Genomic DNA, 72,089 nt, shown 5'->3' on the forward strand with positions numbered 1-72,089 from the left:
ATCCCATACACCAAAAGGTTGTGGGTTTGATTCCCAGTTGGGGCACATATGGGATGCAACCAATCAATGTTTCTCTCTCTTTCTCAAATCAATAAACATATCCTCCAGTGAGGATTAAAATATACATATTTTATATATATTTCTGCTCACCAAGACTTCATTATAAGAGTGAAAAGGCAATACACAATAAAATATGATCACTACAAGATGTATATATTTCTGACAAAGGATCATATTCAGAATATATAAGCATTTAAAAAAATCAATGAACAAAAGATGAACAATGTAATAGAAAAATAGGTAAAAGACTTGAACAGGTACTCAATTATTTGCTCAACATTGTTAGTTATCAGAGGTATGCAAATTAAAATTATAATAAGGCATTATTGCCAACCTAGAAGAATAATCAAAAACAGAAAACAAGAGAATACCAAGTGTTGATAGAGATGTAGAATAACTAGAAATCTCATACACTACTGGTAAAACAAACACTTTGAAAATTGTTGGAGTTTTCAGTTAAAGTGAGCGTACACATGCCCTAAAACTCAGCAACTGCATTATATACATACCAGAGGCCCAGTACACAAATCCCTGCCTGAATGGGGTCCAGGCGGTTTGCCCTGATCAGGGCTGATTGATGGCTGCGGAAAGGAGCCACAGGTGGTTGGCTGGCCAACCCCATGGTGGAAGTCCTGGTTAAACTCCCAGTTGAGGGGCCAATTTTCATATTAGCTTTTTATTATATAGGATATATATTAGAAATTTGTGTATGAGGGTGGGTGAGTCCCCTCAGCCCAGCTTGTACCCTCACAAATCTAGGACTCGTTGGGGGAATTCTGACTCCCTGGAATCGGGCCTAAACTGACAGTTGGATATCCCTCTCATAATCCTGGACTGGCTCCTAATTGCCCACCTGCTTGCCTACCTGGTCACCCCTTACTGCCTCTGCATGATGGCCTGATCGCTCCTAACTGCACCCCCTGCTGGCCTGGTTACCCCTAACTGCCCCCCCTCCCACTGGCCTAGTCACCCCTAACTGCCCCCCTGGCTAGCCTGGTTGCCCCCAACTGCCCCCCTGCTGGCTTAGTCACCCCATGCAGCCTGCTTGTTCAGTCACTTGGTTGTTTCTCACTAACCCTTTGCTGGCCTGGTCACCCCATGAAGCCTGCTTGTTCAGTTGGTTGGTCATCCCTCACAAATGCCCCCTGCTAGCCAGGGTGTAGACAGCCATTTTATGAGGGTCTGAGGGTCAATTTGCATATTACCTATTTATTATAAAGGGTAATGCCCAAAATAAAAGTGTACACATGTGCACCATAACATAAATAAGAACCTTCACAGTGGCATTATAATAGACCACTAGAAATATCTCAGATTTAACCTCTATAGTAAAATAGATAAATAAATTGTGGTGCAGTCATATATTAGAATTCTATACAACCATAAAATGACTTCTTCTCTACACAATGATATGGATGACTTTTTTCAGTCATAATGTTGAGAGAAAAAGGACAGATTCCCCCCCCCCCAAAAAAAAATACTGTATACTTTCATTTCCATAAAGTTCATAAAGAAGCAAAACGAAGCTATGGTTTTAGAAGTTAGAATAGTAGTTACCTCTGGAAAGAGAATAATAACTAGAATGGCGCACAGAGAAGGAATCTGAGGTGCTTGACCTGGCAGTATGGCCCAGCTGGGTTTACTTTGTGAAAAGCCTAAGTGGGCTGCACACTAATGATTTGTGTACCTTTCTCTATGTTTCAGTTTCCTACAGAATTTACTGGAAAAGGAGGAAAGATAATAGACTCTGATGTCAAATTGCTTGGTTTCATGTTATAGCTTAACTCCTTACTGGTCAAGATCCTTAGAAAAGTTGCCTAACCTTTCTTTGTCTCAGGTTACTCATCTGTAAAAGGGAGATTACACAATTACTTTCCTCAGGAAGATAAATCTGACAATGCATAGGAAGCTCATAGAACAGTCCCAGGCACATGTTTAGCATTCAATAAATGTCAACTGTTGTCATTCTTATCATTAACTCTCGGGAGGACAAATTGATAAATATTATCTTAAAATGTCACTGAATCCAACGTAAGAATAATTAGAATAACACAGAAAACCATCTGATATTTTTATTTGGCTTTATTATTTTTTTACTCCTTGACCTTCAAACTAGGGAGTTTCTCAGAAAAACCAACATGGACAACTCCCAAGTATAAAGAAAATTCATTTGAAAACCATGGTGTAGGCCCAAGTAACATAAATATTATTGCTACAAAGGACATCTGTAAGTAGGTAAAGTGCCTGAGGAGAAATAAAAAAAATATCATGTTACATTTATGTAAGGCATAAATTCTTATTTTAAAAGGGTTAGTAATACAATGCTCACACCTCAAGATGGAAGGAATTAGTCAATTTATTCTTGTATGCAATGGGGCATGGTTTTTTATAGTGTAGATATCTTTTATTAATAACATAAAAATTTACTCTTTTGGTATACTATTTTCTACTTCAGAATATGATTCAATACTTAAAATGGTCTCTACTGTACTTTCATGTTAACATTTACCTCATTTATATACAATTTCATCCTGTGCTTGCTTTTATTTCTGAAATTAGGTCAGAAAATTCAAACCCCAACTGTCAATATTAGATTAGGAAATTCAAACCAGAACTTGGACCTTTACCAATAATGGTACCGTATTTTCCGGCGTATAAGAAGACCCCCTAATTTTACAGTTAAAACATAGGTTTAGGCCTATATTCGCTGTATAAGACTACCCCCCACTTCCGAGGCAACACCAGTTCTTTTTTTAATAGACCGCCTCTCTGACTCTGGCCAATCTGAGCAGGCTTTTTACTAGAACACAGTGTACATGTTCTGTACCCGAAGTTACACTGTGTTCTGTACCCGAAGTTACACTGTGTTCTGTACCCGAAGTTACACTGTGTTCTGTACCCGAAGTTACACTGTGTTCTGTACCCGAAGTTACACTGTGTTCTAGTAAAAAGCCTGCTCAGATTGGCCAGAGTCAGAGAGGCGGTCTATTAAAAAAAGAACTGGTGTTGCCTCGGAAGTGGGGGGTAGTCTTATACAGCGAATATAGGCCTAAACCTATGTTTTAACTGTAAAATTAGGGGGTCTTCTTATACGCCGGAAAATACGGTACTTAATTTAGAACTTTTAACTAAACAGATCCTACCATAGAGCTTTTGAAATACTGATGTTCATACTCAAAATGAGCAAATTCCATGTTTTCACTCTACCATGAGAACCTTAGAGTAGAAAGAGCTTTAGGCTTCACGCTGTTCCATCTTCCGCCATGTGACAGCTGTGTGGACTCAAGGGAGCTTATTGTTATGTGTTATTATGTTCCTTCTCAGTCAGTTCTTCTTTTCTAAGCTGAAAACCTCAAGAGGAGGGGCCATGTCTGTCTTGTCAATTATTCTAGTACCAGTGTTTAGATAGTGCCCTGAGCATCATGTGTTGGAAAATATTTCTTGTATCAGTGAACGAGTGTAAGAATGGGAACCAGTGGATATAAATTCTCAAACAGCACATGACTCAAAAATAATCCATTAAAATGATAAAACCAAAATAATTAGGATTTTGAGTTATTAAGATTGATTTGTATGCTCTGCAGCTTTAATTATAGGAAAAAACAAGCAAATTGTGCCCAATAGTTCACAGATGTGAAATTCTCTTCATGCTCTGATCTCTTTAATGTGACCCAAATGAGAGACTTATTGTGAAATGATCCACTAAAGGCAGATGACCTTGGCTCACCATGGAGAAGAGCCGAGGGCTGCTGTTACCTTCCATCCCAAGTGGTGGTTTCAGTGTGGATAAAGGAAGAAGGACTACAGAAAGCAGGGAGCTCTGACAGCCAACATGGGGCAGGCTGTGCTAGGACCTCCTCTGTGAGGCTCCATTGACAAACACTATCACCACAGCAGACAGATGAAGGATTTTCTGATCAAGAGCTCTAATAAGAGTTTTTTCCTCCATGGATTAGAATGTCTGACATCTCAATTTTGGGCCATTTTGTATAATCAGATTTTCCTGTATTGGACTTTGAAAGATGATTTTGGAATTATATTATGATGTCTGATGTCCCAGGTATTCCTAGCTTTTCCATCAACACAACACAGTTGCTTATAACCATCTAGCTCCATCCGGCTTTCTCCTACTTCCCATTCCTGTTTTTGAAAGAGAATGAAACATTATTTTAGAAATATAAAAATTTAGTCCAAAGGGTTGATGTTTCTTTAAATTTGTTGATTTTTAAATTTTTAAATTAAATTTATTGAAGTAACATGCAATGGTTAATAACTATGTAAACTCCAGATGTACAGCTTTATAATAAGACATTTGTACATTCTGTTGTGTCCTCACCACTTGAAATCTAGTTTCCTTCTGTCACCATTTATTTGACTCCCTTTACCCTCTTCTGATCTTCTTAATGAGACACAAGAACAAGATAAAACTGTGTAACTAACAATTTTAATTTTAAAAATGATTTACCAATTTCTAAATTATAAACATAGTATATAACTAGTTTAAATAAGTCAGAAAATACAGAGATATATAAAGAAATATTTATCATTTCTCTTACTACCTCTCTTATTCTTTCTACTAAGATAAACACAGTTAACAGTGTAGTATGTATATATCCTTCCATATTTTCTCTGTGCTCAAAGAAAATATGTTCATTAAATATGTAGGAGTTTTCTTATTTATTTAAAGAAATGAGATGATCCCATCTATATTTTTGTGCAAATTTCCCCCACTTACTATGACATGTAAAGCCTTCCAGGTTAAAATATAAAACTGTAAGTATTGTATAGTCACATAATACTACATAGTATGGATATATCATGATTTATTTATCCATTCTATTAAGGAATATTCCGGTTGATTCCAGATTTTGGCCATTGTGGATGACATGGTAATAACATGCTCAAACACACACACACATCGGCTTCATGTTAACTTTGACGCACCCAGGCTTCTATTTCTTAAGGACATTGAAGTGTGACATTGCCAAATCAATATTATGTGTTCTTTGAAGTTCAATATATGATGTTAGATTACTTTGCAAAAAGATTGTAGCAATTCACATACTCATCACTAATTAATAAAAGTGTTACTAATTATTAAAGGGTAAAAAAGTCACATTATTCTTTATTTTTTTAACTAAAATATATGACATGTGCAAAAGACATATGTGATGTTAAGAGAATTATTTTAAACACCTGAGTGTTCTCTACCCAACTTATTTATTACCAGTATTTTAAATATATATTTTTATTGATTTTTTACAGAGAGGAAGAGAGAGGGATAGAGAGTTAGAAACATCCATGAGAGAGAATCATTGATCAGCTGCCTCTTGCACTCACCCTACTGGGGATATGCCTGCAACCAAGGTATATGCCCTTGACCGGAATCGAACCAGGGACCTTTCAGTCTGCAGGCTGACGCTCTATCCACTGAGCCAAACCAGTTTTGGCTATTACCAGTATTTTAATGGGAAATCCTCAAGCCAGTGATTGGTCAAAGAGTTCTGTGTGTCCCAGGAATAAGCTTGCTATTGGGCCTCCACTGGTGTCCAGCAGTGGCTGGCAGATGTACCAGAAACTCTGCCTTCCTGGATGCAGAGTCAACAGCTAGAGGTTTCAGTCAGATATGCTCCTCACAGAGGGATCTGATCATTTCATGACCTCTGAGTATTTTCTTTATTTGAGTCAGGTAGAGCATCTTGTCATCCTACCTTATAAAAGTGTAACATGCAAATTAACCATCACTCTGACCAAGCCACACCCAGCAGCAACGCCCACCAGCCAATCAGAGCAAATATGCAAATTTACCCCAACCAAGGTGGCTACAGCCACAGAGAGCAGTTGAGAGGCTTGGGTTTCCCCAGCAACAGAAGCCAGGCTTTCCGCCTGCCCTAGCTGGCCTAGGCCTCCACTCAAGGCTATAAAGTTTCAATTATAGAAGATACATAAAACCAAACAAAAATGGTGGCAGCCAGAGTGAGCAGGGGGCTTGGCTCCACTCCAGGCTACAAAGCTTCAATTGTAGAAGGTAAATAAATCCCACATACCAGGGCCTCCGCTTGGGTCACCAGGGGTCATGGCCAGCCAGAAAACCACCAAAGGACCCTCACCCAAGCCACCCCACACCTCAAGAGAACCCCCACCCTGATCCAGGACACCCTTCATGACAAACCCGAAAAAGCCAGCCCTCACCCATGCACCAGACCTCTATCTATCCTATATAATAAAAGAATAATATCCATATTGACCATCACTCCAACACAAAAGATGGCTGCCCCTATGTGGTCAAAGATCCTGCCCATCTGGACACAAGATGGCCAGCAGAGGAGGGCAGTTGGGAGGCACCAGGCCTGCAAGGAAGGGCAGTTGGAGGTGATCAACCCTGTAGGGGAGGGAAGTTAGGGGTGACCAAGCCAGCAGAGGAGGGAAGTTGGGGGCAAACAGGCTGGCAGGGGAGCAGTTAGACACAAATCAGACTGGCATGGGAGTGAATAGGGAGTCATCAAGCTGGCAGGCAGAAGCAGTTAGGGTCAATCAGGAAGGCAGGCAGGTGAGTACTTGGGAACCAGCAGTTTTGGATTGTGAGAGGGATGTCTGACTGCCCATTTAGATCTGGTGGGATCAGGTCTAAACGGGCAGTCGGACATCCCTCGAGGGGTCCCAGAATGGAGAGGGTGCAGGTTGGGCTGAGGGACTACATGAATTTTGTGCACTGGGCCTCTAGTATGATATAGTCTGTTTGCATTTTCTATTCTATAAGTGTCCTAATTATCACTTTCCAGATTTCTATTATATTGCCTTTTTCTTATAAACTCGTTAAGTGCTTTGTTTGTCTATAAAAATAATTAGCTGTATATTTTGTGAAATATATTAAAAACGAGAGGCCTGGTGTATGAGAACTCATGCACTGGAGGGGGGGGGGCGTCCCTCAGCCTGCCATGCCCCCTCTCACAGTCTGGGAGCCCTCAGGGGCAGGAGATGACTGCGATCAGGGAAGGGCATTCCCCCATTACACCTTTGCTGCTGCCACTGCTGGCAGTGCAAGCCTTAGCTGGCCCTGGTTACCTGAGCCTCAGGTGGCTCTGGGCAGCTGGGCAGCTGACATCTGAGATTTGTCTGCACCTTCGGCTTGCCCTGGGCAGCTGGCGGGCTGAGGGGACTGGCACCACCATCTTTGAGGATGTGAAAGTCAATTAGCATATTCCTTCCTAATTCTCTCATTGGCTGTGGGCACTGCCATCTTTGAGGGTGGGGCAGTCAATTAGCATATTCCCTCCTTACTGGCTGTGAGTGCTGCCATCTTTGAAGTTGGGGCAGTCATTAGCATATTCTCTCCTTATTGGCTGTGGGCACAGCCATCTTTGCAATGGCATGAGGGCCAATTAGTATATTCCCTCTTTATTAGATAGGAGAATATTTTCTCTCAGTTTTTCATTTATAGATTTTATATAAGGTATACTTTTTCATATACTAATTTCAATTTTGACAGACAAATTTGTTTCTTTTATAATTTCTTAGTCCTTTGAGTTGCTTAAAAAATTCCCTCAATTCCTGCATCATATACAATATTCTTTTAAAGTCTTACAGTTTTGTTAGCTTTATATCTAAACAAATAAAATAATCCAAACAAATTACAGATATAAAGCAAACAAATAGGAATTCAAATTTTCTTTTAGGTAGATAGCCAATTATAAAAATACTAGAGGCCTGATGCACAAAATTCTTGCAAGGGGCTTGGTCCTTGCAGCCCAGCTGCCTCAACCCTTGCAGTCCAGGCTTCATCTGGAAGGTCATCTGGACAGTGGTTCTATGTTTGGTCTAATTAGCATATTATTTTATATAAGATAATTTGTTAAAGTATCCATTCTTTTCCCATAGCATTGAAATGCCATCTTTATTCTGTCTAAGCTGAGATTCCTAGAAACATGTAATTTTGATACTCCTCAGTATAAATATTCTCTTCAGTAGCTGGAAGAGAGCAGAAACAATCAGATTGTTCTGAGAAGACACATGATACCAAATTGATAGTTGTGTACGAGTAAGTGCCAAGTCACTGAAGGTTAGTATAAGATTACTAGAGGCTTTATATGTATTCTTTCTTTCTTTCTTTCTTTCTTTCTTTCTTTCTTTTTCTTTTTCTTTTTCTTTTTTTTTTTAACAGGAGAAAGAAAGAAAAAAGACTGATACCCAGTCATAAGCAATGATGATTTTCATGTTAAATTTGACTTTTAGCTATAGAAAGGAAGGAAAGAATTATAGCAGAAACATAGGGGATGACATACATTCTCAGCTAAGTAGAATTTGTAACTGACTTGCTACTTCAAAATGGAAATATTTCAGTAATTGGCTTTTATAGAGAATTATGTTTACATATATGTATATAATATATAACATATACAGGCAGTCCTCGGGCTATGTTGGACTTGACATATGTTGTTTTGTGGTTACGCCTCCATCTCCCATTTATTTAAAAAAAAAAAAAAGTTCCATCATTTTGACTTATGTATACATGTGCTTTATATTTTTTTATTATTTATTTACCACAAGTAAAGATCAGGAATTAATTATCTTTTAAATTTTTGTGACTGTGTCACTTCATTACTGCTGTGTATTTGCTCCATATGAGTGACGTAGGTGCTTATGTAGGTGGGTTCCGACTTTCAGTGAAAACCATGTTACGTCACGCCATGGGAACAGATCTCCAACATTACCTGAGGATCTACTGTCTATGAATTTATACTAGTCTAATAAAAATTCCACCCCTACTGAAACAATCTGGTTTCAAATCCTGGGTCTGTTATTTCCTAGCCATGTCACTTTATGCAAATTACTTAGCTTTTTTTGAAACTCAAGTTTTAATAGTCAGTGGTGAGGAAAGTCCATTGTAATGTCACCAATAAAAACTCTCTGAACTCAACTTGTGGTAAAAAAAAAAAAAATGTTAGGTGAGATGCTTAATCACATCATGATTGAGAAATCCTCACCCTGCGTTTACTATGCTGCCTCCAGTATCATTACTCCAGGCAAGGAAGTGCTGACAGCCTGGCCCACCCAATCCAAGGACAGGACGTTAGTCTCCAAATGTGTTCCCAAACTGTTCCACTGCTGTTAGAGAGGCAATTGTCTCACCACGGCACCGATTGCTCTTGGAAGCCACACATACTTAATTGGCCCAGTATGAAGAGGCAATCCTTTCAAGGAAATTCCTAGGGACGGATTATTTTCCCAACAAGTAGAGGCCAACCAAGTAGTGGCAGTTGCTCGATGTCTGGGAGACATTTGGCAGGGGAAAAAAACCCCAACAACCCATACTTGGAAGTTGTGGTTTGCAAGGGTGTGTGCAAATCTCAGCATAATAGGACCTAGCCTAGGTATCTAAAGGCAGTGTGACTATGAGTATAATGTTTTTGTGGGTTAAAATACAAAGATCTATATCTTAGCAACAAATAGGAGCGCTGGGTTGAAAATCAGGCCAAACCTTAAAACGGAACAACCCTGAACGTTGATGTCATTCCTAAAGAACACTTCAGTACTCTCTCTAAAAATACACACACACTGGCTTGCAGGAAAGTTCCATGAATACAACTCTCATTTGTTCCTGGCATGTTATTGACCTAGTGCCACCGTTTAGGAGTCTAAGTACCTTTGAATGTCTGAGGAAAATGGAGATTTCCAGGTATTAGGAAGGAGAACATAGCCCTTGGACAGTGGTAATGATTGTCATTTCAACCGTAATTATTTCCATGCCTTATTCAATGTTAAAACGTTTCAGTAGAAACTGTGCAGTAATAAACGGAGAGTAAAATTCAGAATCAGACTCTTCCAGGGCTGTGTTTTCCTGTGGTCTAACAAAAATGATATTTACATGTTATATTATGCCAGTGCCATCCATTGTCTCACAGGAATCAGTTTCCATGGCTCTTCTTTTCATTTTTGGTGTTACTTACAAAATTGGGGGTTGAGTGTAGAAGACATTTGTGTATGGAAACTTGACTTTGTTTACATAGCCTCCTCAATTTTAGGTAGAGCAAATGTCCATTTCTGCCAATCATAACATTCTCTTCCCATCACTTAAATACTTTGCAATTTTCTATAAGCAGCTTCATATGTAGCCTTACTTTGTGATGTAGCAAATTTTGCACATAGCAATTAGACCTAGCAGGCTACATTTATGTAATAAAGTGTTACTTAGCACTTTACAATAATATCAGAGGGTAGGAGAGAGGAGTGTTAAACTAACCTCTGGAAAAAAACACACACACACGCACAAAAAAAACGGGGTTGGCAAAATATTTGAGAACTTTATTGTTAATATGTTTGGCTTGTCTAATATTTGTAATAGAGGTTCCATCGGAGCTCCTATTTTTCCTACGATCTAAGGAAAGCACAGAGAACTCCAGGCATTCTCACCTCTCTGGGATTTTATTGAGAGGGACCATGAAGTCAGGGCAGGATCGCTGCCTCCAGCCCTGGACTGTTCAGAAGATGGTGCACAGAGGTTATGGAATGTCTTCTGCCTTCCTCCATGGCTGTTTCCTCTCACTGCCTCTGCATTTAACATGGGAGCTTTGTTGTGCGGCCTTAGAAAAGAAGGCAGCCTTAGGTGCGGACAGTCATGTATCTTAATCATTCCAGAACAGAGAGTAAATGGTGCTAGGATTTGGAAGTCCTCTACCGAGTGTGAAAACGGCAGAAGCATCATGAGGTCCTATGTTGTAACATAACTAAGGGTTTTCTATTTCTTGTTCTAAGTGTTGTTTGTTTGTGTTTTTGTTGTTGTTGTTGTTTGTTTTTTATCACTAGTCTTTTTAAAAAATATATATTTTATTGATTTTTTACAGAGAGGAAGGGAGAGGTATAGAGAGCTAGAAACATCGATGAGAGAGAAATATCGACCAGCTGCCTCTCACACACCTCTCACCAGGGATGTGCCCGTAACCAATGCACATGCCGTTGACTGAAATCAAACCTGGGACCTCCCAGTCTGCAGACCGACGCTCTATCCGCTGAGCCAAACCGGTTTCAGTATAAGGGTGTGTTTTTTTAAGTGAATTATTCTTTCCAAAGATAATGTAAATCTGAATCCCCCAGACGCAGGGGTCCTCAAACTTTTTAAAGTGGGGGGCCAGATCACGGTCCCTCAGAGAGCTGGAGGGCCGGACTATATGAACTACTAATTCCTACTGTAACACCTCGGCTGCGTTCACTGCCCAAAAAACCTGGCGGGCCGGATCAGACTCCTCTGCAGGCTGCATGTGGCCCGCGGGCCGTAGTTTGAAGACCCCTGCCCCAGAGTCTTGAAAAATAACTGGCTCTACTATGTTTACTTTTAAAGATTCTGCAAAGGGCAGGCATTACACCTCACAGTACTGAGAAATGTAAATCTTTCTAAAAATTCTCATTACATCCTTCTCTACTCTAAGTCCCCTGTCACAGCAGTAGCTTGTTAGCACTTGTCTATATCTTCCTCAGAACTCTAGCTAGTGCATAATCTCTCTCATGCTTCTCTCTCTTTCCCGATTTTTCCTTCCTAGAGCAGCTTGATGTTGTTTCCTGTGTATGTTAATCTACTCTGTGCGTCTACGTGGTTTCAAAGCTGCAGTTCGGCCTGTCACTATAATTGTTAAAACAGAGGCCGAGTCCTTTTCCCCTTTCCTTTTTGTTGCTATTCCTCTTTTCCCCCCATTGACCCCTTCCACCTCGCTCCTGCCCCCTCCCCGGGCCTTCACCACATTATTGTCTGTGTCCAAGTCTTTCTTGGCCGTAGGGTGAGAGTTTCATCCTTGTCACATGTATTGCTGGGAACATATAGGAAACATACAGTAGATGCCTCCTGGAAGATGGCCTCTTATGTACCATAGACAGCAGAGTGGGGGAGGAATCAACCAGCACTAGGAAAGCTAATGCATAATGTTTGCCAACCATGATCCAGTTATACAAAAGTTGAGCAAGTTAACAGAAAACCCTGATGTTATTTGGCAATACTTAAATCTATACCAGATTTTTCAGATGTATAATGAAAGTATTACAATTAAGGGGGAAACCAGAGAACAATGTAGAGTTTAGGTAAAAGTGAGGCAATAATTGGAATTTTGCACTTGGTTTTATTGGTTGCCAACAATTCGAATGGTGCACAATGAAATCCATAAAACATGTTGCCAAATCTTTGGTCAATTGAAACTGCTGTGTTTCATTCTTTTCTGGTAAAAGTGTCTTAATTCTGGCCATGTGATGTTATTTGTTTCATCTGGTTTCTTGGAGACGGGAGGTCTCTTGTTCGCTATGCTAATAAACAGAGGAGGCTGTAAAGACACTGGGGGCAACAGCAGCACACCCACTGAGGTCACCATGGTGCCCATGAGCAGTTACTATGGCGGTGATGCCTGGGGACCCCATTAGCGGCACAAGGATAAGGGGATGAAGAGTTGTTTGTGGGTAAAGACTAATGTGCAGGCTGGCAAGCATTCTGAAGAGGGGCAGTGTGACACTGGAGAGGTTGCTTTGGAATCCTTCAGGACCATGTGCCCTTAGCAAATGACCTGCTCTCTGAGCCAGTTTTATCCTCCTAAAACCTGGGATTCCAGTACAAATGCTTGTCTGTCTGTGGCCTTGCAATGAACACATGCCATCAGTTCTAAGATGCTTCCCCTCAACATTTTAACAATTCTGAAATGGGATGTGCTCTGCCTGCCTTTTCCTTCAAGAAGCACACGTCCAAAGTGAGAGAGGGATGGGTGCTGGGAATGTTTCTTTTCCTCAGCGGACTTAGGACTCAAGTGCTTCTCATGATGCAAGCATCTTACCTCACTGAGAGTGGCCATTGTTTTTAAAGGTATGCATATTTCATACAACATAGTCCATAAACACATATCAGATACTCCAGAGAGTGTTAAATATGAACACAACAATTCGTTCTAATGCAAGAAGAACCAGCTTGCTGGACTTACTGGGAGATATAAAGTAGATGCACTTATGCTTGTTTGCTAGTATGTTTGCAAAACTACTTCCTACGGGGCAGAATGGTTAAGTAACTTACAAGAGTAGCTTTGTATTCTTAAAATCTCAGAGCCTGTGCTAGATAAAGGAATACAGTTAAGTCCTCACTTAATACTATTGATAGGTCCTTCGAACTGGGCTAAACAATGTACAACAAAACCAATTTTACCATAGGCTAGTTTATATAAACAAGAGTTAAGTTCCTTCGAGATCTCAACTTTATAATGAAACATGGGTTCATTAAACATGGGGTGAGGGGCTTAAGGGAGGAGGGTGACAAGATGGATCTTAGAGGATAAAAGCTGAAGCAGGGAAACCAGATAGGAGACTCTCACAATACTTCAAGCAAATGATTGCAGTAGCTTTAGCCAGCAAGGACAGGGAATGAGGGACCAACTGAGAAGTAGGAGAAGGCGGGAACAATGAGCCATGGCGTACTCTAGGGAAGGAAAACTTTGAGTTTTCTAGTCTTGACAGATTAGGACAATGAGTAGGATACAAATGACAATTGAAATAGGAAACACAGCATATGAATCATTTTATGAATCTGAGGAAAGTTTGAGAAGCCCAAAGTGTGAGGTCAGTTGTAGCTATACAGGGGTGGGCAAAAGTAGGTTAAATTACCAGTCATTGTTACCTAAAAGATAAATCATAAGTAAGGATATGAAACAATAACAACAAAAATGATAATACAAATAAATAATATAATGAATAAATAATAATAATATTGGGTCGGCAACTAAGTAATTGCGGATTTTAAAAAGAAAATCAAAGACAATTTTTTCATGGAACTAAATAACTTTATTCTGTAATGTATTGCCCATTTTTATCAATGACCTTTTGCCATCTTTCAGGCAGCATCATAATCCCACGTTCAAAAAACTTCTGGTTTTTATTAGCAAAAAACTGAATCAGGTACGATTTGACATCATCATCATTATTGAAATTTTTACCATTCAAGGAGTTTTGTAAAGATCGAAACAAAAGTAATCAGATGGTGCAAGGTCAGGACTATATGGTGGATGTGGCAAAACATCCCAACCAAGCTCCATTAATTTTTGCCGAGTGACCAAAGATGTGTGTGGCCTTGCATTGTCATGATGGAATACAACACCTTTTCGATTTGTCAATTCGGGCCGCTTTTCTTCAACTGCATTGTTTAATTTCATTAGTTGTTCAATGTAGACATCAGAATTGATCGTTCGGTTGGGTGGTAAGAGTTCAAAGTAGACAATTCCTTTGTAATCCCACCAAACTGATAACAAAACCTTCTTTTGATGAATATCAGCTTTTGATGTTGTTTGAGTTGATTCACCTGGCCTGCTCCACGATCTTTTCCGCTTGATATTGTTGTAAACAACCCATTTTTCATCGCCAGTTATCAGTCATTTTAAAAATGGATCATTTTCATTACGTTTCTTTAGCAAATCGCAGCTGCTAATGCGTTGCGTTAACTGTGATTCTTTCAGTTCATGAGGAACCCATGTATCGAGTTTTTGAACATAGCCAAGTTGTTTTAAGTGATTTTCAATGCATGTATGTGATACATGAAGCTTCTCTGCAATCTCACGTGTTGTACTGTGACAGTCTGAATTGATTATTGCTTTGATTAGGGCGTCATCAACTTCAACTGGACTACCAGAGCGTTTTTCATCTTTGAGTGAAAAATCACCAGAACGAAATTTGGCAAATCAATTTTGACACTGCCGTTCTTTTAAGGCTTCGTCACCATAAACAGCACATAACTTTTTATGAGCTTGCGATGCGTTTTTCCCTTTGAGGAAATAAAAAAGCAAAATATGACGAAAATGTTCCTTTTGATTTTCCATTTTTCAACGAACGCCAAACGAAAACTACAAAACAGATCAAAAAACTTTTTTTTACTGATTAACAGCTGAATAGCCAACTATCAAATAACAAAATGTGTTTTACATTTGTACTACGTCTGCAAACTTAAAAATTCAACTGAAGCCATATATGTGTGAAACCGCAATTACTTAGCTGCCGACCCAATAATAATGCAAGAATAAACCCTGTGTTTCATGTACTCACAACTGTAAACCTACTGTTGCTCTCCCCTGTATTGAATTGGGAGTGTGTGAGAGACATCCAGGTGGAGATGTCTAGTAGTCAGCAAATATGAGACTTGCATTTGAGAGCATTTAGAGAGATAATCCTTGGATATAAGTGTTACAGGTACCAGAAATGTGGGAAAGGGGAGTGAGGGAGCAAAAGAGAGGAGCCAAGGTAAGATTGGGTTAATGAGGTTGTTACCCCGTGATACTGAGGGTGTTTGATTACTTAGTCTCCAAGAATCCATGGAAATGGCCAGTTCTCAGGAGAATCCAGGGGAAAGAAGTAGGTTTGATTTATTCTCTGGCTCCATTTCACACAGGTCAAGGTGTGCACTTGCAGGAGGCTCTTGCATGGGCACTGCAGGGATCCCACTGCCTCTGAAGTCACAATGTCAGTCAGGACGTCCTGGGGCAAGGGCCAACAGGTGGGGGCATGGCATGAGATGAGGACCCCTGTGTTTCACCCATAGACTCATGGCTGGTCACCTCAGCATGTCTGGGTAGGAACACATTTCTAAGAAAATTCTCAGAATACTTCAAGCAATGATTATAGCAGCTAAAGCTAGGGAAATCCCAGAGGACCTGAGAGGTGAAGAGTCAACCTAACTGTGCCTCAGCAAATTCTGAGAGTCCTCCAAAGGATGCCCAATATGTGCCCACAAACCAGTCTTCCCCTTCATCTGCCTTGCTCACTCCAGCTTGACTTCCCAAATGTACCCTGCCATCCTGAGTTGCTCCCCAAATGGCACTGCCTCCGCTGTAGGTGTCCTTCAGGAAACAGTGGTGTCTGAGTCTTCTGTGATTCTCTGATGCTGCCAAAGCCACTGCTTCTGGAGCAGCAGAACTGTTCTGGGTAAGTTAAGAAGGAGGGAGCAGACAAGAACCGAGTCTCCAAGCTCTTGTCACATTTTGTGTCCAGCCCTCAGAAAACTTCCTTTCTATTGGTCCCATGAAGTCTCACAGAAAAGCTGCTTCTTCAACGTCTCCCTTTCATTTCTCTTCTTCTTTAAATCATCCCTCTCCCAATGCCACACACCAAACATTTCTCTCCCCACCTACTCATCGCCATCAAAAGCAAACAAGCAAAACCCACCTCCCAACAAACAACAATCCTAGCCCCTCAAAACAAAACAAATGCAAGAGGAAGCTCAGAGAAACGGAAGCAAATAGGAATCTATGTGGGAATTCAGGATACGGACATCAGTGCTCAGTCAGATAGGACACTTGTCAGCTTCTCCCAGACGATGGTGGCTCCTTACCTTTCGTTTATGTAACCAGAGAGACACATTCCCATGACCGTCCTCCCTGCTAAAGAGCAATCTTATGCCAAAAATTAACTGAAGTCTCTAACTGCACAGAGAGATAATCCTTGATGTTAAGTATTACTTGACTTAATATAAGAGTGTTTTTAGCCTGGTTTTCCCCAAAATAACCTGAGGCAAAGGCTTGCAGCAGGAAATTCAATCCCAGGGAGTAGGAGATAGAAATGAGTCAAAACAGGGAAGGAGGGAAAGCAGCCCAGGAACCCACCCTCAAACTGTTTACTGCTAAGGGTGACTGGTGTTTTTGTCCTGGGAACTTGTGAGCAGCTGTAGGAAATGAGGCTCAGAACCCTCCACCACAGGGCTGAAAGGGAGAAGGAAGCGTTGATCATTGCCTCTTGTCTCCCACTGGCCAAGGATGGCCTCAAAAAGGTGGTTTTGCCTGCATGATTGTATTGCAAGTTTCCTGCAGATGGCCCAGGGCACGAAGCAAGAAGTACTTAATAGAGGCCCACAGTGAGATGCTGGGTTGAACCTGTGAGAAGCTGGTTGACGTCTGTGAGGACTGGTCACCACAGCATTGGCTGGAGGTGAAAGTGGGCTTGAGAGGATCTGAGTGATACATTAAGAGGATCAGACCCAGTGAGAGCTCCCCAATGGAACAGGGAAAAGAGAAGAGGCCCAAGAACATGCATGCATTTGGGAGTCTGAAGGAACCATAAAAGGGAATGGAAGAGACCAAAGAAAAGCCACGAAGAAGGAAGGAAAATGATAGTCCTATACAAATGTAGATAAACTATGTGTAAGGCATAAGCTCTTTATGGACATTAACTCATTTGTTAGTTATAGTCTTGTAAGATGGACACAGTTCTTCTCTCCATTTTATACATGAGTTATGAGATTTTACATAGTAAGCTATGAGAAGTTAGGGTCACAACTCATAATTGGTAGAAACAGGATTGGACTCGAGGGCCTGTCCTTTTAACCACAGCATAGTGCTGACCCAGGAGTACAAAGTATCCACCAGGCAAGAGAAGAGGAGAAATCCACAAAGAAGGCTATGGCAAGGGTCACCTTCACTTACTAGGCAGAGGAGAATGGAGACTAAGGGAAAGCCACCTGATTTGTGACCAAGAAGTAATTGGTCACTTATGAAAACGCAGTTTGAATTGAGGGATGAGCCAGAACACAGTCTGGAGAGAGATGAGGGAGGAGTGGAGCCCACGACCACTTCTGGAGACGTTTGCTAGTGAAGGGAGTCAGTGTATTATTTTACTGAAATACCCCATGTCCTAATTTCCTAATAGATGAGAAGGATGCTGTATCTAAGGAAAGAGAAAGTGACGAGCAGGACTCTAAACATTACTAAGTTTGAGTTGGCACAGTTCTCTCAGGTACAGAAAAATGTCTCCCTGCTGGTGTCCCTCAGGCTAAACACCTTCAAAGAAAGGTTAAGAAGTAACACAGGGCCTATTAGAAACTGAGAAAGTCTTCGGGGAGAAGAATAGTGAACAGATTTTTATTTTCTTTCTTTGCCATTTCTGATTTCCCACAAAATGGCAGAAAGGGACATACTCTCTTGCCAACCTTTTTTTCCCCCCCTCTTTTTTCGCTCTCCTCCCGCCTCATTATCTGAAGCCCAGTCATTATAGTACATTTTCTGTGCCTTTGGATAGCAAAGCCAGCTCTTCAAACCATAACATTGGCAGCAGTTTTCTTCCTACAGTTTGTAAAAATTAAATCACAAATCAAAAGAATATGAGCCAAACATGCCACAGCCATTTGGATTTACATGAAAGGGGAGCCATCAACACCTCCCTATCTTGGCTGATGAATGGATCTGATATTTCAGACTCCTTCCTTGGTTCTTTCATGACCACAAGACCAAAACTAATCACGCCAATTAGACGAACTTCCAGATTACAGCTCTGAAGGCAACTCAACAAGTAACATATCCAGCGATATAATTTGCCAAGTTTAATTCGGAGGTTGAGGGAGGGTGGCGGGCAGACGGTTTCTGATTTATCACAGAAGCTAAAGCCATATTCCAGTCTGAATACAAAGCAGACAAAGAATAAGAATTGAAGCTGAACCGGGGGCACTGTCACTACTGATCATCATGTTTTCCCAATATTAAAAGAAAAAAGAAAGAAAAGAAAAGCAGAAGTTATGAACACCGTCCTGTAAAAGCCCTTGAAATAGTTGCAAAAAATATGTAAACCACCTACAAAGGAATTAGTTAAATGTTAAAAAAAAAAAAAAAAAAAAAAGAGGAAGAAGAAGAAGAAAGAAAAGAACAATCCAAATAGACTGAGAATATGTAGATACATTTTACCTGATTCTGATTAGCATGGAAAGGAGAAAAAAAAACATAAAGAAAAAGATTATGAAATTTCATCACATGAATATTTAATTTTTCTGTATTCAACAAAAGTCACCATAGACAAAATCAAGGCCTAATATAAATGGAAAATATATTTGCAAAACATATAATTCTCAAATAGTTTATAACTTTAACTTTACTTTTAACATATTGAGATATAATTCACACATCATACAATTCATCAGTTAAAGTGTATAATATTTTTTGTATGTTCACAGGATTCTGTAATCATCGTTACAGTTAATTTAGAATATTTTTATCACCTCAAAAAGAAAAATTTGTACCTATTAAAAGTCACACTCTGATCCCCTCAGTCCTAGCGGTTTTCCACTTTCTGTATCTATAGATTTGCCCACTTTGTACCTTTCAGATTAATGGACTCACACAAAAAACAGTATTTTGTTACTAGTTTATTTCATTTGACATAATCTTTTCAAAACTCATGTTGTACCATCTATCAATGCTTGTTTCTGGTTTTTTTTTCCTATTGAGATATAATATAATTCATATACCATAAATTTTACCCTTTTAAAATATACAATTCAGTCATTTTTCTATGTAAAACCAAGTTATGCAATCATCACTATCTAATTCCAGGCATTTTCATCAATGTCAAGGAATCACTATACTTATTAGCAGTCACTCAGTTTCCCTTTCTTCTATCCTTTGGTAACCACAAATCTACTTTCTATCTCTATGGATTTGCCTATTCTTGATATTTTATATCAGTGAAGTCATATACTATGTGGGCTTTTACATCTAGTTTCTTTCACTTAAAATACTCTTTTCAAGGTTCATCCATGTTGTAGCATGAATTAGTACTTTATTTCTTTTTATGGCTGAATGATATTCATTTCTGTAGATACATTTCATTGTATTTTTCATTTAATCAATCAATTGATAAGCATTTGTTGGTTTTAATTGCTTTATTATTTTACTATTTATTAAGAATATTGATATGAACATTCATCTGAAAATTTTAGGGATATTTTTGTGGACATATGTTTTTATTTCTCTTGGGTACACACCAAAGCAGATTTGCTGGATCTAATAGTTAATTCTTTTATCTATTTTGAGTTAGTGTCTGTGTATGGTATAATTCTTTTATATGTAGCTATTCAGTTGTTCCAGCACTATTTGTTGAAAGGACTATTCTTTCCCTATTGAATTGTCTAGGCACTCTTGTCAAATGTCAATTAATAGTAAATGTAATGATTCATTTCTGAACTTTTAATTATATTCCATTGATCTACTTGAATATCATCATAACTTTTTTACACTTTCTTAATTACTGTAACTTTGTAATCTGGACTTTTCTATACTCCAACTTTGTTCTTCTTTTTCAAATTGTTTTGGCTATTCCAGGTCCCTTGAGTTTTTACATATGAATTTTAGGACCAACTTGTCAATGTATGCAGCTGGGACTTTGATAGGCATTATGCTGAATCTGTAGATCAATTTTGGGAATATTACCATCTTACCAACATTAAGTCTTTCAATCAATGAACAAGGGATATCTTTCTATTTACTCAGTTATTCTTTAATTTCTTTCAACTATTTTTTTGTAGTTTTCAGAGTACAAGTTCTGCACTTTTTTGTTAACTTTATTTCTAAATATTACATATTTGGAGTTATTTTTGAATGGAATTACTAATTCTTAATTTCATTTTTCAATTGATTTTTAATAATTATCTTGTGCACACAACTTGAACATAACTTTTAAAGTTCTTACAAGTCAATATAAAAAGACAAACACCCCAATAAACAATTGGCAATTAATGTAAACAAGCATCTTACAAAAGAACTGAACATGGCCAATAAAATATGCTTAAGTTCACTAGGGATGCAAATTAATTAATATGATACTATAGTTTCTTATCAAAATGACAAGGTTTTAAAAAGAGGAATACATTTTTTATACAGGAATCCCACACTAAAGGGAATGTACACTCTACTGTATGGTAATTCAGGAATGTGTATTAATTATTTTAAAGATTTTTACAGTGTTTGTATAATAATTTTTGTTTTAGGAATTTATTCCAAGGAAATAATCATAGATGTACACAATTATTTATGTACAAAAAGCATTATTTATTACAGAATAAAATGGAAAGACCTCAAATGCTTGACATAGTAAACACATAAATGTATATCTATAGAATGGAATACTACACTACTGTGGAAAGTGAACTACTAGAAGTATAGAAGGTCATAAGAATAGGCTCATGATATATTATTCAGTAAAATAAACACATATAATAAGATTCAAATATTTTGTTCAAAATTACTATGTAACTGTGTCCATCTCCTCCCTATTTACTAACAACAGACATCTTCGAGCTCTACTTATGTGGCTTACTATGTAACTATGTGTGTATTGACCTGTGTGTATGTATTGCTGATGATTTATTGCTGGATATGGAGATGTGAATTCATGTGATTTGTTTTCTTCTTTATACTATTTTGATTTATCCAGTTCTTGAATGTATACACATTTACTTATTTTATAACAAAGCTGATCAAATTATTGAAAGGCTTACTGAGCATGATGTCCTGTTTCACAGAGCCCCTAGAGCTAAGATGATTGGAGCCGTGTCAGAAACTAGATTCTTGCTAGTGTGAGAAAGGCTGTGTTGAGCAGGTGTTAGTAGCTGAAATACTAGGAGTGACACTGAGAGTTTTCTGGGCTCTGGGACCAGCCTAGAACACACAGGGCACCTTTTCCTAAAGAACTGGGACCCACGGAGAGAATGATACAGCTAGTTAGTACTGAGCTGTGGCCAGTGGCCACAGCTCAGTACTAACTAGCTGCATCATTTTTCCAGAACGCTGCCCAGTGAGCTTACCTTATGAGTAAGCTACACGAGTAGAGCGTGAAAAAGTCTGTTAGTGAATAGGAAGGAGATGGACGCAGAGAGGACCCCAGTCATGTTAAAGGCAGAATATTGGATATGCTCAAATTTCACATGCTCCTGCTGGGGCCTGCAGACCTGCGCCAGATGCAAAACCTCCCTCCAGGATCCACTGTTTATGAAGCTGCTCCGCCCCATCCCCCGGATTTCTATGGCTTTGTTCATGAATACTAAAGTTCTCCTTTAGGAATGTGACATGAACACATTTCCATTTCCTGCAGTGGGGGGCCGAGTGGGAGCCTGCTACAAGCAGTTTGGCGGGAGCTTAGGGTAGTAAAGGAGAGCGCCCAGGGATGAAGTTGGAGAGCTGAACGGGGCCAGGCCTTGGAGGGCTTGAACACTGAGGACTTGATCAGCCTTGTACTTTAGTCTGGAATCTGTCACTAACTTATGATGTGACCTTTGACCTATAGTGGTCTCATTTGTAAAATTTGAATATTGGTTCAGGTAAGCATTAAAATTATCCCCAGCTTGCCAGATATGGCTCAGTGGTTGAGCGTTGACCTATGACCAGGAGGTCTCAGTTTCATTCCCTGTCAGGGCACATGCCCAGGCTGTGGGCTTGATCACCAGGAGGGGGCATGCAGGAGGCAGCCTATCAGTGATTCTCATCGTTGATGTTTCTCTCCTCTCTCTCTCCCTCTCCCTTCCTCTCTGAAATCAATAAAGATATATTTTTGAAAATTATCCCCAGCTCTTCAAGTAGTAAAGTACTGTTTACCTTATAGCAGGTAAGCAGCTACTTACCTGGCTAACTCATCCAGAAAGCATTGATCTCAGGAGCATGGGCACCACTGAGTGATCAGAAGACAGATCACCCACCTCAGGTGACCTTTTGTAAAGCTTCCCAAGGCTCCTAGACAGCATGGTCTCAGCTCTAAGTCCTGAAGACTGGGGGAGTTGGGAGATCCTGATTCACTTCATCTTTATTTTTTTGGTACTTTGTTCTTGTTTATTCATCTTCTATACAGGTTTTCATGTGAAATCTCTGTGTTAAATGGCTTTAGATGCCATTTACTGATTCATTTCATCTTGGATGAGGCTTTACATTAAAATATCACACTAAAAAAATCATACTCAGCTATACATTTCATGAAAACAGGGGCTATAGCACCCTCGTGTATCATATTGTCTCCTCCTAGAAGTTGGCCTTTGTGGGGGAGTTGATAAATATTTGTTAGCTAAATGAATGAACAAAAGTGCAAATGACAGATGTTTACTAGAATTATTACGGTGATCACAAAGTATACGAATTATTACCTTGTGCAGCATTGACTGGCATTTTAATGTCCTCTACGTTAGTTAGTCTGTCCTGGTTGTTATGGACAGACATGCGATTTCTAATGAATCCAACCAATCTTCCCTACTCCTCAGAGACCTCTGTTTCTAAATGGCATGAGGCCTCTGATCCTGCCCATAATTGGGGAGAGGTGCAAATGAGAACCCATAAGAGGAGGGAGTGTGGGAGAGGGATGAAGATGTTGCAAAGCGGGGAGCCAGCAGTCTGAGTAAAGGGGCAGAGCAGGAGGCTGGCTAACTGTCCCTGGAGGAAATACCCAGCCAACACCTCCAGCGGTTTGAGGGGAAACTGCAGGAGAAGGAAGCAAGCAGCCTATGGGACCTTCCCCCTACTAGCTCCATCTCCCCTAAGTATTTCCTCAGCCCAAGTATGATTACATCATGGACCTCAAAATAAAAATAAATAAATAAATAAATAAATAAATAAATAAATAAATGTTCCTTAAAATCCTTATGTGCAATAATAGTACATTTCCATAAAATTTTACTTATATTTAACCATTCTACTTATTACCAGATGCTAATTAAGGATTACTAAAATATGGCAAAGGATGAGCCATTAAAGAAAAAACTACCACACTGTGTTTCAGTTTTGTGTGTGTGTGTGTGTGTGTGTGTGTGTGTGTATGTGTTTGACTTTTTGTTTTTCTGTTAAAGACTAACCCAAGAAGAATAAAGCATCTGTTTCCCAGACCCTCCATCAGGAAAAAACAGACTTCCAATATTATTCTAAAGTTTCTAGCACTTTATACACAATCTCACTCCTATGAGTAAATCCATGTTGTGCTTCAGGACCATTAAAGGGACTGAAATGAGCACTGGGAGTTGACAAAGGTGAATTAACTGGACTGAAGGGAGAGGCTAAGGGACACACTTGAAGGTCTGTGAGTCCAGCAGAAGCCCAGGTTGGATTTGTCCTCTGGTGAGGTGACTGCATGGTGCACCTGGCCAGGTTGGACCGCAGGCTTGGCCTCCTGGAACCTGCACGAGATTTGGGGTCTAGTCTTGGCCTGAAAGATAGGAGACATCTGCTTTTGTTCAAAATGGACAAACGGCTGCCTTAGCATAAAACTCGGGCCTGACAATAATGGGCAAAAGGTGGGCCATTCCCCAAATGTTCTGGCCTGCGTTGGTCCTGAGAGTCTCACTAGATAGACCTTAGGAACGCTGTGAGCCCTCCCCTCCCATTGTGATACTGAGCCTCTCAACAGCCTGGCAAGTAGGGACTTGGAGCTAGAATGTGAAAGTAATATAACTTCTCCTGTATCCCAGTGTCATGGATCGGATTCATAACTTCATATTTGGCAGTCATAGACTAAAATTAGCGAATTATTAGTGCTTGCTGAAGGCTAGTTCAGCATTTTACTAATAAGTCTGGCACCGGCACAATCATTTGGCTTCTACTCCGTGAGGTATTAGGAGCTCCCATCAGTTTCAGAAAGGTTGCATGCTTGTCTGTGTACCATCAGTGTAGATTGAAGCTCTCCATGGTTTTTAACTGCCAATATGCAGGCTTTTTCATTATTTCATTAAATTTTAATTTTACTGTTAGTTTTGCTTAATCTTTATTTTAGTTTGCGGTGATTTGTTCAGTTAACCTCATGGTGAAAGATGATGTGTATTTTCATTAACAAAACTTTACCCTATAATTTCCCCATATAAAAATAGATGTTTAGACATCTGTTGGTGCCTCAAATATCAAACATTCATGCCTTATTACTAAAACAGATGTTTATATAATCATCCTCACTCCTACCCATGTTAGCTTGAGTAGTGGTATTTGGTTGGAATCACCAATTATTTTTTCTGCTCTAATTTAGAATGGTGGGGTAAGTAGAGTGAGGGTCCCACTTAGCTAAGGGAGCCTTTATCAATAAGTTTGGGGGCTGATACTCAGGGGTCAACCCCTCCCTGCAGTCTCTGAGGCCTGTGTCTTCTCACCACTTGTTCTTTCCCTTGCTTTTTATTCTCATCATTTCAGAAACAAAGAAGAAACTGCAGTTTATCAGTTTCAGTGTTGAAATAATATATTTTGCATTTTTTTTATATAAGACTAGAGGCCCAGTGCATGAAATTCGTGCACAGGGGTGTGTGTCTCTCAGCCCAGTCTGCACCCTCTCTAATCTGGGACCCCTCCAGGAATGTACAACTGTCTGTTTAGGTCCAATCCCAGTAAGGTCGGGCCTAAATAGGCAGTCAGCTATCCCTCTCACAATCCAGGACTGCTGGCTCCCAACTGCTCACCTGCCTGCCCTCCTGAATGCCACTAACTGCTTATGCCTGCCAGCCTCATCACCCCCTAACCACTCCCCTGCCAGCCTGATTGATGCCTAACTGCTCCCCTGCCATCGTGATTGCCCCTAACTGCCCTCCCCTGCAAGCCTGGTCAACCTTAACTGCCCTACCCTGCAGGCCTGGATCCCCCCCCCGCAACTACACTTCCCTGCAGTCCCAGTTGCCCCCAACTTCCCTCTTCTGCTGGCCTTGTCACCCCTAACTGCCCTCTCTGCAAGCTTTATCACTCCCACTGCCCTCCCTTGCAGGCCTGGTCCCTCCCAACAGCCCTCTCCTGCTGGCCATCTTGTGGTAGCTATCTTGTGACCACATGGGGGTGGCTATCTTGTGTGAGGGCATGAGGATCAATTTGCATATTTCCTCTTTATTATATAGGATATCACATTTTATTTATCCATTCCCGTACCAATGGACCAATAAAAATACACAGTATTTCATAAATTGTCAGCTTAGCTGTCATTCTCTATGGGTTGTGTGATTTTACTGAATATAGATATGCCTATTCTTGATTTAGCAAAACTTATACAAAAATTTTCCCTATCCTATGACTGACTGAGTTGGAGCCCAGTAACAGCATCTCCTCTTGCTTGTCACCATTCTGAGAGTTGCAAGTCTTTTCACTCATTTAATCTCGAGGGCATCCCTACGACGAAGGCACAATCACCACCCCAGTTTTATTTATAGGAAAGCCAGAGCAGAACAACACAGGTAGTATGTTGGTAGTGGCAAAGCTGAGGTTTGAATCCTGGCAATTCACTACAAGCTCTAACCACCAGCCTATCCTGCACCTATAGAGAATATTTAGCCAATGGCCATGGAAAGAAACTGTTTATTGGAAAGAAAGTAAATTTTATGTCGGTCAAAAAAACAAAAATCAATCTTCTGGCCTATGCTGTGGTAGCAGTGGTTTTAGTTATACTAACATTTTTTGTTTGGTCTGAATCTTTCGATTGGTGCCTAGAGAGGAAAAGGGAAAGAAGATCATAAATAGGTCAATACGTGATTGGCTTGCTTTCATTCCTCTGTAGCTCTCCGTCTAAGATGACATCTTGGTTTCAGCAATTTCCTGGTACAATTTAAGGGCATTAACTCACCCCAGTAATTTGAAAAAGAGCGAGGGAGGGAAAGTTGCAGAAGAAAAGTGAGCAGGCCTAGAAATATGGACTCGGTACACAATTTATATGCCATTTCACATCATTCTTTTTTTATTTAGAAAAAGAATGATTTCCAGAAAAGATTGAAAAGTGGGCGCTGAGCAGATTGGAGGAGGTTGCCAATGACTACCCCTCCGAGTCCCCCAGGCCTTGCTTGAACTGATGTCTTCTAGTTTCTTTCCCAGAGAGCCACCCTGGACACATTAACACTGATATTGTTAATCAGGCCCAGCTGATTCAAACATTATAAATTATAGAGCACGATGTTTTGTTAAGGTAACAAATAGGAAAGAGATTTTTTAAAAACTGTTTGAGTTACCTGCAAAAAGAAGGAATTTTAGGTTTCAGGTGTTGAGTTATTTCACATACATATTATCTGCTTAAATGGAGGTCTGTCTCGGGGAACAGTTAAAATCAAATCTGTAAGGCCGGACTTATCCAATGGCAAGAGAATCCATTAAAGCAGGAAAAGGAAAAGCAAATCATGTTCTCTCAATATCTAGCCCAGTTAGGTTGCCAGTTATTGATTTAGTCTGGGATGGAGTAGCTTTAAATCTTCCTCATTATACAAGTCCCGTATATCTTTTTAGCTTCTCTATCTGTGCTTTAATCTCTGGGCCCGAAATTAAGCACAACGTGCACAAACCATTTTAATATGTTCTGGTGTCGCCAGGAACACGTTTGCTCGGAAAGGTCTCCCCAGCCTTATGGTTTTGTTTGATTTGTCAGGTAGCTGTTCCAGTAACGAAAACATCCCACTGTTCACCCCACCCGGGCCACTGGACCCAAAAGCCATTGTAAATGACAGTCTTTTGCTTATTTCTTCTTGGGAATACTGGCCTACGTTTCTGAAATCCTGTCTATGAATTATGAATCACCTAGATTGGAGTGATTCCTTCAAGTTTTCCAAGACCCTGTATCAGAAAGGCAGAATCTCAGGCCATACCCCAGACAGAACTCCTGAAATAGAATCTGCCTTTTAAGACTCCCCAAGCGATTGGTATCTACATTACAGTTTAAGAAGCACTGCTCCAAGGGATGAACGGGTACAGAGGATGGCATTCCTAATGCAGTAGGGATGCAACTAGGCAGAGACTCTCAGTCTTCCTTCATTTTGCTCATATCCTTAGAAAAGCATTTTTTTTTTTTCTGAGGCAAAACCTTGTATTCTCGAGCTGAGTTATATTTCTTTTTGGACAGAATAGCATGCATAAAGGTGTTAGGGAGGGTGAATTGATAAGGGAAGGGGCTAATTTGGTGGAAGTTCAGCCGGACTGAGTGTCTTTAGCACACAGATCCCCTGGCTTTGGTCTTTAGCTGTCGCTTTTATTCATCATTTCCTTAACTCCCGTAGACAACTCGTGGAGCACCAGACATGATTAGCTGTTAATTGTTTTGGCATGATGTTTGATATTAGCACTTTAACTGTTAGCAGCATTGATCCAGGAACATTTCTCATTTCTTCTTAAAACATTTGTCATTTTTGTAGGCTTTCTCTGTCTGGATCATCATCATATAGAATAAGGTCAGAGAAAGAATATGTGAACAATACTACATATGGGTATTGACTTGAAAATATTCCAGGAAAAATAGTTTAAGTTGCTAAATTTATAATCATTAATATTCATTGTCTTGTCCCCTGAGCAATAAGGATAATAATTATGGGAACTATTATTTTCTGAACCCCAATTTAGAACACATGACTAAGAACAAAATATGTAATATTGGAATTATCCTGGGAAATATGATTAGTGGGTTAATTATTGTTCATAAATAGAATGATGATTCTTTAAAAAATTTGCAAATGGACAGGGTCATAGTGGAGTTAAATGAAATTCATTATTTCCGGGTTAACTTCCTAATCTTTGAGAAGACTCAATATGCATGTTATGCCTTACATTTTTTTTTAATATATATATATATATATATATATATATATATATATATATATAATTGATTTTTTTACAGAGAGGAAGGGATAGAGATAGAGAGCTAGAAACGTCGATGAGAGAGAAACATCGACCAGCGGCCTCTTGCACACCCCCTACAGGGGATGTGCCTGCAACCAATGTACATGCCCTTGACCAGAATCGAACCTGGGACCTTTCAGTCCACAGACCAACGCTCTACCACTCAGCCAAACCAGTTTCGGCTATGCCTTACATTTTTAAAACTATTCATTGAAGTGCACTGTATATAAAGAAAGGTACATATTATCTTAAGTATATCACTTGGTACATTTTCACAGAAGTAACATTATTCATCAAGAAATAGAATAGAGGGACCCTTTCCCTCTCCCCATGTGGGAGTTCGTTCTGTGGGACTCTTTCCCCTCCCTACATGGGAGTCTGTACTTATTCTTCAATAAATTTCTACCTTTGCTATACAAAAAAAAATAATAATAATTAATTAATAAATAGAATAGAACCAGCATTGCAGAGGCAAGTCCTTCTTGTGCTTCCTTTTAACTTCTGCACTGCCTTTTAACAGCATAATTGTTTTACCTGGTGTTGTACTTTCATATAAACAGAATTATAGAAAGTATCCTCTTTTTTTCTTTCAACATTGTTTTTGAGATACACCTAAGTCGCTGTGTGTAGTTTAAGTTCACGCAATGTAATTACACGGAATCCCACCAAGTGAAAATATAAGATTTTATTCCTTGCACTGTCGATGGGCTTGTAAACATTTCAGGTTTTGGATATCACAATAGTGCTGCTCTGGATATTCTAGTACATGTCTTGGATGAACATAGGTATTTTTATTAAGTATCTCCTGACAATGGAATTGCTGGATACACAATGTTTCACTTGAATAGGTTCTGCCAACTAAAATAGTTGTACCCATGCATACCCCAGGATAGAAGATCACATTTTAGCTCATCCTCTCCAGAAGTTGTTGTCATTTGACTTATAAAAACTGTGGCCACCCTACATGCAAAGTGATGTCACATTTAGATTTTGATTTGAACTTGAATATAGCTTTTGTTTTAATGAAGGTCCCAGGAAAATCTTCTGCTGAATCTCAGTTATAAGAGGTCACATGGTTAAGTGGGCAACAGCAGGCATTAATTGAGAGATCCAAAATGTTTATTTACTGAGAATGATCCACTCCATGAAGTTTTACCTGAAATTTCCACTTTTAACATTTGCCCTTTAAGGGAATTGTCTAAGCTAGAGAATCATCAAGCTTGTAGAAATTACTTAAGTACTAAATGAATACATAGGGGCCCCTCCAAAATGTATACACACTTAACAGCTGGTAGCTCAACTGATGTTTTCTTCTTTTCAGATGTAACCCATTGGGGTGAATAATTATTCAAATGTGCATACATTTTGGGGGTGACACCCTATATTTAATTTGATTAACTCATCACCTTTATTTATCACCTGATGATAGAGGGTCCTTGAAAATTGCAAAACATAATTTGATGGGAGTGTATTCGTGAATGGAACAGGGAAGTGGGGGAATGCATGTGCAATGAGGCAGGACAGTGGAGACATATCAAGCATAAAGCTCTGAATAAGCACAAGAGGACCTTCAGAAGGCCTCGATGGCAGGGTGCTTGCCATCCTGGGGAACAAAGAGTAACCCAACAGGGCATTATTGTCTTAGTAATCTAGACTACAAACAAATTATTTTAGAGTTTTTACCCACGATTGGCCTGATTGCAATAGACAGGTGCAGATTATTTGTATAAAGAGAAAATAGCCTTATAGTCCTAGACAGCAAATGTTCATCAACTTCAAATTACACCTCAAATGCTGCCAGTGTCTGGGCCATTGATAGATGAGCTAGGTCTTTCCAGGTCTAATGCTGAGTAATGCAGATTAGATTCTCCTGAGTTATGCCTAGTGCAGCTGGAGGGCACAAAATACTTGCCAGGGACATATTTCCATGCCAAATTCTTGCCAGTGTTAATAGTATTGTACCCTGTACATGTGCATGCACTCTTAGTTTTATTAATGACAATACTGTGCTTTTGTCCTTCCTTTCACCTTTTAATTTTTGAATAGGGAATAACCTTGTTTTCATCCTGACTCTTCAGAAAGCAAATGCTAAACTGAAAGGCGTGTATTCAGTCCATTTTCCCACCATGCAAGCGGCGAGTGGGATCAGCTCAGATAAATCTCAGCTGTGCTGACCCTCTTAGAATAGCATGCTATGGGAAATATACAATATACAGGGAAATGCTTGAGTCTCCAAGCCAGAGAGGAAAGTGGCCTCATGGGCAGGAGTTACTTTTCAACATTTTTAGGGTTTATGGCTGGACATGCATTCAACTCAGCCTTCATCTGCTGATCCAGAACTGTAACTCCTTTCTGTGGTTGAGGGGCAGAGGAATTATTACAAAAGAGTCATGCTAATAACTGTTGTGGATGAGAATATAGTGAAAAGAGAAATAATGTTTTCCCGACAACATTAAGAAAGAGAAAAAGGAAGCGAAGATGGCTCTAGACTGACCTGCTCTTATACTCTGGCAGTATCAATTTGTAAATTAGATAAGAAAAGTCACTGTTAAAATATATGATAGATTTTGATAGCTCCAATAGAAACTTTTAATTGATTTTTTTTTTTGAGAGAGAGAGAGAGGAAGGGAGAGGAATAGAGAGCTAGAATCACTAATGAGAGAGAAACATTATCAATTAACTGACTCCTGCATGCCCCCAACTGGAGATTAAGTCCACACCTCGGCATGTGCCCTGACCACAGGGATTTGAACCTGTGTCTGATTGGTTCCTGGGTTGATGCTCAACAACTTAGCCACACTGGCCAGGCACAATACGTTTCCTTAAGCACCCTTACCATGTGCCTCAAAAATCTCCTTTGAGCCAAGATAACTCAATCTGTTTAGAATCTTTGCACAAAATGTGGGATTACTATCACAGGACATATTAAAACATGATGGTAATTACAAAGATGTATATAACCAATTTTCTCCCCTCAAATCATGTCCTTCACACTTTGAGTCCCTGCTACAATATTACAAAGATATTGCTTTGTCAAAAAAATTATCAGCAGTCTATCATATATAATTCATAGGAAAGAATGTTCTAGTAGGAACTTAAGGTGTGACCCATAGTACCAAGACTCACCAAGGCATGCTAACCACTAGAGGGCAATATTGGCCATACACTTAAGTGATCTAACTCTCCTGTAGAGAGCAGTGTAGCTGTAGAGTGCATTGCCATACCTACTGTCAAATTTTTGTTGAACATTCAATGTGTGCTGGCATGCTAGGCTCCATGATAACCATGGACATGAATAAGATCTTCATCTTAATCTTCAGGAGCATATATATATATATATATATATATATATATATATATATATCACTTATTGATTGAGATTGAACCATAAAATATATATTTTTAAGTTGTATTTATATGCCAATTGATAGATATTGTACCAATTTGATGTTAATAGCATTAACTAGAGATTCAAATACTAACACATAAAAGCTAACTAAAGAATAAATGAATTAGTTTGGAAGTCTGCTTGGCATAAATGAGTATTGGAGGACAGATGAAGTTAACTTTATTTTGTCTTGACTATAGCATAATCTGGCTTAAATAATGACAGCTTGAAAAAATTTTTTAGCAGGTTAATAACTTTTCTTCTAGTGTAGACTACATATTTTCCCTTAGTAGGACTCATAATTTTCACTAAATTGTACTGGTGAAAGTTGAGAGCAATTTCTTTTTTTTTTTTTTTTTTTAAATATATTTTATTGATTTTGTACAGAGAGGAAGGGAGAGAGATAGAGAGTTAGAAACATCGATGAGAAAGAGTCATCGACCAGCTACCTCTTGCACACCCCCTACCGGGGATATGCCCGCAACCAAGGTACATGCCCTTGACCGGAATCGAACCCGGGACCTTTCAGTCCCCAAGCCGACGCTCTATCCATTGAGCCAAACCGGTTTCGGCTGAGAGCAATTTCTTACTGAAATATTTGTCATTTGTCTCTAGGGTTAAAGATTACTTTTAACTAATTATTATTTTAAAAATATTTTTTTTTTTCTAGAGACAGAGGAAGGGATCGAGAGAGAGAAACATTGATGTGAGTATGTAACATTGATCAGCTACCTTCTGCCTACCCCGTACCAGGGATTGAGCCCAAAACCTAAGCATGTGCCCTGACTAGGAATCAAACCAGAATCACTTGGTGCACAGGATGACAAATAACCAACTGAGCCACATTAACCAAGGGCTATTTATTATTTTTTCAAGTTGCTTTTAATTTAAATGAAATATTAACTTACTTAGTTATTTCATAAATTAAGTTAGTGCTAAAGTCACTCTGCGTAAATTCATCATTTTATTATTTTATTGACTTTACCCATAGTAACTTTTAGTATAAAAAGTTACCCAGGAATATCAGTTAATATCTATCAAGCACCTTCTAGATTCTTAGAACAATCCCATCAAGTGAAAGTTCTTAATTTTTAACAAATATCAGACACAATCTTGGTATATTAATGTGATGTCAGGAAACCCAACTATTGTAGATTAAGACAACATTTGGTTTGCATGTTTCTTAAACATCAAAGATTTCCTAAAATGTAGCACCATTAAAACTGACAGCTTTTCAGTCAACAGTGATTAAATTAAACTCAGTTTGGTGAGTAGGGAATGAAGAAACTAGACTAGAGCAAATGAAAAAAAAGTCTCAATTAGCAACATTACAGTTGTGACATGTGGACAAAAGCCAGATTAAGCAGATGCTATCATCAATTCATTTGTTGTCATGTTTACAATGTGGCAACTGGCTCCAGAGACCGAAGATCTTCTGGAAGTGGTGCATCCTGGGACACCGCTTTTTGTTTACTCCACAAATGATCATCAGTCATAATGATGCAGTGATACTGGTACTTGCGTCGGGAACTGTCAAAGCAGACATCAAGGGGAACCAAAGCATTAGCACATGCTCTTCCTTTATTAAAAAATCCCAAGTATTACTTAAAGACCTTTCCTCACATTTTCTAACATTTCCTTAAAGGAAAACAAACTCAACCCCTCCCACAAAACTCTACAAGCATTTTAATTGTATCAGCAGCTTATTTATGGCACGCATACCTTAAGTAGTTCAAGGGAACAGGGTTCCATCAAGGGAAGAGATAAGCATGCATTACGTGGCTCCTTTATTTAATTACAAAATACAAAAGCCCATTAGCAGAACGGCCTGTTGGCCTGGAGAGAGGATGCTGGCCTGCCATGTGGTGGACCTGCAGCTTTCTCTCCGGCTCCGGCCTGCCAAGCTGGCGGGGGCTCGGAGAGCGGGCATTGCGCACACAGTCAACCTCCAGAAGGAAATGGATGATGAGGCTGAACTCTGACAACTTCATTGTCCTCCCATGAGGGAAAAATACATGTGAACTTCCTGCCAAATATGGCTCTAAAAAGCATTTTTGTAAATGTTTTATTTATGTGCATGTGAATTAAATATCTTTAGGGGAGGAAAGTACAGAGTTATAAGATGTACCTTCAGTGGAGTTCGGGTTCTGCGACCAGCTGTGTGACAGGGAAGACATCATTGAAAATCACTTAAAATGCCTGGTTTCCCCATTCGTGATGGTGATAACTGGCTTGACCTAACCATGGGAAGTTTATATGGATCAGGTGAGATTATGGATGTGAACAGCACCTTGTAAACTTGAAAGCCCAGTTCCTTATTCTGGCACCCATGGCGGGTTGGGGGCCCTTCACTGAAATTATATTCAGAATTGAGTGTGAATGCCCTTATATGCATTTTTTTTTTTTCTGGAGAGTTGACATCCACTTCTCAAAAGGGTTTTAGACCCCAATATAGACTTAAAAGAAAACCACTGCTGTAAAATAGGGAATATATATGTTATCTTACCTTCATTATTATTCTATTACATGATTTTTTTTTATTATTTCTAATCTGTTATTTCAGAGTTGCATGGTTATTTTAATTTCACCATTGATAATTTATACGGCATCTTATACATGTCCTTCTCATACAAAAGGAAAAAAACATGATGCTTTGGATGTAAGATTATCATACATCTCAGGTTGAGGAATTTTTAAATGCGATTTTAAAAGCCCATAATACCAAACATTCACTGAAATGAGGCAAAAGCACTTGGGAGCAGGGGGAAGTGCCTGAAGTGGCCTAGTCCCTCCCCCAAGCAGAGCCTTTCCCAAGGAGACAGAGGGAAATCCCCACTGGCTGATCTCTGTCTGGCTCGCTTTTATCTCTAGTCCAATCTGGCTTAGTTGAAACAAAAAAACTATTACTGTTTTAAAATTATAAGCTATTCTCTGTTTCTAGAAAAAATTCAGATAATGCAGACTTGCAAAAAGGGGAAACCCTTCCGCATCACCCCTCTCTCCAAGGGTAACAACTATTAAATGCAAAACAATCAGTAACGCTCTAAGATAATGAGTAACTTTAGCAGAGGAACTTCCGGTATTATTTGTCCCACTAGTATTTGGGGAGAGCTGACTGTGTCTGGCCCTCTGCTAGACAGACCCCCAGATTTAAAAAAAAGGGAACAGGATGGTTCCACTTCCGTCATGGCATTAACCATAAATAGGGGGCATAGAAGAATGAACAAGAGAGACGGAGCTTTGTGCTGAGCATGGCATCAGACAGTGGATACTAGGAAATGACAAGAGCACCATCTGAGTAAGGGAAGTAGATCTAGACAGAGATTAGGAGCAGGCGTGAGTTGGCCATTTGGAGAGGGGGCGGGATGGGTATGTTTTATTACAGTACATGTTTAAAAGTCACTTACTCGTGTAATCCATTTTGGCAGACCTTGTTTTGGAGTTTTTCTATAAACATCTTATCTTTTCCACTAAATCATTGGTTGCCTGATCTGATGGTTGTTATAGAAAATTCTCTCTACTTACACAGAAGCCAAATTTTACCCACCTTTAGTGGCACCAACCATGGTACCAACTCACTTATCAAAAGTCCCCTGTAAAACATGTAAAACAGAAATGAATTTGATATGGTAATATTATTATTCTATTTCACCTGCACAGGTTTTATTTTTCTCAAGCAGATTTCAAACAAATTAGAGGCTAGAAACATGTAACTGTTTACTTTGGGATCTTGTATGCACACCTATAATGCACTCTGATGGTTTTATTTCATTCCATTCTATTTTCTTTTCTTTTTAAAAATGCTAGTTGTGCCCACCAAATGGATTTTATGACCCTAAATTGATTTCTTTATGGGTCTCAACCCCACAATTTGAAAACATATGTACTTCTTTAGCATGTATAGTGCAGTGTTGGGCACAGATGTAGGGGTCAATTAAAAAAGAAACCCACTTGCTAATTGATCTGTTTAATCAGAATGTTACTTTCAGCCACAGAGGAGGGAAGGCGTTTGAACTCACAACTAACATTACCAGGTATCTAAGGAGGGAAGGAACGTTACCGGGGCCAGAGCCATTTTTCCCAGCATTGTGGTTTTTATCGGTCTAAGGTGTAACCCCTTTTAATCCCTTGCATGAAGGGAGATGCAAGGAGCAGTGTGGAGAAGTGAGACAGTTGCGTGTGGCCCTGAGTCAAATTTTCACAGCATCATGTCTTTTGTGTTTCTTGAAGTGATTTAATGGAGAACAAAGTCAAAGGTAGGTAATTTTGGCATCATCTGCCTTTGTGAATTCTGCACATTTATCTCATTTTATTTTATGAGTTTACATCACAATTTCTGGAGCTTGGGACACACAGAGAACAGCATTAATTCTGCAGAGGTTGGGGATGGGTGGGAAGCAGCAGAACAAGAACAGTGAGTGATTTTTTTAAGAAGTTTTCACAGAGTAAATAAATAAGAAACTCTGAGGAATTATTTGGATGTTGCTGGTGAGAGATGGGAGGAAAGGCATTGTAGAGAAACCAACATTAGCAAATGCACAATATGGGGTAGTGACAGACGTGGTGGCTGATAGGGCAGGGGTCAAAATAGAGAGCAACAAAAGTAAGTTCTTACAGAATTAGGTGACTGGTGATGACAACAAAAGGGAACTCAGATGTGGAGGGCTCAGAGTTTTGGGGAGGAAGGTAATGCCAGTGCCAGGGTTTATTTTAAAGTAAACCATCATGGGGAAAATTACATAATCAATGGAAAATGGAATATGGTGGAAATCACATAACATTGTGCTCCTGTAAATTCTTTTATATACTGTCAGATAGAATTGCTTACAAAACCAATTCAAGTTGGCTGGATTAAGATGACTGTCACTTTTTAAATATATTTTTTTTTATTGATTTTTTACAGAGAGGAAGAGAGAGGGATAGAGGGCTAGAAATATTGATGAGAGAGAATCATCAATTAGCTGCCTCTTGCACACCCCCTACAGGGGATGTGCCCACAACCAAGGTTCATACCCTTGACTGGAATCGAACCCGGGACCTTTCAGTCCGCAGGCCGAAGCTCTATCCACTGAGCCAAACCGGTTTTGGCATCTGTCACTTTTATTAAAAACAGGATACCAGAATGTAAATTTCGGTAGGAATAAATGATGCCATATTAGACATAGGAAGTTGTCTGAAGGTATGATTGGTGCAAAGGCTGGCCTTGCCTAACAAACTGAATGAGCTAGAAGAGGGATTGAGCAACTGACACATAAGAAAGATGAGAAGAATAACACAAATGGATGGTGAGACTAATTTTAAATTATATTTGGAAGATTATTATATTAATAGATAATTAATTTAAAAACCCACAAATATTCAACAGCTAAGAGAGAAATATCTGAAAAGCTACAAGGACAAAAGAGCCTAATATTAAACTTATTTTACATAAAGATATAAGAAAACTAAGGTCAACACATTACAAAGAGGTTATTGTTCCAAAAACAGTGTAGTAATAGTTTTTTGTTTTTGTTTTTGTTTTTCTTTCTCACAGCCTTTTGGGAGACTTACCATCTATGTAATGCAGAACATTAGTTGACAGTTAGTGAGGTATATAGAGTAACAAGTGACAAAAACCTGGTCAGCCAGGCTAATTCATAGTTTTCATGTTTTGAAAACTCATGAAAAAGGCATCATGTTCTATCATAACTGTGCAACTTTAAAATGAAAATAAAATTGAATTTTGACAAGAATGATTCTTACTTTTCTTCTCACATTTTAGATAACTATGCATCCAATGAAACATTGCTAAAGCTTAGGGCTATTGTGAAAGTCAATTTTTCTCTCTGAGCATGTACAAGAGGAATTATTGGTAGGCGTATATTAAGGAAAGCTGGTTCATTTAAATTTAGTCCTAGAGTATAAATGAAATGGATAGCCTTTTTTCATCTTTACTCTATTTTTCTTTTTATGCATCTCTTTTTTTTATTACAAAGTAGCATTTATTGTAAGAAATGATGAAATAAAAAGGTACAAGTAAGTAATTTAAATTACTCATAATATCATCATTTAGGGCCACCCAGAGTTATCCTTTTAGTCTTTATTCTTTCAATCTATTTTATATATTCATGGAAACAAAATAAAATTGGGAACACATTTCTGATATTGTTTTGTAGGCTTTTTCATTTAATAATAAATGATGAAAATTTTCCATCCTATTAAATGTTTCCTATAATGTGATTTTAATGCCTACATAGTATTCCATCATATGAATGTGCCATATTTTACTTAATAGCATTTTGTTTTGCATATAAGTTGCTTATAATTTTAGCTGTTATAAATACAGCGACGAACATCCTTTCACATGAACCTTTGTTCATCTATTATCATATAAAGGATATAATATAATTCTTAGGAGTGGAACTGCTAGATCAGGGTATTAATGCTTCTTTATAACACTGAATATATATTAACAATACTCTTTCTAGAAAAGTGCACCAGCACAAGAAATGCCTTTCTAACTACTTCCCTGGCCTAACTGGCTACACAGTGAGAATACACTAGGAAGTGATGGATCAGACGGACCATCAGCACATACAGATGATGCTGGATACATAACCCAGTAGTTAAGCAGAAATCAGAACACACTTAGGGGTCAGGGAAGAACACAGTGACCTTGGATTTCTGTAAGCCTAATTTGTCTCATCTATAAAGTGAGCATTATAGTAATATGGATTAAGTGAGATAATATTTTGACAGTTCAGTAAATCCTCGATTTTGTGGACCTTGGTTTAATGGACTTCAAATTTAATGGACAAAATTCCTGGTCCACATGTTGTGAAAATTAGCACCTGTTAAGTTTAAAGTGCTTTTAACTAAGATTTGCTTATAACTGAATCAACAGATTACTTTTGTTAATTTACTGTTAGGCTTAGAAGTTTTGAAAACTTGCACAAAGTTATATAACCAGTAGGCTCATTAGTAAATAAAATGGGAGAGTATTTGCATTAATTATGTGCAACCAAGATGCATGAACAGGACATAAGTATGGAAATACATGACAGCCATTTGGTGACTATTGCCAAGAAAACTTTTAGGAAGTGTGCAGGCAATAAACTTAAGAAAATGTGATTTGTAAATAATGCCACAATCTTTCCTGATCATCCAAAGTGTGTGTGGTTAGCCAACAAGCCAGGGAGCTGCTTCTCAAATGATCAAAATCAAAGTGTGTGATAAAACTTATTTGCTTTTCTGCTGGAAATACTATATATTATAACATTTCAACTGAAAAGGACAGGAGTTGGCAAATGTTTTCTGTAAGGGACAAAATCATGGGTGTTGTATTTAGGTATCTCTATTTCTTTGTGTGGTGGTATGAATCCACTCTTCCCTCAAGCTGATCTATTCTATTTCTTATAGACTAGAAATCCAATGCACAAAGATTCGTGCCAGAATGGGCCTTCCTTTCCCTGGCTGCCAATACTGCCTTTGCTCTGGCCTGGATCTGCCATCTTTCTACCTTCCTCTATGCTGCTCGCTCAGAGGCCCAGAGCAGTCAGGGGTGGTGTGGAACACCTGTGTCCTGCCCCTCCCCGAGCCACTAGGTGCCCACATATGCAAATTAACCCATCATCTTGGTTGGGTTAATTTGCATACTCACTCCTGATTGGCTGGTGGACATTGCAAAGGTACGGTCAATTAGTATGTTACTCTTTTATTAGGTAGATACTATTGCATGTTTTCGGTCATGTAGGTGGCACTCTTTCTATGGATGGTTTCCCATTTTCACATTCCTTCATGACTTCTACATAATTCTGAGGATGACGAAAGGGTTGAGTGCAGTTTTGTTTGTTTTTTTTTAATCATTTTTAAAAAATTAAATTTATTGGGGTGACATTGGTCAACATGAACATATAGGTTTCAGGTGTGAGTGCAGTTTAACCCATATGCTCAACCTACCTGATTTCTCTGTAATCTGAAGAGTGCTTTGAAGTTTGGGGCTGGGTGCCCTACTAGCAGCACCAGCACAGGTATCCCACATGCCCTCCTTCTTTCTTCTCCTCCACCACCTGCTTAAAGGAAAACATCTGATCTCAGTGGTGGTTGGATTAGATCCAGGCTAATGTGGGGGGAAAAAAACAAAAACACAAGATTAGGTGTTGAGACAAGATTTTTAATCTCAAGTGTGTCATCAATTACTTGTATGACCTTAGGCAAGTAACAGTTTCTCTAGGCCAGTTTTCTCATCTGTATGTTAAAAAGCTTGGTCTGGATTTATGGTTTTCAAACAAAAGATTCTATGGAACACTGGCCCTTTACCTGTGTGACTGGAGTTTTGGGACATTCAAATGGGCTAATGGCCTGGCTTTTTCAAATTCTCAAAAATGAAGATACTGACTTGATATATTTTTTTCTCAATTTAAGATCCTTTACCCACAATTCTTTCTTAAATACTTTTTGTATTTTATGGCCAGTTGGAGTAGCAGATGAAAACACATAGTAAATGGCTTCACATTTGAAATATTTGGAAACAATTGTTTTTCCCCCCCAGTTTTGAATCATGGGTGTTGTATTTAGGTATCTCTATTTCTTTGTGCGGTGGTATGAATCCACTTATGTGCTCATGGTAGTAATTTTATATTGTATATATATAGTCCTGTTCTCTTTAAGAAAAACTTTGCAGTTCGTATGGCATTAAAAATCTATCAGTATTTATGCTATTCTGAAAAGAATACCATGACTCCCAGGTGCTTTCCATCTGAGCAAGTCTGAGAACCACTGTTCATATGTGTCTGTGGTTGGGACTTCATACTGCATACATGCATTATAACTTTATTTTTCTTCCAGATAAATGGCCCTCAATTTATATAGATCAGCATTTCATAGTATATTGCAGGAATACCATGGATTTTCAGGTGCTTTCCATCTGGGCAAGTCTGGGAATGATGGTATATTCTATAAGGTTTCTTCCAGCTCTATTTGAAATTCTTCCTTTTAGAAAGTATCTTCTTGGTTCACTCCCCCTTACCACTGTTTTTCCACAGATATGAGCTCCTTTAACCTTCCATTATCAATGCTCTATGCTTCCAAACCAGGAGGGTTGCTTTGCTATGTTGATCTCACCATTGGGAAGGGCTTGCTTTTTTCTGGAACCTGAGTACTGCAGTAGGATCCTGCCATTTGGCTCTGGGGTCAGTCCTCAAAGTTTGATTGAAGATCCTGAACAATGTCTCAGTCTAGCTGCAGGCATAAATGTTGAAAATCCATCATAGGATTTTTATTTTTTTTAGTCTAAATGGGAGAGAAGGGTAGATGGAGACTAGATTCCTGGAGGTGCCTTCTGGGCTCATCTCTGCTCTCTGATCTTTGACAGCAGCTAGATTCTACCTTGTCAATTCAGCAAGGTTGGAACTATTTTCCCCAGAATCTCTGTGCCTGTGTGATGCCAGGTTAGGGATGGCGACAAGGGAAATTTGTATAACATGTGAAAAGCAGAAGTGAAGTAGTGGCCCTTAAGTTCTGAGAGATTGACTTTGAGTGGTGGGCACACAGTACAGTATGCAAATCTTGAGTCATAAAAATGTACACTTGAAACCTATATGATCCTATTAACCAATGTCACCCCAGTAAATTTAATAATAACAACAGATTCCTGCCCTAACCAATTTGGCTCAGTGGATATAGTGTCTGCCTGCAGACTTAAGAGTCCCAGGTTCGATTTTGGTCAAGCCCACATGCCTGGGTTGCGGGCTCAATCCCGTGTGGGGCGTGTAGGAGGCAGCCGATCAATGATTCTTTCTCATCATTGATGTTTCTATTTCTCTCTCCCTTGTCCTTCCTCTCTGAAATCAATAAAAATATATTTAAAAAAACAAAATAAAATAAATAAAAAAAACAGATTCCCCAGCTCCCATAGTTGTGTAATTTCTAATTCCTACAATGAAGTCCTCATTCCGTAGCACTCATTAGCGATTCTCTTTCCGTGATGGAATGCTATGTTACATACTTGCCCACGGCACTGCTTGCTTTTGCAACTTTGCTTTACTAGAAAGAATGAAGAATGAAGGAAGGAGCACAAGCCTGCCTTTCTCTCCCCAGAGCAGGCCAGCAGGGCACGCAGCTGATCCTACTTCTCTGAAGAGCAAGGCTGACTGCTCATGGCCCAGCATCACGGTTTGAAGGAGACCTGGATTGGACCAAGTGGATAAAAAGGTGAAAACACATTCGCTAAAAAGATACCCTCCATCCATCCTACCTTCAAATTTATGACTCACATCCACTCATTTTCAAAATGCTGCTTCAGTTTGGTCTTGCAATTCTTGTGGTGCCTTCGATCTCAGAAACCAAGCATCAGTGTGTGTTCTAGATAAGCCAGTGATGTTTGGGACAACTCCCTGTTTCCTAAACCCAACTCTGCTTCTTTCCTGGGCTGTAAGGAAGGAGTTGAAGTTTTGAGGCAGAACAAATGGGGTCGTTGTTGCTTTTCCAAACAATCTCAGAAAACTGGAGCCTTTGCTTGGCATCCCCAGCACCACTCTGCCAGGAGGTGGAGGCTGTGATTCTATACTCAGAAACGGGAGGCCCAAGGTCAGAAGGGTCTTTACTTTCAAGAAAGCCTACAGCCCTGAGGTAGTTTTCTTTTCATGTCAGGGTCAGTGCTCCTGTGTGCTCTGACACCTGTAGCAGTTAGATTGGGAACTCAACCCACCTCATGCCAGACCAGCATTTTACAAACTTGACTCATTTCTATACCGGCCGTCATAATTTTATCCACCTTTGCTATTTGTTCACTTAATACTTTCTACTTAAACTTAAGTATATTTACTGTGTTTTATTGAATCTAATGTACTGTCCATTATATGATATACCCATTATTTTTTGTAGCACTGAGAAAGAGAAAACAATTGCCAACTAAATTTCACAGTGCCTTCTTTTCAAAAGTTTCATTTTCCACTCAGTGCTTGCTTAGACATCCCATTGGTCCTGAATGAGATTCCTATTTCCAACCAAACAAACTTAAGGAGGAAATGAAAGAGTATGTTTCGGTCCACAGCTGATGAGTATTAACACTGGGTAATAAATCCACCTAGCCCTGCAGCAGGTGAGTTCAGTGTGAGATCTGTGAGCTGTCAGAATAGGGACTCCCAGGCTTGAGTTCAAGGAGAGACTGGATGGTCTGGGCTGGAGAGAAAGACTGAGGAGGGGTTTCTGAGTGTGTACTTTACAGCCGCTTCACTCTGCTTCATGGGACAAGAGGGCAGCGAGAGGCAGCAAAACCCAAAAGATTGTGAGACACATCCTGATTTCAGAGATCTCAAAATATGGAAAAGGTGCAACTTAGACTCAACAAAATAAGTTTTTGAAAAGGAAACTTTATGTTGATACCCATATTAGAAAGCCATATATCTTGCCAGACATAGTAACAGAAATCCTATATAATAAAAGGCTAATGTGCAAATTGACTGAATGGAGGAATGACCGGTCACTATGACACACACTGACCACCATGGGACAGACACTTAATGCAGGAGCTGTCCCCTGATGGTCAGTGTGCTCCCACATGAGGAGCACCGCTCAGCCAGATGCTGGGCTCATGGCTGGTGAGTGCAGAGGGGTGGCAGGAGCCTCTCCTACCTCCAAGGCAGTGCTAAGGATGTCCAACTAATGGTCCAGATATCCCCCGAAGGCTCCTGGACTGCAAGAGGGTGCAGGCCAGGCTGAAGGACACTCACCCCCCGCCGCCCCCCCCCCCCCCACACACACACCGTCCCTCCCAGAGTGCATGAATTTTGTGCACCAGGCTTCTAGTTAGACAATAAAAGATACACTATTCACTTCTAATCAGAGCCTGTGATTGTGGAGGGCTCCCTACCTGCGGCATGTTTTAAAGAGGGACATGTGTTAGTGTTGGATGTAAAATCACATTAGACCAAATGGAGACTTCCTCCTTTATTGAATCAGAAGGATTGGAAGAGAATTGAAAAGTGAAGAACCTTTTCACTCGGGCCTCACTGCTAATCATGCTGGGTCTGGGAACCCTCTGAAACCAGGTTAGCAGGCACCACCAGTGGTTTGCAGCTTACACTTTGGAAAACGCGATATAAATACTGTCCTTGATCTTTTCTGTTCTTATCTGCAAGCAAAAGGGTTAGGGAGTGGACCAGAGAAGACCAAACAAGACGTGTAAATCAGGCACAAAAACAGGGATGAGCAGATAAAAAGAAATGTCAGAGTTGGAAAAAAGTGAGTCTTTTATAAAGTTAGAATTGGCAGAAAAATCTGCTGATCAAAATATTCTGAAGCACTATTGTACTAGTTTTTATTGCTTCATAACTAATGATCCTTATTTTAGCCATTTAAAACAACACCTATCTATTAGCTCTGTCTGTAGGTATTAAGTCCTACAAGTGCACAGCAAAATTTCGGGTCTCACAAGATGTCAGTTGTGCTTAAATGGAACATTTGGGCGTGAATTTGCTTCCAAGCTCATTCAGGTTGTTGGCAGAATTCAGTTCCTTGGATCTCAGGACTGAAGTCTCCAACATCTCCTTCTTGACTATGAGCTAGGGCAGTGGTCAGCAAACAGCAGCTCGTGAGCCATATGCGGCTCTTTGGCCTTTTGAGTTTGGCTCTTCCACAAAATACCGTGGCCTGGGCGAGTCTATTTTGAAGAAGTGGCATTAGAAGAAGTTTAAGTTTAAAAAATTTGGCTCTCAAAAGAAATTTTAATCATTGTACTGTTGATATTTGGCTCTGTTGACTAATGAGTTTGCCGACCACTGGGGTAGGGGTTATATGAAGTTCCCTGAGGCCAGCCTTTGCTCTGAATCTTCCCCCACAAGCCTCTATCTTCAAAACCAGCAATGGCATGTCAAATTCTTAGCTTTGGGATTCCCTGATGTTTCCTTTTGCCACCAGTCAGAGAAAACTCTCCGCTTTTCAAGAGAGTGATCAGATCAGGATTTTCCATCTGCAAAACCCCTTCATAGTAGTATCTAGATTAGCATTGACTAACCAGGGATAGCAATCTGGCAAGGAAGGGAAAGGGGGGTATCTAGAGAAGCATGCCTGCTGCTTGATAAAAAAGAGGCAGAATCTGTGTAACTTAACCCCCAACAATTTTGCTTATGCTATTTGTATCTTTTTATCTTTTACCTATTTTTTTTTGCATAAAAAATAAAACTGTCCTCCCTTGACTGTGCAGAAATGAAATAGAGACAGTTGAGATGTTTCCCTACTAATTCTGGGCAGAATTAAAGGTGCACCTTAGACTAAAGTGTGCCTTCTCCTGAGTGATGTTAGAACAGGGCTTCAGAACAAGTCACAAGCCATAACAAACACAGAGCAGTTAACCTCTTCATTTTAATCAAAACACAAGCTATTTCACAATAATCCACAAGTGAATTTCTCTTACAAATAACAAAGGTATAAGATGTCTGTTTAAACTTATGCCTTTCTGTTTTCTGAGACTTAAACACTCTCAGAGATTTATTTTTCCCCCCTTTGCTTTCAAATCTTAAACGGGGGACAATTTTCAAAATCCAGTTAATTCTCTCATGCTTTACAAAGAAATTTGTGGGCTGGAAATATGGATGTTTAACTGTATGAGCTACACACAATCTCTCACACACTTTTATCCAATTCTGCTTAAAAGCGAGAATCATCAACAGCTGACTCTGACTCTATTACTCAGAACTCAGTCACTGCAGGAACGCAGAGAAGTTCAAAGATACAACATGATTCTGAAGCCAAAACACACTAACCCCATCCTACTGAAAGCAGACAGTTGTGTCCCACTGAGATGATGGAGTTCAGGCTACCACAAAAGTTCAGGCCGCTGGGGCACCTCCCTGCTCCGCAGCACAGCTTCTATCTGGCGCTCCCTGGAGCTGGGAATTCACCACAAACACCGCCTCGGGGAACAGTGCTAGCAGCCGAGAAACTGCAGAAACAAGCTGCCTCACGGTGACTCCCAGATAGGATCGGAATGCAAGAAAATAATTAAGATCCTAATTAAGTAGTTGCTCATCTGGCTCATTTGAAGACGCTCCAAAACGGTCAGATTTAAGGCCTGGTAAACAGCTGAAGTGGTAAATTTGCTTGTTAGTTAAAAGCTTTGTCAGAGGTCAGGTCTACCTAAGAAATGGAAAACGAAGAGTGGAGGCAGAATCTGTGTAACTTAACCCCAAACAATTTTGCTTGTGTTATTTGTATCTTCTTATCTTTTACTTATTTTTTTGCATAAGTACTGACCTATTATTTTAGCCCAGTAAAATATAGGAATAATGTTCATATTCATAAAAACTATGGAAAATAAGTTTTGAAAATAAGGTTTGAAAAATAAGGTTTGTAATCCTAAGAATACAACGAGACTTTAATTACTGATTAAATTTATCAAATTTTTTTTTAACTTTTGAATTTTTTTACTTATAAAATTATAGTTACACATATTATACTATGTTGTATTTTATGTTTAAAAAGTTAAATACAAAATACATAAAATCTATTTACACTTTATAAGTGAAATTTAATTAGGGCTTTACATTTTGGAGGGTCATTTTTTTCTGGCTACCTTCTCTCAGTTTTAATATTTCTTCTCTTGTATAGACCCAATAAAAAGTAAACATCACCATGTTTTCCAGAGATGTAGTTTCTTAGGAGATACATGTTTAAATTGCATTATAAAAATGCATCTACTAAATTTAAGCATACTAAGTTACAACCTTTGATGTGTGTGTGTGTGTGTGTGTGTGTGTGTGTTATACAGATTACTCAGTAGTGATTTGTTATTTTGAAACTGCTACTAGTATTTATTATAGAAGTGAATGCACATTGCAATATTTAAAGATTTAAATACGAGTAATGTTAGAATCAATTACATACACCCAGACACTTTTTAAAATAGGAGTTTGTATTTCCTGGGACTCCCTTCCTTTTCATATTCGATCTCCCTGGCCTTGCTGGTTTTGGCAAACCTTGCCTCTTGGACCCACTATGCTACTTCCTCTCCTGAGTCTTCCTCCCTCTCTTCCTCCCTTTGTCAAACCTTTTGGTTGGAGAAGAAAGAAGTGCTTCAAAATGCGAACTTCTTGGTCTAGTTTAAATCCCAGCTATGCCACTTACAAGCCATGTGATACTGGGCAAGTCACTTCATCTTTCCTGCCTGTTTCCTCAACTGGAAAATGGGGATGTTAGCACTTACCTTGGGTTACTGACAAGAGTGAATGAGTCAAGCACATAGCATGCATTTTACAATTGTTAAGCTATTATGATTTTTACCGTATTAGTCCTTCTGGAACTGTGTTCTACAATACCTCTTACTTCCTTAGTTATATGGCCTTTGCTGGCCACAACTAAAATTTAGGTCAACTCAAACAATGCAAGCGAAGGTGGCTCTGTCTTTTAAGTCTAACTTACTCCAGTCCTGGGAGGAGGGGTTAACTTTCCAATCATGATCATCCAACCTAGTACTCTTGAACTATAAGCAAAAACTCCTCCTTGTTTGAAGTTTCTATCTCCATCCCTTCCACTCAAGTTTTCACATTTATGGAAAATTTGACAACGGGGTCATGGTTTTTCTCTTTTCCCCATGACTTCATCCTGGCTAATTTAAGTATCCATGCAGAAGCCCCATGGAACGCTCCACCTTCCCTGTAATCGATCTTCTTACCCTCATGGCCTTCACCTTCTCAACACTCCACCTCCACCCTAGACTTTGTCATTCCCCAGATCCACTCTGTCTCAGAAACCAAACACTGAATATCATAGTCTTTGACCTTAACAATTGGTGGGAGATGCCAAAGGAGCAACTGCTATACAGACTGTAAACCAAATTCTTGGCCATGGGGCTTGGGGGTTTTTTGCTTGCTCATTTGCCTTTCTTAGAAATCACATAGTAAGAGTTTAAGATAATTTTTGATTGACTTACTGGTAGATATCTTTCCCAGTCCTACTGGAGTAAACTGGTAACTATTCTTTTTCTTCCTGTGAAGAAAATTGGAAATAGAGTTTCCTATTAAATACAGTTAATATTTAATAACAGGGACTATTATTGTACATGTGCATAGGTGTAGGCAATGCTTTCTGAAAAACTGACCTATAATTTCTGACCACCTTTGTTCCTTTTAGCTACAGATCAGTTCGATTGCTTTCAGAGAATTCTTGTGATTAGTCGCATTTCTAAGAGCAGCATGATAGAACAATGGCAAGTTTGGAGGCAATTGTAACAGAATATTCCATGTTAAAGATTTTAAAATCTGATGTATATTCTAAAGTTATTAGATTGATGACATTTTGTTTTCAGAAACTGAATTCTAGGTTTTCTGTACCTATTGGATGTAAGCTTCTTTCAGACTTGAATTAGAGTCCTATTTTCTCCTGATCTAATTTAACATCAATTGTTGTAATTAAAAAAAAATATTTGCCAACTTGGTAAGTGAGAAATTGTAACTATTTTTAACTTGTATTTTTGAATCATGTGATACTAAATGCTTTAAAAATTATTGGTTTTATTTCATTTTTGGCAAATTATCTGTTCATACACTTGGTTACTTTTTCTATTGAGTTAAGCTTCAGACTAGCTAGCTCCCAGCGAACCCATTTCACTTTCCTCCTAAGCCCATTGCTAGAAGATGTTTTTATGGCTGCCTGACTGAGTTCTAGCCCAGACTGCAACAAACTTCTGCATGTCAGGCCTCACCAGGCTAAAGTCAAATTATTAGCAGTGCCATGATTTTCTCTGCAGACTTTAGAGAAGAAAGAACCTATTTCCTCACTCATTCAGGTTGTTGTTTAATCAAATTATCTTATGAAAATTTTATGTATTCATCAGAAAAATCTTATTTTAGAATCCACTGGCCCTTAGCTGAGGGCTGATTCGAACTTCTAGGGACCACCAACATTCCTTGATTTGTGGCTTCCCTTCAAGTCAGTCTTGGGAGTCTCTCTCATGCTACAAATTCTCATCTTAAGACATTTCTCTGACTCATGCTTCTGTCTTCCTCTTCCACTTACATGGCCCATATGATTACACTGGGCCCACCTATATGATTCAGGATAATATCCTTATTTTAAGGTCAACTGCTGAACAACCTTACTTCTATTTGCAACCTTGACCTCCTTTTTCCATGTTAGGTAATATATTCATGGGCATAATACCAGGTGCATAGATAATGGGGTCAAAACCTGCTGACCACACACTCTTTCTCTCCCCTTCTAGAATATGATATTTAAGATAGATCTTATGTTTATGTTTGTATCTCCTCTGTTTAGACCAGTGGTTTACACAAATAATGTAAATAAGATTTTTCTGATGAATACATAAAATTTTCATAAGATAATTTGATTAAACTGCACCACTAAGCCTCCATTCTAATATCCTTGATTTGATTACCTGTTTCAATTGCCTTTACATATTTCTGATAAAATTTTGGTATAAACAAATAAATTAAAAACTTATATATTCCAAAACATACCATTAATCTTTTACATAATACCATTTTCCTTTTTTATGTTTTCTCCTACACTTACTTTTTTCTTCTTTATAACACTTTGCATTTTCCTTTTATAAGCCTTCTGTGTATGTGTGAAATGTAATTACTACCAAGTAAAAACTGAGGTACAGAGTATTTAAGTAAAATTCTCAAAGATAGTCAAGTCCTTTGTATACATAGGACTATAATGATGACAGAACTAATTCTTCATGGGCATCTTCATTGTAGAATCAATCAACCTCTTCTTCCTTTTTTAAAAAAAAAAATTGTGGTATATGAAACATAAAATTTGGCATGTTACCCATTTTTAAGTGTATAATTCAGTGGCATTAATTATATTCACACTGTTCTGCAGTTATCACTATCTGTTTTCAAACTTTTTCATCATCCCACCCTCAAAACTCTTTTTAAAAAGATCCTTAGTTAACTAATTTCAATCTTTAATAATTTTCTGAAATGTAAACATACCTACTTCCAAGAAAATTCACTGATATTTTGTTATTAATGAAAAATAATCTTATCAGTAATTTAAACATTGAGATAAGTAATAATTTTATACATTTTTAAGATTTCTCTCCACTCCAGGTAATTTTTTTGTGTTAATTTTCTTAAATAAAAAAATAATATTCTTCAGGCAAATATTTATAAATCAACTTTTTTGATAAGTAAAAAAAATAGTAAACAGTGTCTATAAAAATTTTTAATTCTAAAACTAATGATCAGAATATTTTTTAAAAAGTCATTTGGTAAGTAGATTTAGAATACATCTTCCTGATTATCATCTACAGTACCAGTACAAGTAATGTTAACTCCTCAGGACCTCATTTGTCAAAGAACAAATTTCAAACTGTTTCGTATTTACATGACATTTTATGATGTCAAATTAAAAATTGTCATAAGAATCTCATATATAAGCTTACCTTTCTCATATGGAGGTCCATGATCTTCTCCAAAAAGATCTTTATTAAATGATGGGAAATGTTAATTACTCATTATTACTATACATCAGCACTACAATTTCTAGTGTAAAAGTAACGTGATAGAATGATTATGGTAATTACAAACAATTTAAACTAGAAAATTATTTCCTACAGAGTAATTTCAGAATTAAGTAATAAGACTTCTATTCATCCATTCTTTCCCAGAGAAATTGTACAGTAAATACTTTTCTACACATATGCACATGCACACACACAATCTAATGAATCTAAATCTTTACATTAATTGCCACTTGATAGCATGTGATGTTTCTTTGTGTTTTTAGAATGACGTATTATTGTTTTTAGTCTGCTATTTCTTGAAAGCAGGTTGAATTTAGATAGGTTTCATTTTAGCAAAAGAAGGTTGACTTTTCCAACTAGTGTAAGAAAAACATTTTATCCATATGTTTCTACAATAGATTTGAAACCTAAAAGTCTTTAAATAGTATTATTTAGTAACTTTTATGTTATAAAGATTTTGTCTTGAGGTTCTATTTACAAAACATTGTCATTACAGTTTTTCATCTTTAAATTTAATTCTATGAATTTTTTGCACGTTTTTTATTAAATTATCCAGGGTTACTTAATGTGTTTTTTAAGGTAATCTTTGATGGCATTATTGTGATCATTATAATTCAATTCAAATCAGGTGCAATTCAAAAAGTTTTAAGCATATATTTGTACGATACTACAATTCTTGTTAGTGTGAACGCATTTAGTATAGGAATTATGACACCTTTCTTAAGGAATTATATGTGTTTTAAATTCCAATATGTTAAATATAAGGGGAGTATAGGTCCCATATAGCATTAATACTAGTAATTCTAAAGTTATAAAACACTATTTTTGGTTCAAAATTTTGCATAATTTGCAAAGGTAAAAACAAATCTGAGGGGAATCAATAAGAGAAACTGAGTTTCTTTTCACAAACAAATTTTGACCCATATTCTAAATGGATTATAAAATTTATTTTAGTGAGTTAAGTTCTACTATCTGTTACTCTGGGGCAATAGTTATATTTAACTTGTGCTTTAGTTTTATTTTACTTCCCAAAGGCTCTAGAAACAGGATATCAGTTTGTTTATTTGAATACAAATTAAAAGGCTATGATTGAGAATGAAAGTGAGGAAGTATTTTTTTTTAATATGTAGAATTTCTTAATGTTAAAAGTTGCTCTGGAAGAATGTGGTTCTGCGTGAGGAACACTTACCATGGAACCTGGCAGAAGAATGTAAATAATTTGACCTGTAATGAAAGCATCCCAGTGTATTTATCTGATTAAATATGGATGGCTGACAGCTTCCATGACAGTCACCCATCACAGCATACAACTCAAGGATCCACAGATATTTAGGATAAGTTTGATAAAAGTCTCTCTCCTCCCTGCCCCCCATCAAACATGTGTTTACTAAATCTTCACTTTTCTCAATATATTTTTGTCTTCCATTTAAGGATATCTTGCTATGAAAAATATTTTAATTCAAAGACATATCACATATAAATTTATCAATGAAGAAAGAGTAATAAGCTTAAGAGAAAATGTAAAAACAATTTTTTTTGTGTGATGAACACTAACCAAGTTATCTTTAAAAAAACACAGAAGACTCGAAATTAAAACAATTAGGAACTGTAGTTAGGACAGGGGTGAGAATTAGAATAGTCAGTGGCAGAATAATATGAAACTTAAACTCCATTAACAACAGAGGGAGAGGGAAGGGTGTTGATATTCTCCCACCTACTTCCCACTGCTATTAACACATGAAAATTTTCTAATCCTTCCTTAATGTTTACCTATTAGTTGACAAGAATGTTTGTTGCTCTTAAAATATTAAGAAATTATAAGCATGTTGCCTACTTCTTCTTCCTTTGCACTCTGTATTTGGGAAGATAATATCAAAGCCTGAGTAAGAATCATAGATATCTATTTTCTTTCTTTTTTTTTTCTTTTAATTCAACACTGTTGGCAAGAATTAGATTTAAAACCGTTTTCAAGGAAACCTCAATATTGTGGAAAGTGGATTAGTAATCAATCAAATTCATTTGCTAGTTTGAGTTACATGCTGTTAACAGTATGGATATTTCCGTTTTATCCATAACAATGTGTACATCCATCTAGACAAAACATTTGGGTACATGGAAAAAATGGAAAGGCGAAGAAACTTCTGGTGGTTTCTTAAAATTTCATTTCATAAAGTATGAGGAGATGGAATCTTGTAGAATTAAGGAAGAAAAAGTCATTTTATACCAAACCTAGCTAATATCTAAACTGTAAAGAGGCTTACTCTCTCCTCAGATGCCTCCTCAGAGTCCGAGGACAGGATATAAATGGGGGTTTTGGTGGTGTGAGATGATGGATGAGGGTCTCCTCTGGTTGCCAGAGGATCTGTGACCAGCACAAAATCTGCTTGGTCTGGGTTAATTAATTGCAGGAACAGTTTATTCAGATGCAGGGCAAGCACCTTGGCTAAAATCTCAGCATCTGTGTTGATTAAAGATCTGAGGCTGAAGGAAGCACATAGTTGGGGGTCTTAGATGGGTTTGGGAGCCATATGGGCTTCTTTTAATGAGGGAGGGCTTCTGTGATCCAAGTCTCAAAGCTGTGTTGTTCTAGTCAGCATTAATGGAGTATCTCTTGTCCAGCACCAAAGCATTTCACAATACAACGAGGGCAATGATTTTTTACTGGTTATTTGTTTCAATAACCTACTCAAGATCTCACTATTATTTTTCACTTCATACAGACCTAGCAATAAGAGAATATGGTTCAAAATATTGCTGATGTTAAGTCCAGGGCAGATCCTGAACAATAACATATCTGTTTTGAATGTCATTACCGGTGAAATGTTCACTAAGCTTTTATGGTACTTTTAAGATGTGAATTATAGAGTGTATATTCTCTGTAACTTTATCTTCAGGATGTTATGTCTGTAATCATTTAACTTGGCTTTGCATTTCTGTTTATTATAGCTATGGAAATGGACACAGGTTTGACTGTAAAAGGAATTATAATACAAATGGAAAAAAATATAAGCTGTATCAATAAAACCGAATTTCTTTAGGCTGCACAATCCTTTGGGACCTTCATAATTTGGTAATCCTGTGTTATGGCTTAATTGCTTACAAAAACTGTTTGTGGACCCAATCTAAGGATTTTTAAGAATTATGAAGTTAGAACACACAAAGATCTCAGCCAGACATAAGTTTAGATGCTCACTGAGCAAAACAAAAGCTTCGGTCCTGAGTGGTATTTTACTTGAAGTGAGCTTTTCTGTTTACTCAGTTGGATTTCTATACAGATTTGAGTCAAGTACTGGCATTAGTGTTTCTTCATTTAGGTCATCAGCCTGAATTACCTCTTTATCTTGTAATTTTATTTCTAATTTTGCTAATATTAAACATACACACGAGGGAATATAATGTTCAAGCAAATTTCTAAAATAATAATAAAATAAGCATCCATTTTTCCCTCACCTTCACAATTTCTTCTCAGTGCCACTCCTAATTGTAATCTCCCTCAACCCTTCTCACTGGTAACCATAATACACATTATTTAAATTTTAAATTAAATTTAAATTTAAATTTAATTTAATTTAATTTAAATTTTAAATTAATATTAAAAAAATGACACTTCCCTTTTTTCTTTTAAGTTTTCCACTTATAAAATGTTTTTACACTACATATAAGTTTAAATCACCATTATATATTTTGTGTTTCAACTTCTCTATGTTGCTCACTATTGTGTTCCAGAAATTTATTCATGTGGATGTATGTTATGGTCCATTCGTTTTTACCGCTCTACAGTAAAAATCCATTGAGTGAACATACAATAGTTTATCAATCCATTCCACTGATGAAGAACTTTGGATGGTTTCAATCTTAGCTACTGAGGAAGAGCTAATATAAAAATGTCTTCTTGAACAAATTGCAAGAATTTTTAGGAGTGTAATTACTGGACCATGATTCAAAATTTCTAGTTTATATCTAAGAGTTTTACAAAGTGATTTTTACCATTTTCCATATTACCTGCAATGTATTATATGAGAGTTTTTGAGGCTCTGTGTCTTTGCCAACACTTGATATGGTTATAATCTATAATAATAAAAGAATATGGCCAGGCCCGGAGCAGCCGGGTCTGGTGCGGCCAGGCCCGGAGCAGCGGCTGCCAGGCTGGGAGCGGCCAGGCCCGGAGCAGCAGCTGCCAGGCTGGGAGCGGCCAGGCCCAGAGCAGCCGGGTCTGGTGCGGCCAGGCCAGGAGCAGCGGCTGCCAGGCTGGGAGTGGCCAGGCCTGGAGAAGCGGCTGCCAGGCTGGGAGCGGCCAGGCCCGGAGCAGCCGGGTCTTGTGCGGCCAGGCCCGGAGCAGCGGCGGCCAGGCTGGGAGCGGCCAGGCCCGGAGCAGCCGGGTCTGGTGCGGCCAGGCCTGGAGCAGCGGCTGCCAGGCTGGGAGCAGCCAGGCCCGGAGCAGCCGGGTCTGGTGCGGCCAGGCCTGGAGCAGCGGCTGCCAGGCTGGGAGCGGCCAGGCCCGGAGCAGCAGCTGCCAGGCTGGGAGCGGCCAGGCCCGGAGCAGCCGGGTCTGGTGCGGCCAGGCCCGGAGCAGCGACTGCCAGGCTGGGAGCGGCCAGGCCCGGAGCAGCCGGGCCTTGTGCGGTCAGGCACGGAGCAGCAGCTGCCAGGCTGGGAGCGGCCAGGCCCGGAGCAGCCGGGTCTGGTGCGGCCAGGCCAGGAGCAATGGCTGCCAGGCTGGGAGCAGCCAGGCCCGGAGCAGCGGCTGTCAGGCTGGGAGCGGCCAGGCCCGGAGCGGCCGGGACCGGAGCAACCGGTCCCAGAGCAGCCGGGTCGGGTGCAGCCAGGCTTGTAGCAGCAACAGCCAAGTCCAGAGCAACTAGGTCGGGAGCGGCAGTGACCAGACCCGGAGCAGCTGGTTGTGGAACGAACCAGAGCAACAGAGGCCAGGCCCGGAGCAGCCAGGCCCGAAACAGCTCGCTCCTCGCCTGTACCTGCCCACGGCTGCCTCTCAGACATGGCTGGAAACTTTTGCGGGAACTTGAGGGTCTGCTGAATCAAGTGATGAAGGCTTAGATCTGGATGTGTTGAGTTAGTGTAGCGCTGGGATGTTGATCTGTAAGTGCCTTGGGTGGGGCCTGGATGAGGCTGGTTGACCTATTTGGAAATGTCTTTTGTGTGAAGTGTATCATTGGGCATGTGGAGGTATTATTGATATGAGATAATGCTAAGTAACAGATTTACTATCTGAAAAGGGATTTACTATCGGGGAAAGGGAGGGAGGAAGAGACTGAACATAAACTGTGCACCTATGGATGAGGACAATGGGGGATGGGGAGGGGGCGAAGGGTGGGGTGGGAACCTGGTGGAGGGGGGAAGAAATGAGGAACCTTTGTAATAATATGAACAATAAAGATTGATTTAAAAAAAAAAAAAAAAAAAAAAAAGAATAATATGCTAATTAGACCAGACACCCAAACGACCTTCCAGATGTCCTTCCGGACAAAGCCGGGGCTGCGAGGGCTGAGCCTCTTGCACAAATTTATATATATTCAGGTTGCTGTGATATCCTATATCCTATATGATTATAATTTCAATTAATATTTAATTAGTTACTGACAAGATCCAGCTGATTTTTATATAAATATTAGACATTTGTCATCTTCTGTGAAATGTCTTTGCCATTTTTCTTTTGGGTTATTGATATATGGTTGTTTTTTTAAAATATATTTTATTGATTTTTTTACAGAGAGGAAGGGAGAGGCATAGAGAGTTAGAAACATTGATCAGCTGCCTCCTGAACACTCTCTACTGGGTATGTGCCCACAATCAAGGTACATGCCCTTGACCGGAATCGAACCTGGGATCCTTGAGTCCGCAGGCCAATGCTCTATCACTGAGCCAAAAACAGTTAGAGCTTGATATATGTTTTTATTTGTAATTTATTCTTTATGTAGTCTGTATATTAATCCATTGTGGGTAAGGCAAATGTCTTCTCCTAGTTTGTGGCTGTCTTCTCACTGCATTTATTGCATCTAATAATGAAATGCTGAATATTTGAATTTTTCTTTGAAATCATTGATTCACATACAGTTGAAAGAGATAACACAGAGGGATTCCATATACTCTCCACCCAGTTTTCCCCAATGATAACATTTTGTAGAACTATAGTACAATATTGCAATCAGGAAATTGACCCCTGATCAGCCACTGATCTTTTTACTGTCTGCATAGTTTTGCCTTTTTCAGAGTGTCATATAGTTAGAATGATGTATCCTTTCCAGATTGCTTTTTCCCCACTTCATAATATGCATTTAAAGTTCTCCATTTCTGTTCAGGCTGGATAACTCATTTTTAAATGCTAAGTAATATTCCATTGTCTGGATATATCGTCGTTTATTTATCCATTCACCTACTAAAGGGCATCTAGGTTTCTTTCAAGTTTAGGCAATTATGAATAAAGCTGCTAAAAATATGCATATAGTACTTGTGTAGACATATTTTTTCAGATAATTTGGGTAAACACCACGGTGTACAATTGCTAGATCATATGATGAGTAGATTTAGTTTTGTAAGAAACTGCCAAATTATGTTTCAAAGTAGCTGTAACATTTTGCATTCTTTTCAGCAATAAATGAGAGGGTTTTTTTTTTTTTTTGCTCCACCAAATGTTAATATTTGGTGTTGGCAGTGTTTTAGATTTTGAACATTCTAATATGTGGACAATGACATAATATTATTGTTTTAATTTGCAATTATATAATGACATGATATGGATTCTTTTTTTATAAGTTTGTTTGCCATCTGTGTATCTTTTGTTGTTATGTTCAGGTTCTTTGCCCATTTTTAAATTGGGTTGTTAGGTTTCTTTTAATTGTTGAGTTTTAAGAGTTCTATGTATATGCTGCATTAATAATCCTTTATCAGTTATGTCTTTTGCAAATATTTTTCTTCCACTTGTGACTTGTTTTCTCTAACTCTCTTTTTTTTATAATGTGTTACTTTTAATAAAATAGATTTTTATTGATTTCATAGAGGAAGGGAGAGGGATAGAAAGATAGAAATATCAATGATGAGAGAGAATCATTGATTGGTTGCCTCCTGCACGCCCACAACTGGGGATGGAGCCTGCAACTTGGGCATATGCCCTTGACTGGAACCGAACCTAGGAACCTTCAGTCCTCAGTCTGAGCCAAACCAGGTAGGGTATCTATCTCTTGACAATCTCTTTGCAGAGCAAAGTTTTTATTTTAATGAACTTCTGCTTATCAATCATTTTCTTCATATTTTTTTGCCTTTTGTGTATCTAAAAAATCATACCTATATCAAATGTCATCCAGATTTTCTTTTATGTTATTTTCTAGTTTTGTAGTTTGTGTTTTACACTTAGGTTTACGCTCTATTTTGGGGTGGATTTTTGTGAAGGGCCTAAGGTCTATGTCTAGATTTAGGTTTTTTGTTTTGTTTTACAGATGGATGTTCAGTTGCTAAAAGATGGTCTTTTCTCCATTGTTTTGCCTTTGCTCTTTTGATTGTTTATGTGGATCTATTTCTGGGCTCTTTATTCTGTTCCATATATCTTTCTATTATTTCACCAATATCACACATACTATATGAATACTTTAACTTTACAGAAAGTTTTTAAATTGAGTAGTGTCAGTATTCTCTGACTTTATTCTTCTTTAATGTTGTGTTGACTATTCTGGGTCTTTGCCTCTCCAAATAAATGTTAGACTCAGTTTTTGATATCCACAAAATAAACTTGTTGGGATTTTGATTGGGATTTATTGTAATTTTAATTTGCATTGATGACTAAAAATATTGAGCATCTTTTTATGTATTTATTGACATCTGCATTTCTCTTTTAGGAAGTGTGTTAAAATATTTTGCCTATTTTAAAAATTGAATTGCTTTATTTTTGTTGAGTTTAGAAAATTCTTTATCTTTTCATCTTGAAGTCCTTGTTGAATACATGATTTGCAAAATTTTCTCCCATAACGATTAGAGAACATACTGTCTATGTTTTTAATTCCTTTAAATTTGTTAAGGTTGTTTCATGACACAAGATACAGCCCATTTTTACAATGTTTTATGTTCACTTAAAAAGGATGTTTATTCAGTTGTTATTGGGTCAAGTTGTCTATAATTTCTAAATAAGTTGATTTGTTTGATGGTGGTTTTCAGGTATTATATGTACCTATTGATTTCTGTCTAATCATTCCATGGTTTACTAATAGAAGAGTGTTGAAATCTTCAACTTTATAAGTGGACGTTTCTATTTTCACTTAGTTCTATAATTTTCTTGATTTGTGTGTTTTGAAGATCTTTTGATAGGTGCATACATAAAAAGGATAGCTAGGTATTCTTGTTGGAGTAACCCTTTTATTATTATGTAATATCCATTCTAATCCCTGATCATTTTTCTCCTTCAGAGTTCTATTTTTTCTAGAGTGCATCTGCAAGATAGTGTAATAGGATAGTTCTCTACTTTCATCCCCCCTGAAACATCAATTTTGACAATTACCCAGGGATGAGAGTGTCTTTAGGAGAACTTCTAGCACACTGAAAATCCAAGTGTAAACACATTAAAAAGGGTCAAAGAAAGTTTTCCTTTGCCTTCATCACTCCTCCTCCAAGGCAGTATGGCCTCATGCCTGGAGAAACTCCTGCAGCCCGTGATTTCCTCCACAGGGGAAAGTAAGAGTGTGTGAGTACCAGCTACCCCATGTGTGCAGGACACTGCACAGGAGGCCCGTTTCTTTCTTTCTTCAATCAGATTTCTCAGGTGATCTGCAAGGTTAGGGGCTGGGAGAAGCTAAGAGGAAAGTACCTAGGGCTCAAAACTCAAAAAGAAACCACTAACCACTTCACAGTCCTTCCTACTAACCAAAGCATGTCAGGAAACTCACCCACTAGCCACTAGGGACATCTCACCTGCAGATCCCTCCAATGGGCCCATAGGAACCTCCACCACTCTGGCTTCAGAGGACTGAAAGAAAACATACCACCTTAAAAATTCTCCACACCCACAACAGGGGGCAAAAATGTGAAGCAGGCGTATCAGTAGAAAAGTCTGAGGAACGCCTCAGAATCCCTGGGTGGATTGACAGGTTAAGGTATCTCTCTCAAAAAGCCAGTAAGTAAGATTATTCCTTCCTCAAATCCATGGTTATCAATGTAAGACTTTAACAAATACAAAAAAGTCAAGAAACCATCAATTCACAAAAGGAATATTATGCTTTAACAGTAAATGTCAATAAAGAAATAGAGATTTATGAATTCCTTCACAAATTATTGTAAGGAAGCTTAGAGAGCTTTAAGTGAACTCAATGAAATCAGAAAAATGGAAAACAATACATGAACAAAATGAGAGGTTTAACAGAGAGCTATAAATCATAAGAAAGGGAAAAAATAATGAAAAAGTGCAATAGAGAGCTTCAACAACAGATGTGATAGTAGAAGAAAGAATTTGTGAACTTTACACGTTATTTGAAATTATCCAGTAAATATATGCTGATACCAAAAATATGTAGTGTCATAAGGGATTACTTTAAACGATTATAAACCAACAAGTTGGATAATTTAGAAGAAATAGATAAATTATTAGAAACATATACTAGTATTCCACCACTACTGAATTATGAAGAAATAGAAAATATGAATAACCCAATTACTAGTAAGGAGGTTGAATCAGTAATCAAAAATCTCTCAACAGGCCCTGACCAGGTGACTCAGTTGGTTAGAGCATCATCCCAATATGCCGAGGTTGCAGGTTCCATCCTTGATCAGGGAACATACAATAATCAATCCAATGAATGCATAAATAAGAGGAACAAGAAATCAATATTTCTCTTTCTTTTCTTTATTATCTCTCTCTAAAATAAATAATAATAATTTTTTAAAATATCTCAGAAAAAAAAAAAGACAAGATGCAAATTGATTTACTGGTGAATTTGGCCAAATATATAAACAAGAACTAATGCCAATCCTTGTCAAACTATTCCCAAAAATTGAAAAGGAGCAAACAGTTTCAATCTAATTTTCTAAGTCCGCATTATTACCCTGATATCAAAACCAGACAAGGACACTAAACAACAACACAATCCATTATCCAATATCTTTGATAAACACAGATGCAAAAAACCTCAACAAAATACTAACAAACTGAATTAAATAGTACAATAAAAGCATCATACATCATGAAATTGGATTCATTTCTGGAATACAAGGATGATTCAACATATACATCAATAAATATGATTATACCATTTTGGCAGAATGAAGGAAAACAATCATATGAGCATCTCAACAGGTGCAAAAAAAAACACACACAAAAATCATTTGAGAATAGTCAACATCCTTTCATTATAAAAATGCTCAACAAATTAGAGAAGTAATGTATTTCAGCTTAATGAAGATCATATATGAGAAGCAACAGATGAAATGTTGAAAACTTTTTCTGTAAGAGTAGGAACAAGACAAGGATGGTCACCAGAGCAATTAGGCAAGAAAAAGAAATAAAAGCCTAAAAAGAAGTAAAACTATCTTTACGTAAGACTTGACTTTATACATATAAAATTCTGAAGACGTCACCCAAAAACTTAAAAGTGATAAATTAATTCAATAAAATATCAGGATACAAAATCAATATACAAAATTGAGTTGTATTTCTATATACTAACAATAAACTATCTGAAAGACAAATTAAGAAAATAATCCCATTTATAATCGCATCAAAAACAATAAAGTACTTAGGAATCAATTTAACTAAGGAAGTGAAAGACCCATACACTTAAAACTATAGGATGTTAATGATAGAAACTAAAGAAAACACAAATAATCTGTGCCCATGGGTGGAAAAATGATGTTAAAATTCTGAAACCATCTATAGATTCAAAGCACTCAATCAAAATCCACTTGCATTTTTCACAGCAATAAAAAAATGATTTATAAAGTTTGTATAGAACCACACATAATATTCTGAATAGTCAGACCAATCTTGTGGAAAAACAAAGCTAGAGGCAGCATGCTTTCTAATTTCAAGCTATATTACAAAGCAGTAGTAATCAAAACAGTATGTACTGGCATAGAAACAGAAATATAGACCAATGAAATAGAATAGAGATTCCAGAAATAAACTCACACACTTATGGTCAACTAATCTTTGATAAGGGTGTTAAGGACACTCAATTGGAAAAAAAATAGTCTGTTCAATAAATGATGCTGGGAAAACTGTAGATACACATGGAAATGAATGAAAGTGGACTACCACTCAACAAAACTAATTCAAAATGGATTAAAGACTTTTATACCTGGTTAATACCTAAGACTGCAAAACACCTAGAAAAAGAGATAAGGAAAACCCTCTTTGACACTGTTCTTAAAAATGTGAGTTTATTTTTTATTTTTTAATACCCAAGAATATGCTTGATCAATTTTACGGGGAGAAGAGAGAAAGAAATATTGATTGGGTGCCCTCCTTATTCACCCCCAATGGGGATCGAATCCACAACCTAGGTATGTGCCCTGACCAGGAATCAAACTGGCAACCTTCCTGTACAAGGGAGGAAACTCCATTCAACTGAGCCACACCAGTCAGGGCAGCAGTGAGTTTTTTTAATGATACTAAAGTGTAGACAACAAAAGCAAAAAATAAGTAAGTGGGACTACATCAAACTAAAAAGCTTCTATACAACAAATGAAACAATCAACATCTCCTGAAAGGATACACACCTTCACTTGTAAGATGAATAAGTTCTGAGACTCTAATGTACAACACGATGACTATAGTTAAGACTGTATTGTATAGACACAGACACTGGGGTGATGGGGACTTGCCCAGGGTGGGAATGGCTGGGGGGGGAGGGTGTCAATTGGGAAAAAAGGAGACATATGTAAAACTTTAGACAATAAAAAATTTTAAAAAGAATGTATTGTATACTTAGAATTATTAAGAAATTTGCCGAAACTGGTTTGGCTCAGTGGATATAGCATCTGTCTGTGGACTGAAAGGTCCCAGGTTCAATTCCAGTCAAGGGTATGTACATTGGTTGCAGGCACATCACCGATAGAGGATGTGCAGGAGGCAACTGGTTGATGTTTCTCTCTCATCAATGTTTCTAGCTCTCTATCCCTCTCCCTTCCTCTCTGTAAAAAACCAGTAAAATATATTATTTAAAAAAAGAAATAGATATTAAGCATCTTAGCACACACATACACTTAAAAGGTAACTATGTGAGGTGATGGGTATATTAGATTCATTCTAGTAAATAATTCACAATGTGTATGTATATGAAATCATCACATTGTACACTTTTAATATAGATGATTTGATTTGTCAGTTATAACTCAATAAAGCTGAGTAATACCTCTTTCTGATTTTAATATGGCAATCCAGCTTTCTTTTGGTTAATGATTGCATGGCATATTTTTTCCTTCATTTAACACAATGTGTTTTTATATAAAATGGGTTTCTTATAAAATAAGAATCCGATGTCATTTGATTATCTAAGAACCTAAGCATCCACCTATTGACTGAACTTGGTCATGTTACGTTCAATGAAGGCTGTGTGTTCTAGTCTTTTAGGTGAGCACATTACCTGAACATACCAGTATACGTACGTACACACACACACACACACACACACACACACACACGTTTTGTTTCTAAAGAAAAAGTGAGAGTGGACGTTTAGATAAACAACTAGCTATCTCTGCTTTTGATATCTTGGGTGTTTGTAGCTATCTTTACCTTTACAATAAGGACATATGTAGCCATTTGGAAAAATTAAATAATTTATTTGATCATTTTATGTAATATTTAAAGTATCTTGTTAATGTTGTCGTTCTTCCTTTTCAATTTATTTAACATACATTGAATATAAAAAGGCATCATTCCTAGGAGAGTGTAGAGGGATACTTTTATCTTTGTTTAAAATAATAAATTTACTTTGTCAAGGGGATTTAATGTTTCAAATTTCTTATCAATAATTTTGTTTTCAGTGACATATAAACTGTTTCTGTTTTTAAAATGCATTATTCTTCTAAACAAAGTCAGAAAGTGGAGCACTAGCCATCTTAAGTGCCTCCCCGTGAGATTTAACTCAATGTCCAGGCTTCTAGGGACCAACTTCCATTGTGGACCAGAGGGAAGAGCAGCCTGTCATGTGACCTTGCTGTTGGAAGTTATCAAGCCACATGTGGCATTTTATTAGTTGCATTCCTTCTTCCCTGTTGAAAACAAACTGTTTTTCTAGAACATGTTATTATAAGATTTTTCTAATACTTATTTTTACTTAGCCTCCTTTTTTTATTGTAATTGTGCATTAAGCTACATTTTTATTTAACATGATTTTTAAATGTTTTTCTAGTTTCAGAAAATGTTATACTCATTCTTACAAAACTAGCACATATCAAAATATCATTTCCTAAGATGCTTTGATATATTGTAAATATAGTTCTTAACAGTAAAGACAAATATTTGGTTAATAACACAGATCTATATATTACCTAAATCTATACCAAATAAACTTATAAATAAATATGAACTAAGTATATGGATTTAGAGGCAGAAAAATCTTCTATCTGATGGCAAAAAATAAATTCAAAACCCTGTTTTCTCAGACTCTCTGATTATTACCCAAATCAGTGTATATACGCAAATCCTTGTTTCTATTTTAAACTATACCATTTTAAATATTTCTTCATTCATAGAGAGAAAATTTACGAATTTAAGGTATAGCATCTAAATCTGAATGGAGTACACTGCTCTGAAGATGTGGAATGATTATTTAAAGGCGAGTGTGATGCTTAAAATTCCATAACCTGGAATGAAAGCTAAACAAAAAGGTAAGTGGTTGACGGAGGACCACTTACAGCCAATGCTTCAGCCTACTAATATTATTTTCACTTAATAAAATTCAGACAGAAGCAGAAATTTTTAATTTAGGGCATAGAAACAAATCAATGGCGCAGAACAAGCATCATATAAAACAATTACTGAGTGCCATAAGCAAGCATAAAGGTTTATGGGTCTCAGAATTGACTTTGACTTAAATAAAAAACACACAGGAGGATATACAAAAGAAAGACCAAGGAGAAAATGATCAGAGCACAATGATTATAAAAGACCAGTTTTGTTTTTTTTAAATAATTGCCATATCAATAATTTAAATTTAAAGTAATTTAAATCATTTTACAAACATGTAATTAATATTTCCCCTAACATAACAATAAGCCTGCAATGACTACCTCTTACACACTATTATTCTGTTTGCATCAGCCAATAAATATAGGAGGCAAAATTTTACCCAATATGTTAACCTTGTCCAGCTAAAATTAAATAAGAATGCTATTAAAGGCCTGCTTTTGGAAAATGCCAAAGCCAAGAGTGTCTAGACAATTTTTTATGTTACATTCTCATATAAACTGGAATCTATTTTTTAAAATATTTTTATTGTCTAAAGTTTTACTTATGTCTCCTTTTTCCCCAATCGACCTCCACTCTTCCAACCATTCCCACTAGACAAATCTCTACATAGCATCTAGCTTTCTGTAATTCTGAATATGTCCAGCAGAGGGCATTAATATAATTAGAATAGTTGGATCTGATGGGTATAGTCATCTGTGCTTGTGGGATTCATTGGAAGTAGTTAACTAGCAAGTCTTTCTCAACTTCATCAATGAATAGTTTCCTCCTATATAAATGTCTTTGCATGAAATTCACTTAATTTTTATAGCTAACAGGCAATAATAATAGAAAGTTAATGTTGATTATTTCCTCAAGAAATAAACAACACAATGAGTAATATTTAAACATCATAAACCAGCTTCTTCAGAAAAACAATACCTCTCTTATCAACCTTTCCCTCACTTCCTTTTGCTCTCACTTAGTTATCCTCACCTAACTACATCTTCTCCCAAAACACAGTCCCAGGAATATACAAGTGGAGTAACTTTCGGCTAGGTGGGCAGATGTTTATAATAGAGTTGAAACATCTGATCATAATGATCTCTGCAAGGTGATGGAAACTTGATGCATTGGAAAGACCAACAGTGAGCTGTTACGAAAGAATAAGAAAGTTAACTGAAGTCACACTCAAATATGTAGCATCTCTATGTTGGTCAGTGAGAACAGGTGGTCAGTTTTGTGGTCTTCATTTTCAAGATAAAATTCATAGCCTAACTGCTACCCTTAACAAAGCAGAAATTATTATAGTAGAGAAGACAATCACTTGCTTTGTGAATTTAACTGTGATAGATGTGGGACTCTGTTTTCCAGCAGCAGAAACTCCAGTGGCAGGCAACAGACATTTTGACATATAAATTAAATAACGTGGTAAATCCCGTGGGAGCACGGAAAAAGAGCCTCTGGGAGGCAGGAGAGGGCTGCAGAGACAATAACATTTAAATTGAGCTGTGGAGGATGGGTAGGCAATAAAGAAATGGTGAGCCCTAACTGGTTTGGCTCAGTGCTTAGAGTGTAGGCCTGCAGACTCAAGGGTCCCAGGTTTGATTCTGGTTAAGGGCATGTACCTTGGTTGCGGGCATATACCCAGTAGGGAGTGTGCAGGAGGCAAGCTGATCCATGTTTCTCTCTCATCGATGTTTCTAATTTTCTATTCCTCTCCCTTCCTCTCTGTAAAAAAATCAATAAAATATATTTTTTTAAAGTGGTGGAACAATCTTCTAGGAAGACAGGAGCTTCTCATGCCAATGTTTGGGCATGAAAGGCTAATCACAAAATAAATATATCTGCAGCATTCAAGGGAATATGCAACTGGAAGCCACAGTTCTGTATTAGGGAAGAAATGATTTTATTATGCTATTAAATTAATTTGCAGTGGATGTGTATAAGAAATTTAAGAGAGGAGTTAGTTTTGAATTTTAATGAAACAGTTCGTCAATGGAAGAGAATCTTTAATTTGGGTATGCAGGAAAAAGGAGAGGTTATTTGTTTTGGTGCTTGCTTTTTCCTATGGAACCTTCCTATTTCAAGAAGCTGATAGTAGTCAGGGTTTTGAAGCTTATTTTGAAAGGCTGTTACTCTCTATTCTAGAAATTTCTGATTACTAGCATCATTTTATTTCATATCCAGAAACTGTAAAACTGTGTGTATATTCTGTTTGGTTGTTCTTCTGGCCACTATATTATAGTAAAAAAAAATTTTAGCCTAGTTTCAGTTATATTATCGAAGTAAGTGTCCTCAGAGGGTACAAATGAGAATTATTTTGAGATCAAGATTCACAGCAAAGCAAGTTATCTACATTTTAAGGACCAATAAAATATTTGAGAACTGAAAAGTAATTTCGTGTCTTCAAAAAGAAAAGAAAATGGGAAACTAGAAAGTAAGGTATGTCTAATTAAGTGTCTAATTAAACTTTACCTCAACTCAACTTCGTTCTAGCTATATCATACATATTTAACCTGGGGTATAGAATCATTTTATGTTTGAGGTGATGTAGAATAAGGCCTCCCAGAATAAAAATGTTCAGTCTTCAGGCCCTTCCAACATCTCTGCTCACCCTGTGTATTGCATTGATATTATTTTATATTCATATATTGCTACAAGAACCTCTGATTACAAGAATCTACAGCACCTGTTTCCAGGAAGATAGCAGATAGGTGGAGTATTATGAAACACAGCTCTCAATGCCTGCTCCTAATCCCATTCCATTTTTGTTACTGGGGCTGCTTAATAGCAACTCAGTTCCCCATGACAGGGCTAAGCTAAGGTAACATGTAAATGAGCTCTATGTAAGTTTGTAGATAAATTTAAAGTTCTCAGATAGGGGATACATGCCATGTTGTTGCCACCTTACAATATGTCACCAGATGCTCCTTTTATGCTAGTTATCTAATACCTGGAATTCGTTTTTACCAAGAAACACATTACAAATGATTGGTAGTTTTTGAGATTAGTCCACAAAAGTCTCAGATATAAGTTATATACCTGGTTTACTTTAACCACAATTTCAACATTGTTTAAAATACAGTTTTTTCCCCAAAATAGTTAAGAAGCAGAGACTCAAACATCTAATTTTACACCAACATTCATAGCAGCATTATCACAATAGTCAAAAGGTGAAAACAGCTCAAATGTCCATCAACAGCTGAATGGACAGACAAAATGTAGTGTACACATTTAATGGGATATTTTTTCAGCCTTAGAAAGAACTGAAATGCTTGATTCATGCTACAGCATGAGTGAATTTTGAAATTATTATTGTAAGTAAAATAAGCCAGATTCAAAATGATGAATACTGTATGGTCCCACTTATATCAGGTATGCAGAATGGACAAATTCACAGAGACAAAGTAGAAAGAGCCTGGGAGAAGGAGCAGAGGGGATTGTTGTTTACTGGGTATAGAGTTCCTGTTTGGGGGGGCGAAAAAGTTCTGAAAAAGCATAGTGGTGATGGTTGCACATTAACTCCTACACCTAAAGATGGCTACAATGGTAAATTTATATTATGTGAATTTTGTTACAATAAAAAAAAAAATACAGTTTCTACAAACTGAGTTCATTCTTGAGTTCCATCTCAAATCAGGAGCCTTGCTTCTCAAATGCAGGACAGGGAACTATTATAGCAGAGAAGGGCCCAGCAACTGGGGTGACAGTAGGGTTTGCTGTAAAATAGAAAATTTTCATATTTTTCTAATTTTGTATGTTTGATAAAATATAATAATGGGCCATAGCAGAACTAGAGTCCATACTTTATAGGAATGGCATTCATGGGGCGGGGGGTTGTAAAGGTGAGAATAAGGACACATATATAATACCTTAATCAATAAAGAAAATTAAAAAAAAAAAAAAAAAAGAATGGCATTCACAGTCATGCCCCAGCCCCGCCCTCCAGTCTCCTTTCCCATCACCCTCTGCTTCAATCCTGGCATCACTAACGCTGCAGGAAGAGGCACTGTTCCCACCAGGTTACATGGGAAAAGCAGGAAGAATGGAGCAGCAGGAAAGCAAGGCCCTGGCTAGGAACATATGCAAGCCATGCCTTTGTAGTCAGGACTATCCCTGCTGTTATTGTTTCTTTAGAGGTGAAAATTCATTATCTTCGGAAACTTTAAGAAACATAGTTTTAAAAAATTTGTATCAGATATTTTTAGACCTGAAAAGGACTTTAAAGATTGCCTTATTTAGTCTGCTCATTTTAGAGAGAAGGAATCTGAACTTATGATGCACAAATATTGTGATTTTGTGTATATATATATATGTGTGTGTGTGTGTGTGTGTGTGTGTGTGTGTGTGTGTGTGAGTTTATATTTTTAGGGACCAATAAAACAAAAAGTAAAAATTATCAATATTTATGTGAAAACACTGCTTAAGATGATCTTAAATAAAAATGTGTGCATTTATTGGCTCTTATAGGCCTAATACTACTCAAAATGTAAAAAAAAAAAATGTAAAAAGAAAACTAAACCCTGATCCTTATCTTAAGAAAAGATGAAAATTAGTTAGAGAGATAAAATTAAGTCATATGGAATATTTAGAGTGCAATCAAGAACTATAATGGTTTGGGATTGCATATCTGAGTTTAGGGAAGGAGAAGATTAATGTGACCTAGAGGCCCTATTCAGTAAACATTTTTTAAAATTTTATATGAGATCATAAATGATGCCATTAATCAAATTATCAGCTGGCATGAAGCGGAGCAGAGTAGAATTCAAAATGAATTCAAAACAATGGAGTGAGTCTAACAAGGTGAATTTAAATAGTAGCTTAATAGTGCTTAATAAAAAGTTAATTATAACTAATATTTATTGAGAATTTACTATAAAACAGACACTATTTAGTGCTTTACCTTCATTATGTCATTTGATCTTCATGTCATGCCACAGAGCTTATTTTAATTATCATTTTAAGGTTAATGTTCCCAGGGTCAAACAAATCTTACAAGATGCCTCCATGCTACAAATTCAGATCTAAACTCTTACCTACCACTAAGTCACATTGCCTCATAGCTTTACAAAAATAAACACAAACTTCTATCTATAGTTAGTATGAAGTGCCTCACTAGTTTGGGATACAAGTAAGATCATTTATCCTTATAATAAGCAAATTACATATTTAAGACCCCACCAGCTCAATCAGCAAGATGTCCAGTCTCTGCTTTGGAGTTTCCCCTTAAGTTGCCCAGAGTAAAGCTTACAAAAGAGGCTCCAATTCCAATGGCAAGAGAAGGAGACAGCGAGAGACTCACCTCGGGATTTTAAAGGTTCCAGTTCACCGCAGTCTGTGAGTGTGTGTCGTGTGTGTCGTGTGTGTGTGTGTGTGTGTGTGTGTGTGTGTGTGTGTGTCCCCCGCCCAAGTTCCGCGTGGTTCAGAGTTTTGGGTTCAGGGTTTGGGTTCTGGAGGAGGCCACACACAGATGAAAAAGACTAGACAAGAAAAAATTAATTTGGGAATTGGGGACCACGCAGGAGACCACCTCAAGAGGAAGGACTCAGCTTTGCTCTGGCCTTGCTATCCCTTTTATTCAGGTTTTGGGATATACCCATAGCCCTTAGGCAGGCAATTCCAATAATGGCCAATCAGCAAGGATTTACATAAAACTAAAATGTGGAAGTTGCTTCAGTTACCATTGTCTCAACTAAATAATCAGTGCTTGGCTCTGACCTTTCAGAGCCTTCAAGGTTAACCAGACTTCCTGGTTCCTTGTCCACACCTCTCTGCTAGTGAAGACAATGAGCTGCTTCCAACAGCAGTCATTGCTGCTCTTTCAGTCTTATCTGTGGCTGAGAACTGACCCTGTGCAGTTTGATGCAGCTCTCCTATCTGCAGTAGAAATGGCACGCTTACTGGTATAGAAACCTGCACAGGCCACAGCCATCCTCTTTACAGGGAATGAGCCCACACTCTTTAGCTGCACGCTGGACCAAGATCACACTTGCACTTCTACCCTGTTTCCCCGAAAATAAGACAGTGTCTTATATTAATTTTTGCTCCCAAAGATGCGCTAGGTCTTATTTTCAGGGGATGTCTTATTTTTCCATGAAGAAGAATATGGTACACATTTATTGTTAAATGAAAATAAAGGAAATTTATTACCTGTATACGGTACGGTAGTATGGTAGTTGTCAACACAAACCAGACAAACTGTGAATCCTACAGTATCAAGAATTTACTCATTTATTCAATGACAATCATGTCATCATCTTCTGGAACATCATCATAACAATCCAATTCCTGAATTTCCTGGTGAATTTCTTGTGACTCCATTTCTTTCCCCTGGCCAGTGTTCCAAATGAGAGGAGGGCCTCTGCACTTCTACCTTTTCCTCAGATATTTCATATCTTTTTTACCTTTTTTTTTTTTAATGTAATTTCTATCCAATGGCAGCTTTTTCTGGGTTAGCTTACATCAATCCAGATCTGTGTATATCTTCTACTTGCTCATTCACTTAAATTGATTTGTGTGTTGTTGTATCTAAGTGATGGGTATACATTTGAAAATATATATAAGTATATTTTTATTGATTTCAGAGAGGAAGGGAGAGGGGGAGAGAGAGATGGAAACATCAATGATGAGAATCATTGATTAGTTGCCTCCTGCACACTCCCTAATGGGGATCCAGGCTGCAACCCAGGCATGTGACTTTGACCAGAAATGGAACCTGGGATCTTTCAGTCTGCAGGCGAATGCTCTATCCCCTAAGCTAAACGAGCTAGGGTGATTTGTATACATTTTAATATTTCCCTGTGTTGATGGAATCTGCATATCTCTCTGGTGAGTCATTGGTGGATCATTTGTGGTATGTCTGTTCACAGGCAAAAGGGAAGCTTAACCCATTGCTTAAGGGTAGAACAAAGCTCAGTGTCATGCTTTTTGAGAGGACACAGTGAAGTCTTTGTGATTCTGGTGCCCTCTCTGTGAGCTGTAATTAACGTATGCCCTTAGGAGCTGTTTGGAAGTGCTTGAGTTTAGATATGCTAGGGATGATAATGAATTATAGAAAAAGCAATTTTACAGAGTTTGTGGAAGATAATGCACAGTAAGCATCCATATTAACTATTCTTATTATCTTTTGTACCATTTTCTTTTGGGACTTAAAAAAAAAGCATGTCCATAATTATGTAACCGCTCAGGACTCTGATCACCTCCATTTATTGCTGACAGGGCAGGTGACCGATTCTTTTTTGAAGTGGAACAAATTGATTGTTAGACTTTTAGAAATGCTGCTCCTTCCCCATTCTCATATCCGCTGGTTCAGGCAAACGGTCTCCTGTGTGGGTAGGTAATATCTCACTGAACAGATAGACTACCTCTATTTTACGTCTCCCTCTGTTGCTTTGCAGCTTAACCCTCCGCACAAGTTTCTCTTTTCCTCCAAGTCCTTGAAGGATGAGTGTCTTAGGTTGAGCTGCTATAACAAAACACCATGGAAGGGTTGTCTTATAACAACAGAAGTGATTTCCCACAGTTCTGGAGGCTGGAAGGAGGTCAGGGTACCAGCATGGTCAGGCTTGGTAACAACCCTCTTCCGGTTGCAGATGGCTGACTTCTCATCGTATCCTCACCTATGGGAAGAATCCCTGGGATCTCAATTATGAGCCACCAGTCCCATTTATGAGAGCTCCACCCTCATGTCCTAAGAACCTCCCAAAGGCCCTACCTTTTAATGCCATCATCCTTGGGGGTTAGGATTTCAACATATGGATTTGGGGGAGACATAAATATTCATAAATGTCAATGTCACATTTTGAACCAACTAGATTGTAAGTTATGTGAAATTTTTGGCTATATAAAACACATTAAACTTCAAATATATTTGGGAGAATTGCCTTAAAAATCAGTTTTGGTAAGCAACACCAGTCCAATTTTTTTGTTGGATAA

This window comes from Pipistrellus hanaki, assembly GCF_964339955.1.
Source record: "Pipistrellus hanaki genome assembly, chromosome: 11".
NCBI classification, from domain to species: Eukaryota; Metazoa; Chordata; class Mammalia; order Chiroptera; family Vespertilionidae; genus Pipistrellus; species Pipistrellus hanaki.